Source organism: Momordica charantia (genome assembly GCF_013281855.1).
Source record: "Momordica charantia cultivar OHB3-1 chromosome 8 unlocalized genomic scaffold, Mcharantia_2.0 BLBB01000008.1, whole genome shotgun sequence".
Classification (NCBI taxonomy): Eukaryota; Viridiplantae; Streptophyta; class Magnoliopsida; order Cucurbitales; family Cucurbitaceae; genus Momordica; species Momordica charantia.
In genome coordinates, this window is record NW_028275166.1 from 24305400 (window position 1) to 24377488 (window position 72089).

At 34.1% G+C, this 72089-nt stretch overlaps 3 protein-coding genes, 1 long non-coding RNA gene and 1 pseudogene across 5 annotated transcripts; 4 read left to right on the forward strand and 1 right to left on the reverse strand.

Moving 5' to 3' along the window:
• Positions 1–896: 896 nt before the first annotated feature.
• Positions 897–3166, forward strand: LOC148209830 (uncharacterized; annotated as a pseudogene).
• Positions 3167–23760: 20594 nt separating this feature from the next.
• Positions 23761–24752, forward strand: LOC148209831 (uncharacterized). Its single transcript, XM_088127900.1, has one exon. The coding sequence runs from the start codon at positions 23805–23807 to the stop codon at positions 24651–24653; it is 849 nt and encodes a 282-aa protein (XP_087984026.1). The 5' UTR covers positions 23761–23804; the 3' UTR covers positions 24654–24752.
• A 7606-nt stretch (positions 24753–32358) lies between these two features.
• LOC111020693 (uncharacterized) lies at positions 32359–35062 on the forward strand. The gene is made up of 4 exons (XM_022297422.2): positions 32359–33757; positions 33847–33929; positions 34003–34226; positions 34306–35062. The coding sequence occupies exons 1-4, from the start codon at positions 33058–33060 to the stop codon at positions 34967–34969; spliced, it is 1671 nt and encodes a 556-aa protein (XP_022153114.2). The 5' UTR covers positions 32359–33057; the 3' UTR covers positions 34970–35062.
• Positions 35063–39601: 4539 nt separating this feature from the next.
• On the forward strand, positions 39602–46593 carry LOC111020720 (serine/threonine-protein kinase BSK1). Its single transcript, XM_022297460.2, has 10 exons — positions 39602–39736; positions 39838–40221; positions 40306–40441; positions 40837–40970; positions 41157–41262; positions 42280–42365; positions 42689–42877; positions 44004–44168; positions 44467–44580; positions 45999–46593. The coding sequence occupies exons 2-10, from the start codon at positions 39886–39888 to the stop codon at positions 46254–46256; spliced, it is 1524 nt and encodes a 507-aa protein (XP_022153152.1). The 5' UTR covers positions 39602–39736; positions 39838–39885; the 3' UTR covers positions 46257–46593.
• A 5622-nt stretch (positions 46594–52215) lies between these two features.
• LOC148209832 (uncharacterized) lies at positions 52216–57713 on the reverse strand. 2 transcript variants are annotated; one of them, XR_015792686.1, is made up of 3 exons: positions 57091–57708; positions 56897–57004; positions 52216–53787 (listed from the first exon to the last, which is right to left on the reverse strand). It is a non-coding gene; the product is annotated as an uncharacterized LOC148209832 (long non-coding RNA). The 2 variants fall into 2 exon arrangements; XR_015792685.1 differs by lacking the exon at positions 52216–53787 and having other exon boundaries at positions 56262–57004; positions 57091–57713.
• Between the last annotated feature and the right edge of the window lie 14376 nt (positions 57714–72089).

Consider the following 72089-nt stretch of genomic DNA (forward strand, 5'->3'; position numbering starts at 1 on the left):
TTTAAGATATTATCAATTGTTTCTAGTTTAGAGTACTGTTGTACTTTAACCCTAGAATACCACATTTCAATATCCTGTTGAAGCAAAATATAATATATCAAAATATATCATAAATATATCAACAAAGTATCATATATATATATATATATATATATATCTATGAGATACTCATATCAGTAGTAGTATATCACATACATATTCACGATATATCAGTATATCATATCAATAGTATATTGAACATCTAGGAAGCACCGACATGCCAAAATGGGCGGGGTGTCGGTGTCGGTGTCGGACACGTGTCGGACACCGACACGCGGCCGACACGCGATTAAGGTGTTCGAAAATTTTTTATTTTTTTTATTTTCGGACACGCATTGGACACGCCGTCAATACGCGTCTGGCACAGACGGGACATGCCAGTGAGTTTTTTTTTTCTTGTTAAAGTAAGTGTTTTTGAAGAAATTGGGTTTCAATATGGTTTTTTAATAGGTCCAAAACCCATTAGGGTTATGTAAAGTTTTACTTCTCTCTTCCCCCTCTTGGATTCACGCATGCAAGGTCAAAAGAAAAAAAAATTCTTCACCCCGTTCCCCACGCTCTTCACGCACAGGGTATGTTTTCTGCATAGATTCATCCTTCATTTTCTTCATTTTTCTTCACCTCCTTCCCGCTATTCATGCATGGGGGCTCGGGTTCCTCTTCCTTTTCTTTGTGATTTCTTCCTTTTCTTTCAGATTTCTTCACGCTACAAGGTATGTTTCAACATTTACGCGTTTACTTATGTTTTAAGTATGAAAGAATCTCAACATTCTGTTTCTTCTAACATTCTGTTTTTTTTTAATCAATAACATTCTATTTTTTTTATATTAAATATATTTATGTTAATTTAATATAGGATGGAGTCATCTTCTAGTCAAAATCAATTACCTTCAATAAATTCCTCTAATATTGAAGATGAAACGAAACCTTTGTGGCGATATGTGACAAAAAATCAAAGGTTAAATGAGGGAGGTGGAAATATGTCTTGGCAATGTAATTTTTGCCAAGAAATGAAGAAAAGTTCATATACAAGAGTTAGGGCGCACCTTATGAAATTAAATGGTTATGGAATTGGAGTGTGTCGGAAGGTTACCCGAAAAGATCTTGCTGAAATGCAAAAGTTGGAAGATGAAGCAGAAATTTATAAGGAAAAGAATGCTCCTAAAAAAGTTCCTTTACCACCTCCATCCCATAGTCAATCTCAATCATTTGGAGCTATGAGTAGCTATTCCTTTTCAATGGAACATAAGAAAAGAAAAGGTAGTATTAGTGCCTTTGAGAAGTCATTTAACATGGCAACCCGTGATCAATTACACTCCGAAATTGCTAGGATGTTTTATTCCTCAGGTTTGCCTTTCCATTTGGCTAGAAATCCACATTATGTGAGTGCATTTATGTTTGCCGCAAACAACCAATTGCCCGGTTATCTACCTCCGGGGTATAATATGTTGAGAACAACACTTCTTCAAAGAGAAAAGGCTAATATTGAGAGATTGTTGCAATCTATCAAAAGCACATGGAGTACAAAGGAAGTAAGTATTGTTAGTGATGGATGGAGCGATTCACAGAGAAGACCTTTAATAAAATTTATGACAATTACTGAATAAGGACCAATGTTTCTTAAAGCTGTAGATTGCTCTGGAGATGTTAAAGATAAATATTTCATAGCAAATTTGCTGAAAGAAGTTATAAATGAGGTGAGACATCAAAATGTACTCCAAATAACCACTGACAATGCTCCGAATTGCAAAGCTGCAGGACAGATTATTGAGTCACAGTTTCCAAACATAGTCTGGACACCATGTGTAGTTCACACTCTGAATCTTGCTTTGAAGAATATTTGTGCTGCAAGAAACATTGAAGGGAATGAAGATGTGTTTAATGAGTGTAGTTGGATTTCTGAAGTTTCCGGTGATGTAATGGTTGTGAAGAATTTTATCATGAACCATTCCATGAGGCTTGCTATGTTCAACGAATTTTTGTCTCTAAAGTTGCTTTCCATTGCAGAAACACGTTTTTCATCCACAATCATTATGCTTAAAAGTTTTAAGCTTATTAAGAGCAGTTTGCAAGCTACAGTGATTAGCGATAAATGGGCATGCTATAGAGAAGACGATGTGGGGAAAGCAAAGCATGTGAAAGATTTGGTACTTGATGATATTTGGTGGGATAAGATCGATTATATTCTTTCTTTTACTGGACCCATATATGATATGATCAGAGCGTGTGATACAGACAGACCTTGTCTTCATTTGGTATATGATATGTGAGACACTATGATTGAGAAAGTTAAGGTAGCAATCTACAGACATGAAGGAAAGCATCTGGATGAAGTTTCATCTTTTTATGAGGTACTGCATCAAATTTTGATTGATCGTTGGAATAAAAATAATACCCCATTGCATTGTTTGGCGCACTCTCTAAATCCAAAGTACTCTAGAACTACATCTTAGATGTTTATTCATTTCTATTCACACTTTAAAGTTTGATATATTTTAAAAATTTTATATAGGTATTATAGTGAACAGTGACTTCAAGAGGACAAGAATCGAGTGCCACCACATAAAGATTTGGAGGTAACTCGAGAGAGAATGAAATGCCTTAAAAGATACTTTAGTTCAAATGAGGAGCGCACAAAAGTACACTTGGAGTTCGCCAATTTCTCTTCAATGGCGGCAGAGTTTGCTGACTGTGATTCTATACGTGAAAGGTATTGTATGAATCCAAAGAGTTGGTGGGCCATCTGGTGCCTATGCACCAACTTTGCAGGCATTAGCTATGAAGCTACTTGTGCAACCTTCATCTTCCTCGTGTTGTGAGCGGAATTGGAGTACATATTCATTTGTCTATTCTTTGAAGAGGAACAAGATGACATCTCAACGTGCAGAAGACTTGGTGTTTATCTATAGCAATCTTCATCTTCTATCAAGAAGAACTCCAGAATATGAAAAAGGAGAAACAAAATTGTGGGTCATCGTTGGATTCTTTTGATTCGTTTGAAGATGTAGGCATGCTTGAGATAGCTAGTCTATCTTTGGATGAGCCAGAATTGGAAGCCGTAGTTTTTACTGATGATGGGACTCAAATTGGTGAAGATGGTGCTAAAAATGTTGGGGAAAATGTTTAGAAGGCTTTGTTCCATTTTGATTTATAGTTTTTGTTTGTAAAACTTGTTTTATTGGATATTGGATGTTGTTTATGACATTGATTATTGCATCAATGTTATGGATCTATGGTATTTATGTTGATGTTTAAAGGTAAAAATAGTATTAGATATTGATAATATGATAAAATATGCACACACACACACACACATATATATATTAAAAAAAATAATAAATAACGTCTCCCCAGCGTGTCGTGTCCTACTTTTTTGGAAATTGACGTGTCGCCGTGTCCGTGTCGTGTCGTATCCGTGTCGCATGTCCGTGTCAGTGCCTCTTAGTCGAACATATATCAAACATATATTGCATAGAAACTCCCATCAAGTCTGTCAGAATATAATATAAATAGTAATCATTATTGTCGACACGTGATCGCCACGCGGAGCGGCCAACGTCAACTCCGGGTCTCTTTCGAGATTAGGGTTTGGAGTCGCCACCAATCATCTAAGAGGTGTGATTGTCACCTATTTAAAAAAAATTTGGTCTACGAAAATATAATTTTGGTTCGAGAGTCGCTCGAGCGTAGGGAAGGTGTTAGCACCCTACGATACCTGTTCGAAAACGGTACCATATTTTGTCTAAAATTATCCTATTATATTTGGTCCAAAAAGAAAAATACTTTTGTGTTTGATTTTAAATGTCCCAAATTTATTGGTTCATATTTTACGATAAAATATGAACCAACAAGCATGAGTGGCGCAAAAACCATTAGAATCAAACTTGAGCCATAAGTATTAATGCCCAAGTGTCTTGCCAATGTGCCAACACCATAGGATGCAACTTAAAATTCTTTTTTATAATACAAACTTTTTATTTTTGAATTTTGAATTTTGTTTAAAAAAAATAAATGAAAATCTTTTATTTAAAAAGAAAAAAACTTTTATCTAAAATGATTATTTAGAAAAAACAATGATAAAAAATAAAATGAAATAAAGTAAAAAAATAATCATTTTGAGGTAGACTTGAACTTGTAATATGTGTGTCAATACCCAAAACTTTTGTAGTATGACATACCCTAAGATATGTACTTAAGTGTCTTTATAAATAACAAAACTTTTTATTTTAACAAAAATTAATTTTTTTTTTATTTTAGGGATTTCGAATTCGTTTTAAAAAAAAGAATCTCCCATTTAAAATAAAATTTATTTAAAAAAAGAAATCTTATTCATTTTTTTTAGTTTCAAAAAATAAAAATGGTTTTCTTTTAAATCTTTTATTTGCTTTCAAACTTACTTAACACTTCAATTACAAGATTTTCTTTCCCTTTTTTTTTTCTTTTGAAAAACTTAGTTTATTTTACTTATTAAAAAAAAAAACTTAAAAGCAAAATTTTCCTTTTAAAATATTTTTTATCTATCTCTAAAATAATTAAACTTTAATATTGATTCCCCTTTTCTAAAAAACCTAGGTTTCTTTTTACCTAAAAAACTTTTAAAACTCAAATAGATTTTCCAAGTGTAATTAAAAACTCTCATTAAATGATTTCCCGTTTAACCTTCATCTCATTTACCAAAACTTAAATAACCACATTTAAGATTTTCCATTTTTAAAAAGTAATGGAAAAGATTGGTTTTTTTTTCAATCAAAACGTTTTTTTTTTAACTTTCTTTCCAAAATGAAAAAGTTTACCTTGTTCACTTTTTCCCTTCTTAAAAAAAATAAAACTCACTGGAATCGTACTAACGTCGGGAGACCTGAGTGTGCCGTCGGGAGTGTGGGGGTGTGAGTGGGGCTTGGAAGTGAAAATGAAGAAGGAAAAGGAGGAAGAAGATGAATGGTAGAGAGAGAAAGGAAAGAAAAAAAAAAAGTAAAAGAAAAAGAAGTATAGGAGTTTGGGAATGAAGAGGGAGCATGAAACATGAAAAAAAAAAATCTTCCGCTTTTTTGCTTGCTTGCCCCCTCTCTTAAATACACAGAGCTCCAACGGTAACACAAGGGAGGGTTGAGAAAAGAGGGAAAGGAGAGGAACCCACTGATGCCACGAAGGGAGGGTTGAGAAAAGAGGGGAAGGAGAGGAACTCACTGATGCCACGTTATATGTGGTTGTTATGGCTTTGACGAGAAAGAACAAAATCAAACCTTTTAATTAAAAAATCAAGTCAATTTTATCTTTTATTTTTTTAATAATAAAATCAAATATTTAAAACAAAATCGTTTGAAATCAAATCCTTTTTTCTTTTTAATAAACCAAATTCTTTTAAAACAAAATTTATGATTTGATTTGATTAAAACTTTACCTTAAAACTAATGTTACTTTTTTAACCAAAACAATTACATTAAAACCTTATGTTAATTTTAACCAAATAATTAAATAACACTTAATAATAATAAAAATAATAATAATAAAAGAGAGCCGGACCATATACGGTGTCTACAATTATCATATCAATAATATATCAGATGTATATCAGACATATATACTGCATAGAAACTCACATCAACTATGTCAGAATATGATATCAACAGTAATCATATCATATATCAATAATATATCAGACATATATATTGCATAGAAACTTACATCAAGTATATTAGAATATCATATCAATAGTAATTATATCATATATATATCGGACATATATCATACATATATATTGCATAGAAAATCACATACATTCTTCAAATCAGTAGTATATCACATACCTCGCTCTTTTCTTTTTTGTTCTTCTTTTGTTTTTTCCCTTTAGAAGATTCACCCTTCAACATTACTCGTTCTCTTTTTTGAACAATTTTAGTGTCTTTCTTGTCCATATATGTTTATCTTGCATTAAAACATAGAAACAAATGAAAAAACAGAAGCAAACTAAAAATATATAAAATTTAAACAAAATTAATGGCATATATTGAATGCAAGGGGAAAATCATAATCAGTGCATTCCCAATAGTAATATGGTAGTAGTTCATTCAAAAGTATAGAACTAAACTCAAAAAATATAAAGTTTAAACAACACGAGATATAAATTGTCAAAAGAAATTAATGACAAAATGAAGAAACTAATGACAAATATCAAAGGCAAGAGGGAAATCGTAGTTAATGCATGTTAATGAAATGGAGGAATGTAATCGTAGTAGTTCATTCAAAAGATACCTCTACTGAAAGAAACTGAAAGCAAAAATGGAATGGAAGAATGTAAATCGATGTTGAGGAATGAAGCCAAAATAAAGATTTCGAAAGGTGGACGATATACTTACATATTCTTACAGTTACCAAAGTCGATGGGAGGTTACCACCGAAAACCGTCAAAGGGAGGTTACACTGAAAAGTGGGAAGAGTGGGAAATCAAAACGAAAAGCGAAAATGGTAAGAACCCTAAAGAATCTAGAAATGCAATGATGGAAACGAAAGAAATCAGATAGAAATTGAACGATGTTTTGGTTGGAAATCAGAAGTAAATAGAAACTATGGAGGAAGCTCGAAGGTTGGATGGGAATCGGCTGACAGGGACGAAGTTCTCGACGGAAATCGGACGGAAATAGTCAATGGGGATGAATTTCTCGACGGAAATCAAAGGGATTTCCATCGATGGGGTGAAATTAGGTTTTCTTTTAGGTTTGACGGAAATAGTCGATGAGGATGAAATTCTCGTCGGAAATCGAACGAAAATCTGAAGGGTTTTGAAAAATTAGGTTTCTTTTTTGTTTAGGCTTCCATGTTTGGGCTTTGTAGGTTAATATTGGGCTTGCAAGGTGTTATCCACTAATTGTGCTACCTATTCTTATATGTGCAAGTATACACAATCGTCGCAGCAAGTAATAAAAAGTTCGTATCCATAGGACTTGATTGTTACACACTTCAATAATAACTTAAGATGGGGGGGGGGGGGGGGGGTGTGTTTAAACAAGCAAAATATTTATAACAAATAGGAAAACTAAAGTAAATCAACCAAAACAATGCACCAACGATTTACTGTTAAAATGAATTAAAAACAGATGACAGCAAAATGTCTGAGGAAAAAGCGCAAATACGAACTAAAATACTGATATTGAAGTGAGTAAGGGGGAAGCGGCTAAGTGACTCTTCTGGACTTAAGCAAACGATGTTATAGCATAAACGATGCTAGAGCATTGGCCAAACAGACATGAAATCTTCCCAGATTTTCTATTGTTATCATTCATAGACAAACAATAACAGCATATATGCACAGTTTTCATGACCACGCTAGGTGATGCTTATCCCTAAGTCACTACACGCTAAACTCAAGTAGACTCTAGCTCGAGATGAAGTATTTCGCTTCCTATTGCGATTTTCCAAAAGTTAACAAGAAGGTATTCCAACATGGTGATCAAGCATATTGAAAATAAATTTATAAAACAACTTCAACTCAATGTTCTTCATCATTTAAAAACAATAACAAAGTCTACAGCCACAAGGGTTCACAACAACCTCCCCCTCACAAATTAGATTAGCTATGCAAAGCCATACAAGATAATCATGTTGGCTTTTTGGCCCTTAATCTCGGTTAATTAATTTAATTAATTAGTGTTTTGATGATAACAAACACACTTAGTATTAATTGTTTTTGGTGTGTAAGAATTATTGTTATAAAACATAAATTTATTATGAGATTCAATAATATTATATGATTTACTGATAATACATATTTTGTTTATTGATAATTTTAGTGTTTTAAAGTGTTCACAACGTAGAGCTCGATACGATGATTCCAACGAATTTGGAATTACCCAAATCGGAGCTCAAACGAAGAAATTATGACAAAAACAAATTGAAAGGAAAAATACCGAGAGGATGACGTGACGGCTAAATCAACTAAGCGGACCAATGAAATAGCGATATGTAGCGAGATATATTGTTAAAGAAAAAGAAAAGAAAAAGAAATGAAATGAAAAAGAAAAGAAAAAATGATTTAAAAAAAATATGAAAAGTTACCGTTAAGGTAACTTAAATAAAAAAAAGTGGCCGTTGAAACAGCGGTTAGAGAGAGAATTTTTTTTTATATTATATATTATATATATATATTATTTTTATTCCATTCAATCTCTACCATTCATTCAAAATCATTTTCAATCCAATGGCCTAAATTTAATTTAGATTTCAAATTTATTTTCAATTTTTCCTCTTCTATTTAAACATCCACTCTCCCAATTTTCTCTCCAAATTTTCTCTCCAATTTCATCTATTGTTTATCTCTCCAAAAATTTCAATGTTGTTCTAATTTCTTGTGAGAGAAATTTTTTATTTGAGAGATATTAGTGCTTCCAATTTTATTTCTCTTAGCCATTTCAGGGCTTTTTATTTGTAAGAATTTTTCTTACAAATTTGTGAGGAAAAAATTTGTATATCTACTCTTTGAGAGAGTTTGTAAGTTTGTTCTCAAATTTTCATATTCTTTGTAAGGGTTGCTCTTAAGCTCGAAAAAGAGCATTTATAACGGTTTGATCCTGAACCGTGGAAAGAATCGGGTTTCTTCTTGCTCCCGAAAAAAAGAAGGCTTTATACCGGTTTGACTCCTACCGTGGAAAGAGTCAAAGTTTCTTAATCGAATACCCAAGAGGCGCTTGGGGAGTGGAGTAGGCCGGTTGTTGCCGAACCACTATAAAATTTTCGATATCATTTTCTCTAACCCTATTTTATTTCATTTTTGCAATTAATTTTCTTTATTACAAATTGCATCAAATTAATTGTTCGAATTTGTTATTCATGTTTATGGTCAATTTTTATATTTGAATTATCTGGTTGGTGAAATTAATTAGGGTGTTTGTATTTCAAATTTGTTATTTAATTTTGTGTTAAAATCATTTGTTCATAAAAAGTTTACATAATTGTTTAAATTGGGCCCACCGTAGTAAAAAAGTTCAAAAAGTTTCATTTAACCCTATTCACCCTCCTCTAGGGTTGTCATACCGATCCAACAAATCAAATAAAAACTAGAATGAAAATAAAACAAAGAGATTAAAAGATTAAGAGAAGGAACTGAAGGTTTCAACTCAAAGCGAATCCTCTTGTTCTCTGTTTCAGCAGTAGATTTATGGGCTTCTTCTTCCTCTTCCACGAGCAGTTGGAGAGGTTTTCTTGGAGAACGGGATTAATGATTCCAAAATGTAGTGGGGAAGAATGTTGGAGGCTGCCTTAAATGGGTACTTTTATACCCATCCTTAATTTTAGGGCAACACAAAGGATAAAGTGGGCCCCAGCTCTAAATTGCAGATATTTTTTCGAGTTACTGTGGTAAATCCCATTGAGCAGTCCTTTCATTATTAGTTTGTCATTTTCTGCTGCTTTCTGAATCTGGATCTGATGCTGTAGTATCGTCAAAGCTGTAACAAAATGCATCAAAATTAGCTCAATTGCAATTGACAATACTAAAATGTAGAAAGCTAGTGTTTATGATCTTTTTAGCACAAACTCGGTGAATAAGGGTGCACGTGATGCTATCTTTAGCTAATTTATACCAATATTATACCAAAATAACTCTCTATTTGGAGAGTTATCACAAGGTAATTTAGACTTTTAACAATGTGGGCCTCCGTGATTTTGTAAAAATTTGCTATATTTGAAAATTTGGAATGTTAGTGCTATTTTGTTAAATTTGTGTAATTTTTTTGCCATATTTGCAAGCAGCCCTAATTCCAAACCCCAATATAACATGATGTGGGTCATAATTATTTTATGTATCGATCATTCAATGCAACTTACTGTAGTTAGACATCTTTTCTCTCTTATATCTTTGCTAGGGTAAAATAAAGTCTTGTCCATGAATAAGTTACTAAATGCACAAGAAGAAGAGAGTGTAACTAAGATTAAGGGATTAATACATTGATATGCTTTTTAGAGATTATAATTACATAAAAAGATTCAATCTATAAATATACACTTTTGTCATAAAATAACCCTGATGGTACCCATGAACAATTTACCAATATATTCTTCTTTATTTACACCTAAATATTAATAAATTATTGAAATTAAAAATAGTTGATTTTAGAGGTTAGATTTCAAATCACTTGATTTATGTACATTTGCCATTTCCAAAAATAAAAATACCCAGACAATCCTACCAAAATCCCCAAAATCATTTTCCATCTGCATGTTTCTTATTCTTCCCCAAACACCATTTTTCCCGACCATTTACTCTGTTCACTTGCCGGTATCAGACCGTTGCGTCAAGGTTCTTCATTCTCGTTGCCACCCGTTTACTCCATTTATCCCGTAGCAGATCATTTACTCTGTTCTCGTCGCCAGCCGCCCGTCAAGCTTCTCACCATTCTAAAGTCGAGGTCTGTTTCGTCTTCTTCTCACCATGATATATTTTCCATACCCATATTTCTTTAAGATGGTACCAATTCCTTTAGATGAACTTGTTTTGTACTGTTTAACCACATTCTTGTAAAGTTTTCAATTTCAGTTTTGAACAATGCTCATTTTCAAAACCTCATTCCTTTAGATGAAATAGTTTTGTACTGTTTAAACAAGTTTTTTGTATATGCAGATATGGTTTATATCTAGATTAAGTAGTTACCTTTAGATGAACAATTTTTCGTACTATCTAGTTTAATTAGTTATTATCATCGAGTAGTTAAGTTTTTTTAAAGTCCAAGAATCGATAATATAATTTGAGTGGTGCAAGATTTAGGTGTGAATTCGATACTCATTTTTTTATATGCGTATATAGTTTATATCTACAAATAGTACCAAGTGGGTAGCTATAAGAACTCAAAAGCCGGATATATTTTATATTTATCATATAGGTGTATCTTATAATCAAGCATAGGGTGTCTAAATTGATAGAGTGGGTTTTTCGAGCTTTGTTTGTTAATTGTGGTTTGATATAACACTATATAAGTTTATATGATATAAATCGTGGGTATATTTTCAATTTGAAATTATAGGTAAATCTACACGTTAATTAGTTTCGAATTTGAAATCATGATAATCTTTTTATAATTAATATATGAATGAGTAAATTAAGGGATTACAGACATAATTGGTTTGGGGCCCACAATAATTAAAGGTTTATAAAATCAAATTAGGGACTCAAATCGTTTACCTTTTTAAAAAAATATCAATAATAAATATAAATACAATAAATAAGGGTAAAATTGGTATTATTAAAAAATCCTAAATGTAGAAATGTAAAAGTGTGAAATTTGAAAACTTTAGACATTTGTGAAAATAAGTTTCTAAACAACCCGTCAAAGAAATTAACTCTAAGATTAAAGTGAACGGCCTAAGAATCAAATTATACAAGCTCCATCACCCCATATGTTGTACTTAAAAAAATTATACAGAGCTCAATCAAAAAAAGATAAAGTCAACCCATATCAACCAAGACATTTAGGCCTAGATACGATCCTAGGGTCAAGCCCCAGTGGGTTGAGCCATTCAGGTGTGACCCATAAGCCTAGTTCATGTGCTGGGGCAACTACAGGAATAGCCAAATTTAATAACACGTTTTAAAAAATGGTCCAAACTATGAGATATTGCAATAATGGCTAAATGACTTTTTTTTAATACAGAAAAAATGTTAAAACAGATATACCCTTGTAACCAATTAGGTATATATACATAATTTTAGGGATTTAACATTTTTACAAATAGCAAAACAATTGACCTTAATTGTTAGCTTTATGGCTTTAATCAAATCAAATATTTTGATGATCGCAAACCAAGTATAAACTAACAATTTAAGTGTTTCAAAGTGTCCATAGCGTAGAGCTCGAAAAGACAAAACCAATGCCTGTCAAATCACTCAAATCGGAGTTTAAACGAAGAAGTTATGGTCAAAACAAGTTAGGAGAAAAATTCTACGTGGCAGGTGACGTGGACAAGTAGACAAATCCTACATGGTGGGTGACATGGAAAAATAGAACGCTTAGAATTCTAAGTTGACATGTGGTATCAAGAGGACATACTTATGCTGACGTGGCATACAACAATCGAACAAATGAGAAGATGACATGAGGCGCTTTCAATCTCTACAAATCCATTTCCACCAATTTCTCTCAATCTCCTCGATCACTCACAATCTCCTCAATCACTCACAATCTCAATGATTTCTCAATCTCCACCAATTTCTTTTTTTCCTTACCTCACATCTTAATCTATATCATTCATCCTTTGTTGCCCTAAATCCAATGGCCAAAATTCATCATAGAAACTCTATTTAAAGCCACCAAATTCCATCATTCTACACACCAACTATCAAAGCAAAATCATTTGTTTTCAAATTCTCCTCTCAACTTTTGCAAAATCTTCATTCTCTTCTACACATAACTTGCTCATTTTTTTGTGAGAGATTCATTAGAGTGTGGCTTTTTAGCCATTACTTTGGTGCAACATTTGTGTAATCCACTTTGTTTTTTAATTCTTTCTTTTCAAATTGGGGTTTGTATTAAGGTGTGGGTATACCTTGGGTTGTGAGAAAAGTAAATTGGTTGGATCCTGAACCAGTAAAAAGGATTTTGGGTTTCTCTTTAGCCTAGGACAAAAAGAGGGTCGATCGGTTTGGTTATCACCTGTTAAGAGGGCCACTACAGTAAAATACCGAAGAATGAGTCTTGAGGAGTGGAGTAGGAATTTCCGAACCACTATAAAAATTCTCGGTGTCACCATTCTCTTCTCTTCTCTCTTTTAAATTCAGTATTTATCTACTTTGAATCTTTTATTGATTGCATAATTGTTCATTACCTTGAATTTATTTTTAATTTTTAAAAAGTGGTAAGCAACCTTATTCACCACTCTCTAGTGTTGCCACTCGATCCTACAATTGGTATCAGAGTGGGTAGCTCATTTTTTTAAAAGGTTTCATTTATGAAAATTCCATCTTTTTCAAAACTATTTATTATTATTTTTTTAATCTGGAAATTTCTTTATTATTGAAGAAGAGTTTGAAAAATTGAGTTTTTGAGCCGATTTTACTAGAAATTAATTTTCCTCAAAAATTGACTTTTAAAAACTATTTTTTTCTTCACTCTTGGAAATTTATTTTGTTTCAAATAAATCTTTGAAATATTTTTGAAATATAATATCTTTAAAAGTTAACCTTTCTTGATTCTAAATTTATTTTCTTTGAAATTTTTCTTAAAACTTAATTGTTTGAACTTATGGCAAACATTGGGGTTAATGGATTTAGTGAGGATCATTCTACCACTAGACCACCTTTTTTTTATGGAAATAAATATACTTGGTGGAAAACTAGGATGAGAATTTATTTGATTTCAATTGATTATAACTTGTGGGAAATTGTTTCTAAAGGTCCATTTATTCCTATTAAGAAAGTTGAGAATGTTGATGTAGCTAAAAATGAAAATGAGTTTAATGATGATAATAAAAGAAAAATATCGATTAATGCTAAAGCCATGAATTGTCTGTTTTGTGCTTTATATGCTGATGAATTTAATCGAGTATCTGCATGTAACTTTGTTAAAGAAATATGAGATATGCTTGAAGTAACTCATGAAGGAACAAATCAAGTAAAAGAGTCGAAAATTAGCATGCTTGTTCATAATTATGAATTGTTTAAAATGGATGCTAACGAGTCTATTACTGAGATATTTACTAGATTTACGAATATTGTTAATACTTTAAAAGGTTTAGGAAAGGAATATACTACAGCTGAGAACATGAGGAAGATTCTAAGATCTCTACCAAAAAGTTGGGAACCGAAAGTGACAGCAATTCAAGAAGCGAAGGATCTCTCAAAACTTCCATTGGAGGAGCTCATTGGATCTCTCATGACGCATGAGATAATCATGAAAGGTAATATGGAAGAAGGCGTAAAAAAGAAGAAAAGCTTGGCATTAAAGTCTACATTCTTCCAAGGGGCTTCTGAAAGTGAGGAAGAACTAAGCGAGGAAGAACTTGCCTACTTATCCAAGAGATTCAAGAAGCATTTCAAGAAGAGGCACTTTCCAAAGAAAACCAACGATCAAGATGCTAAAGGAGAAAAGAGCACTAGAGACGTCATCATCTGCAACGAGTGCAAAAAGGCTGGACATGTAATATCCGAATGCCCTCTACTACGTAAATCATCTTCAAGGAGAAACAAGAAGGCTATGAAAGCTACTTGGGATTAAAGTGATGAAGGAAGTGATTCTGAAAGTGGAGAGGAAGTAGCTAATCTTTGTTTCATGGCTTTTGGAGATAAAGATGACGACGACGAGGTATGTTTTGAAAATCCTTCTTTTGATGAGCTTATGGATGCTTACAACGAGATTAAAGAAGAATTTGAAAAATTAGGTAGTAAATATTTAGCTCTTAAAAAGAAGAATACTAAGCTAGCTCATGAGAACCATGATTTATTAGTTGAGCATGATAGGATAAATAAAGAAAATGAGATGTTTAGAAAAGATTTTGTTATGTCTAAGTCAAATTTGCATGCATTGAAAGAGGAGTATAAATTATTAGAAGTAAAAAAATAAAGATATATCATCTACTCTTTTAAAGTTTACAAACGGTAAAAAGAACTTAGACATGATGATGGGAAAACAACAAGCTATCTTTGATAAAAGTGGTTTAGGCTATAAACCTCATCAAAAACAAAAGAAATTTGTAAACTACTTTGTTAAAGAAACCTCAATGTCTACTACTATTGGCAATGCATGCGAAAAACTTGGTCATAAACTTTATGCGTGTAACTTGAAGAAAAATGGTGCATTAAATGAAAAGAGATGGATTCCTAAATTTTTGCTTACTAACCCTCAAGGACCCAAACAAGCTTGGGTACCTAAAGTCACATATTGAGTATCATCTTTCTTCTAGGTATGTTTGAGATCAATAAAAAACAAGTGGTGCTTGGATAGTGGATGTTCAAAGCACATGACCGGAGACCACACAAAATTCACGCACCTAGAAATGAAAGATGGAGGATACGTTACCTTTGGCGATAATAAAAGAGGTAAAATCATTGGCAAAGGTAATATAGGTAATGGTTCAAAATTTATGATTGAGAATGTGTTGCTTGTTGAAGGCTTAAAGCATGATCTTTTAAGTATTAGTCAATTATGTGATAAAAGTTATAAAGTAGTATTTAATGATAAAAATTGCGTAATTGAAAATGCTTGTGATAGACAAAAGTTGTTTGTAGGAAATAGAGATAAAAATGTTTATACTATTGAATTGAATGACTGCCCAGTTGTTAAAAATGTTTGTCTGCTATGCATGATGATTCTTGGTTGTGGCATAGAAGATTAGGTCATGTTAGCATGTATCTGATTTCAAATATTTCCAAGAAATCTCTTGTTCGAGATCTTCCAAAATTAAATTTTGAAAAAGACAAAGTTTGTGATGCATGTCAAATGGGTAAACAAACTAAGTCATCCTATGAAGCAAAGAAAATGATTTCTACTTCTAGGCCTTTGCAATTATTACATATGGATCTATTCGGACCTACTAGAGTTGCAAGTCTATGTGGAAAACATTATGTTTTTGTTATAGTTGATGATTTTTCAAGGTTTACTTGAGTTTTATTTTTATCTCATAAGGATGAGGCCATAAAAGAATTTATTAGTTTTCAAAGAAAATTCAAAATGAAAAAGGTTTTATGATTTCAAAAATTAGAAATGATCATGGAGGAGAATTTGACAATGCAGTTTTTGAAAAATTTTGTGATGAAAATGGTTTTTCTCATGATTTTTCTTCTCGAATAACACCACAACAAAATGGTGTTGTAGAAAGGAAAAATCGCTCTTTGCAAGAATTAGCTACTTCTTTGTTAAATGAGTATAATTTACCAAAATATTTTTGGGCTGAAGCTGTTAATACTGCCTTTTATGTCATGAACCGTGTTTTAATAAGGCCAATTTAGAATAAAACCCCTTTTGAGCTTTTTAATGATAAAATTCATAATATCAGTTATTTCAAAGTTTTTTGTTGCAAATGTTTTATTTTGAAAAATAAAGAGAAACTTGGAAAGTTTGAGTCAAAAACTGATATTGGCATATTTTTAGGATATTCAGCATGTAGTAAAGTATATAGAGTTTTTAATAAAAGAACCCTTGTAGTTGAAGAGTCAATGGATGTTGTTTTTGATGAATCTCATATTACTACTAATCAAGTTTCAGCTAGTGGTGAGTTAGAAATGCCTTTTGAGAATTTGAACTTTAAAGATAATAACTCGGAAGCTATATGTTAGGGTTGACTTTTTACTGCAAAAACATGTGTCGGTAGCCCTGTTTGACCACGTGTTTGACCCATTTCCCATTATTATTTGCCAAAAAGAACCATATATTCTTAAAGTAAAACATACATAGATTATATATGCATAAAAGTCAAACTATGGTACTTTAGGAAAAATATGAAATAAATGCGGTCAAAGTTGGAAGAAAATAACAGAATTCTGTCTTTTGCAGAATTGCGCCTGGCGCATTTTTGGAAGGCAATTTGTCAAAACGCACGTTTTGATTAATGAAGGGCAAGGAGGACATTTCCCACATGTTCAAAACCGTGAGTCCAAGTCCAAGAGAGGTGGTTAGGTGAATCTCAACCCTTTTCCATCTAAAATGGAGGGGAGTTTCAACCAACCTATGGTGCTATAAAAGGAGGCCATCCATCCCTCAGCTAATCATCCCTTCCAAGCTTCATTTCATCTTCTTTTAGATGCTCTCTAGTTGTAGAACACGTTTTTAGGGTTTATGTTCATGTTCTAGTTGTTCATTTCTTTGTTTTTCACGCTTTTACCTTTCGTAGTGCTTTTAATTCGAGTTCTTACTTCCGTTCTTTGTTCATTCTGTTCTTTTAAAGTTCTTTAGCGAGTTTCAACTCCCCTCACGCTCGAGAGATAAGAGGGTTAAGCTAGAACTCCTTGTACGGCTCGTTTATTCATTTAAATTCAATGAAAAATACTTTCTTTATGTTTTCATGCATTTACTTTCATTTAATTATGTTCTAAATTAGTTATCAACCTCATTGTGGAATGCCTTAGTCAAAAGATTTTGATTTTCAACACGCTCGGGATCTTGGCCAGATTGCGCCTGGTACTTTTTTGGGTTGGTTTCTAAAAACTTCTCTTTACATCTTTTTTCCATTTGGCCAGTGGGAACTTGATTTATACACCAAAGCCCGACCTTGAGAAAGGTGAGTTAGGTAAAATAATAGGAAACCAATATGGGATGTGACTTAGGAATAAGCGCATAAAACATGGTCCTAGGAATAGGCCCTCTGACCCATAATGCAAATGAGTTGGTAGATATTCTCTAGGATTGTAATCACACATAGGAATATGATTGTAGGTTACCCTAGTCTCTGCAGCAACCAAAAGTGGTAGTGAAAGAGTAGAACTCAAATCCCAAGAAAAGTCAGGAATTGCGCCTGGTGCATTTTCCCAACATAGTGTGTTTTCCATGTTTTGCATCAAAACTAAGGTAGGAGACAAGGAGGTTGAGTTTCATTAAATTGTCTTATAGTTAAAACCCCAAACAACAACATTTCACCATTATTTTCTTCCTAAATCACAATTACATATTCGAACTATTTCACTGCATTACTTGATTTTGAAAAGCAACAAGTCCCTGAGGATTCGACCTTGGATTACTTCCGAGTATTACTTGTGACCATGTGCGCTTGCACGAGTCTCTAATCTTTTTAAAGGTAGAGAAAAATCTCAACACTATAGTAAATGAAACCCAACAATTGCCAGAGGAAACCCTTTCTAAGGATTGCAGTTTCTCAATTCACTATCCGAAGGAGTTAATTATAGGTGATACATCCCAAGGGATAAGAACTCGATCTTCTTTAAATGCATTAAATAATGTTGCTTTTGTATCTCAAATTGAACCAAAGTCTTTTAAAGAAGCTGAAGTGGATGAATTCTGGTTAATTGCTATGCAAGATGAGTTAAATCAGTTTGAAAGAAACAATTTTTGGGAATTAGTCTCACGTCCTAATGATCATCCTGTTATTGGTACTAAATGTTTGATAAGACTGTAATGAGGTATATTTTGAAATTTACCCCTCTAGAAGATTTACAAATAAAAAATAAATGAAATTAAAATAATTATCTTAAATCTAATTTAAAATTGCTAATTAGAATTTGAGAGTAGATTTTAAAAAGAATGATAAGACTATGTTGAGGTATATTTTAAAATTTACCCCTTTAAAATAGAAGATTTATAAATAAGAGGTAAATATAAACAAGGAAAATTAACATTACCTTTATTGGTTTTTTTAAATAAAAAAAGAAAAAGAAAACAAAAAGGTTTAGAATGGTACCCTGCCTCCAACAATCCAACTCTCAAAACCTCCACCGCCGCCCAACCCTGCCTCCATCTCCATTTGCAGAACCTCTGCCGCCCAACAGTCCAACCTTCACCACTGCCCAACCGTCAGCCGCCCTCCATCCATGCCAGACATGGTCGAACGCCACCGCCCCCACAACGTCGAATGCCGGCTCTCACTGCTTCACACCGCGGCACCCCCTCCTGTCGTCAGGTCGTCCGCCCCTCATTCCTTCACGTCAAACGCAATCGTCGCCTCATCGCCCATCTCGTCGCTGCATTGTGCACCCTACCACCGCTTGGCCCAACCTATAGTCACGCTGCCGCCCTCCTACAGCCGCACCGCCGCCCCTTGTTCCTTCACGCCGAACACAGTCGCCCAGAATCCAATGTTCACTTGATCCGTCCAGACCAGATTTGACCCTCCCGCCACAGACTAAAACCGGTCATCATTGCCCATTACTATGACTGTTTGAGGGAGGTAAAATCTTTGTTCTCATTTTGCCTATATAAAGGTGTATTTTTAAAAATATATAAATGTGGGAGCTACCACATGAGTGTTGTTAATAACCAAATCTCAGGAGTATATGTGTTTATCTCTAACAAACATATTATATTTAAGTAAATTGAAAACTAAATAAAATCTATAGATAGTTAAAGTTAGAGGAGGAATAACTTGATTAAAAGGCTGCTGCAATAACAAGGCGTCAAAGAGAAACGTGCATAATCAACTTAGATAGTGAAAAAGAGGTATAGATGCAACAGTGAGAAACGTGCACAATCAATTTAGACAGTGAAAAAGAGGTATAGATGCAACAGTTTATATATGACTTGTTTGTTTTTTAAAAGATCATCCCAGAGATGTTTTATCTTTATATGTACATATTGAATCATCAAAGACCCAGGGAGAGACTCCAATGTTGAAGGAGACCAGTAAAAAGAGGGGTGGGGAAGACTTAATCGGACGTAAAAACAAAACAGACGAAACTTGACCCTAAAAAGAATTTGGGTTGTAAGGAATCTACCAAGAAGGTAAGAACTCAATGTATGTTTGTGTTGAATAGTAATATTTAAAAATTATATTTATTAAACTAATTCTACTTTTATGTTTCAGGGAAAAAGAAAGTGTCTCAAGATAGTTGAGGAAGAGCTAGGTACTTATTGGGATATACATGTACTAGCAGTAGTCAATAGATATATTGACTTTCGTATTTTATTCATGAATTGAAATATACATCTGTTGACTTTCATGTTTTGTTAATTGTTGAAGTATTAGTACATACATATATAGACGTTTTAATTATTGGGATATACATGTACTAGTTTTATATTTATGATATTTTAGTTGTACAACAATAAATAGATATATTCAGTTATTACTTTTTGATTGTTTCTTGAATTGATATATACGTCTATTAACTTTTATGTTTTTGTTAATTGTTGAATTATTAGTATATACATATATATAGACGTTTTAATTTTGATGATTGAGCTGTATGGTGATATATATGTGAATTGTATTCTAATTTTGGTTTTCATCAACTGGTATATACATTTATTGACCTTATGATTTTGATAATTCTTCTAAGGATGATACAAAATCTGATTAAAATAATCAAATGGTGAGATGGGGATCGTGGAAGACTGGTAATCGTTTAAATTAACTGAATTTTTGAATAAAAGAATTAAAATAATTAGGATAAAATCCCACGAAGGTAGGGAACATGATTTGAATTGAACGAAGTTTGTTGAGTTGTTAGAATACTTGTAAATTCTAAAAAGCATAGGGAGGGCATTGTGGGGGGAAAACTAAAAAATTCAAAATTCAAAATATATCTTTTAGCCCTTTTTACAAAATTATAAACAAATGGACATTTTCTTAAGTGGATGGTCAAATTCAGCCACTTACTTAAATTTCCCTTCATGTGCTTAATTACCTGCTCGTGCCATTATGGGAGAGTCCCATGGACTAAACCCCAATATATTTTAAGAATCTACTACGCATAGGCCTTGACCCCCAACTTGTTTTCTCTTGATTTTTTTTTTTTTTTTTGATATTCGTGAGTGTTTGGGTTAGCTTACGCAAACCTTGACTAATCTTATGAGACAACCACCTGACCTTAACAACCCTATGATAGTTTTGTTTTCTCTTCATTTCAATAATTCAAAATTTGAATAAGAAAAACATATGGAAGAACTTGCATTTGCATCTAAGAGAAGAGGAAGTCTCACATATATGAGATATATGCTACATGACTAATTTTGGTTATGCTCATAAACCCTAATCTAAGTTATTAAGTATCAAAGTGTGTTTAGCTTATGATGATGTGATTGTTATCCTCCCATTATATCTTTTAATACTATGTTGATTTCACATATCAATAGGATTGCAATGAGGGTAAACAAAGTCCGGCATTAACTTAGGGAAGTGAGTAACTCATGTATATAGGTGGAGACAATTATCTCTATTAATATTAGGTCTTTTGGATCAAATCAAAAACAAAATTGTGAGGGTTAATTATGCCTAAAGTAGACAATATATCCTACCATTTGTTCTTTAACACCATATTCCACCCATAACACAATATATATGAAAAAATAAAAATAAAAATAAGGATAAACTATAGTGAGAGGAAATTTAACGAGAAAACACATGGACATAAAAAAAAGTTAAAAGATATATTTGTTAGAAAAAAAAAACTAGAAAAGAGAAAAAAGTTATCTTGAGATATAATTTAGAAATAGAAAAGTTAGATATATAATTTTTAGAGAAAAAATAAATTAGAAAGAGAAAGAAACGTTATTGAGCACACAATTTTAGAGAAATAATAAAGTTTTGGAAAAAATTAAATTCGTAGGGAGACATATGTCAGAATATATGAGAAAGAAAAATAAAAATATATTAAGATGAAAATTTTAGATAAAGAGAGATTGAAAAATTTAGATTCTTACGATATTTTGGAAGAGAAATTTGTTAGTGCAAAATATGTTAAAAAAGCGAAAAAGGAGAACTAGTTGAGAGAGAAAAAATAAATGAGATTTTGAAAGGAAAAAAACAAGCCAAAGTAATGCAATAATAATTCAGACGTTGTCTACTTGTAAAAAGAATAACTCACACCTATTGATTCGTCAAATGACGTAACTATTTATGTGCATTGGTGCAAATATACTTATCATTCACGGAGGCCACATGTGGACCGACATGAAAATTAGCGGAGAAGAATTGCTCTCAATAAATATGGAAGCAACCCGATGAATCTATGTTTGAGTTAGTTCAATACTAACTTAAACTAATTGAGAGAACTAATTTTAACTTTTCTAAATTGATCTATTATTGGGAGCCAACCACACCAAATACCTCCTAGCTCTGCCACGTAGATGAAGTTAAATAAATATCAAAACAACATATATTTTATTTGGTTTGGAAATGAGATAATATATAGTTTGGTTAGAGATGTAAATTTACCACTATACCCATCCCCAACCACCTGCAAGTTGCAAAAAATAAAAAAATTTGGATTAATTCCATGGGAAGTGGAAGAGATCTAGATAAGAAGATGAGTAAAGCACGTGTTGAAGACGCGGTTTTATCAGTTGAAGCCACGATTCCAAATTGAGGTTAGAACTTAAAACCTAATTACGGCTGAGCTTGCTTTGGCTACCTGTGTTGTTTACTAGTCTATAACAAATATTTTTTAAATTATTTATTATATTTTAATATCTCATCGATATCTCCTATATTTTCTCTTCCTCTCCCATTCCTATTACATCAAATCTCCCTCATTTTTCTCTCTTATTGTGGTTTTCATTTTTTTTTTATCTTTTACCATATTTTTTAATAGAATTTACTATATCTTTTTTCTTTTCAAATTTATAGTATATTTTATATTGTATCACTTCCATACTATTTTTTTAAAAAATTTCATTGTTATAAAAAAATATATTTTATATTTTTCTTCCTACATCAAACAAAACTTGATTGTTTCAAAAAAAAAACCAAAAATTGATATTTTTTTCCGCAATGTAAACGAACATAGGGTAGAAAGTTGAATTTTTTTAAACAATATGATCTTTTTTCCTCATATTTTTAAAATACAAAAAGAAAAATTAAAAACAAATTAATAAGAGAGATACTTGTGTTTTTGTAAAATATAAATAAAAAATAAAAAAAACATAGATAAAAAATGATCAAGGAAGATAGAAAATGGAATAAGTAAGATGTTGCGGAGGAGAAAAAAAATAGAAAATATGAAGTATGAAATATGAAGGTTTATTGGACCACGTAGATCTTTAAGAGAACCCTAATCTTTGATGTATATCCAAAGTTATCAGAAATACATCAGATGTACATTAGATTTATATTTGATGTATATAAGATACAGATATATATCAGATACACATATACATTGGATGTATATCAGATATCATAAGGGTAAAATTGAAATAATAAAAATTTCCGGAAATAAAAATTCAAATATTTTATTATATTTGAAAATTTGAAAAGCTTGTGACATTTTTTGAATACATAAAATATTTTTGCTACTCACTGCGATGATCCTTTTTGTTATTACTATTTTATTGATATTATATATTTTTTATTATAACAATTTATTTAATATTAAAAATAATAAATAATTAAAATAAAACTACACCAACTAATTTTTTTTTGGAAAACAACTATCATTTAATCTAAAATATTATTAAACTGACAGTGAATTATATTTTTAAAAATGTATTGATAATAATTTATAACAACAAAGTAAAATTAATTAATTAAAAATTAAATAGTAATTTACATTATTTGATAATAAAATCATCCCCTAATAAAAGTGGTATAAATTTTATTAGAAGAAAAATTATCTAAAAAAAGAAATAATAAAATATAAATCAATGAATCCCATTGATAGACGAAGAAAATAATAAAAATTATAAAGTTGAGGCACCGCAAAATGGGGATGGGATTAGCAAAGTGGTAGAAGATTAATGAGATTACACTGGTAGGAGAAGTGATTACGAAATTAGAATGGATTACATAAATTGATTTCTCAATTATTCTATCCCTTGCCTTAATTATCCTTAAAAAGACAATAAATTCCACCGAATCGTATTCTATTTTGTATTTAATTTATTTTCCAGAATCACCAACGACCAACGTAAACTTCCTGTGCTGGTTACGCGCTAATAATAATACAACAATTAAAGCATGTAAGTTGCATAATCAGAGAACGTGGCCAGAAAATTTAATGCTCTCACATGTTCAAGTCTTTACAGCCAAACCTTCCTCTGACAATAACCACGTGGCCTTCTGTCACGCCTCTACCCTCCACATGATTGGGCCCCGCCCCACCACCTCCTCTCTTCTCCGTTCTCCCCCATATAAATATATATATTCCAATTTCCCGTTTCCCATTTCCAAATCCAATCCCCAACATGGTCGGCGTTTTCCGGCGCTCTCTCTCCTTCCCAAACAAACCCCCCGCCGCCGCCGCCCGTCAGCCGAAGCCCGCGCTTTCCCGCCACCTCCGATCCATCAGCTTGCCCTGCAGATCCCACCCCTTAATCTCCTCCCTCAAGGACCAGGTCGGCACTCTCAAATCGTGGTCCTCCTCCGCCGCCGACCACCGCACCTCCGCCTGGCTCTGCCGTGGCCTCGCCGCCCTCAAGCTCCTCCACGACTACCTCGACGACATCCTCCAGCTCCCCCAGAGCCGCGAGTCGATGTGTCGGCTCTCCTCCACCAGCACCGCCTGGGTCGAGAATCTTCTAGAAGACTTCCTCCGCTTCATCGACGCCTACGGAATCTTCCAGAACCTCATCCTGGCGCTCCGAGAGGACCACGTGGCCGCCCACGTGGCCATCCGGAGAAAGGACCCCACCCGATTACAGCTCTACTCCAAGGCCAGGAAGAGGATGGCGAAGGAGACCGGGAAGCTGGTGCCCAAGATGGCGGAGACGGCGGTTTCCGACTCCGACGATGAGCTGGCGGCGGCGATTGGGGACGTGATGGAAGTGACGGGGCTGGTGTCGGCGGCGGTTTTTAAGGGAATAGCGACGTCGTGGGGGAGGAGGAGGGGGTGGAACATTGGGAAGAAGAAGAAGAAGAAGAATTTGGAAGAAGAAGGGATTTTGGAGTTTGTGGAAGTGAGGAAAAAGGAAGAGGATTTGGAGAAGATGAAGGATTTGGAGGAGTGTATTGGGTGCATTGAGAGTGGCACCGACAAGGTTTTTAGAAGTTTGATCAACACCAGAGTCTCCATTCTCAATGCTCTGTCATATTAGGAAATTTCTCAAACACAACACACACACACCAACAATTAATTTATATACACTATTCTTTTTGTTACATACATCATTTATATATAACCATTGTTTTCTTCATGTTATGATCTACTTCTTAGTTCTTACCATTGCCATTCAAATAAGTTATTAGTGTATCCACAATTATTTCAAGTCATTATTATATTTATTGATGGATAATAATTAGGTGTGACGAGTATGAGAGAATTTTTTTTTCTATTCTATATTTTCCAAACAATGGAGAGCGATTATTTTTTATTTTTGGGGGTGGTCAGCACCATGTATTATTGTCCCACAAAAATGCTTAGATCCTGACTGGCGAGGACTTATCTTAAACCGCTCAATAGATTACTATTTTTTAATTTCTTTATATTATTATCAAAATTTTGATAATGGTGAGCTAAAAATAAGGCTTCATTGATTTAAAGTATTTTCCTTGGTCCAGAGCTTTTGGGTTTTTCCTTTTCCAAATTAAGAAGATTTAAAAACATAATAATAGTAATAATAAACTTCCCTGGTTTATGCATGGCTCAAATGTCTCTGTTATATAAATTTAAAAATAGTAATAAAAAAAAGTCTCTGTTAAATATGGGCTTAAACATGGGCTAGGAGTTAGCCCAATTACCCACCGCCCAATTCAGAATCAGTTTGATAACATAAAAGTGGATTTTTAATCTCTTCCTATCCAAAATTGAATGGGTTGCAAGACAGGTTGTAATATTTTTCTGTTATTGATTTTTGTCCTGGGTAAAAGATAACAGCCTAGATGAACCATGCAGGCCGACCCGTGAGCGGTGGGCCAAGCCAAGCAGGGCTTAGTCCCGACCCTGTTCGGTGAAGCCGAGCCCCGCCCTCTGTCTTCAGCTGGGCAAGGTAAGCCAAGACTACACATTCAAGTCTCTTATTTGTTTGAGTAATCTCTTCTTTTGCTAACTTAGGCATTGGAGCTAGTGTGACCACTGGGTTTGGGTTTTTGTTCGGTTTTGCAGGTAATATTTTCTTTTTGTTACCGATGATGAGTGTGTTTGAAAGCGAATGTAGAAGGGGTGATTTTGAAAAAAGATATTTACGATGTGTTTGGAAGTGATGTCAAAATCACTTTTGTCATTGTCAAAATCGTTCATTTCCACTTATCATGTTTGACAAATTAGAAAACTGGAAAAAGTTAAAATCATTTTAAATTGATTTTTAAGTTATAACTTCGATGGTGATTTTGGAAAAAGAATTATACTTAGATCTCTTTTTTTTCAAAATCAATAATTCTATCATCATCCAAAACATACCCTTAAGAATAATTGATTTTCCAAAATCAATACTCGAGTGGTACCTTAAAAATCAATTTAAGCTAAATATGCTATTATCACAAAAGCCATCTCGAAATTAAGTTGGACGAAAATTCTCAAATAATTGGCTTTGACTAGACATATTTTACGAGAATTTTTTGTTTTGAGTACATACTTCACGAGAATTAAGTTAAAAGTCAAGTTGGTTCCTATGGCTTTTGTTCAAGATTGTATTTGTAGGAGTTAAAAATTAATTACGGAAGAATTTTAAGTTTTAACTTTTAACCCTCTATAATGTTCGGTCAATTTTATTGTTGATTTCTTTTAGTATAACATGCGGGGTGAGGATTCAAACTCACCTTTAAAAATGTCGCCAAGAACATCGCTGACTCTCCATCTTTTTAACTTTCATTGACGTTTTGATCTTGTCATTAAAAATACTATCAGCGACACACAAAGTTGTCACTCAAAATAATTTCAACGACATATCCATGTGTCTCTGAAAGTTACTTTCAGCGACATTTCCCTACGGCACTAAAAGTGTTTTTATAAACTAACGTTTCCACCTCACCTTTTGTTTAATGCTTTTGTTAATTGATACCAACATATATAAAATGTCAATAAAATTATTTATCATTTAAAAAGTAGGTAAAGTCCTCCAAATATGTAAACCTGTTATAAATGTGTTATAATATTAGAAAATGTATTATCTCACGGAAAGAAATAAGAAATTGTCTTAGTATTTTATTCATTTACATAAAACAAAAGAAAACAACACCACGAAGTTCTTTCCCAATGATCTTGACATAGAAAATCTATTTTTCCTCCCAACGATTATTGCACAATTAGTCGCTATTGACATAGAAAATCTATCATGTAAAAAAAATATGAAAACATGACTTATGTTAATAAACATTAACAACAAAACTTATTTAACATGAAAATATAATCATACTCTCTTTTAAAACCTACGCAAACAACATAGAGATACCAATTCACTAAATAATGAAACCTTACAAAGTGGACACAAATAGAAACCTTATGAACAAAAGATAATCTATTACTACTATAACATAAGCTATACATGCATCATAGTCACGACACTTCAACTATAACTACATAACATAAGCTATGACTACCATAACTATAAGATAGTCACAATAGTTCAACTATATCAAAATCGATATAAATAAGCGTACATGCATAAGATACATAGTCATGCTCTATGAACAATATCAACATATCAAATGCTCATAACTTGTGAGAGTATATTAACCCTCCTATATGGACATAACATAATCTATGACTACCATAACTGCAAGATAGTCACGACACTTCAATTATATCATAACCGTGCTCTTTGAACAATATAAATAACTCAAATTCTCCTAACTTGTGAATATACTAAAAACTCGTATGAAATTAAAAAAAAAAGTTTTCATTTAAATCAATATGGTCAATATGTTCACCCACATCTTCTTGGTGAATGTTTTCTATTCGCTCGACATTTCTTATGTTACTGTGTTGGTTTCTTAGTCCATACATTGACGACAACATCCTGTAACATAATAATGGAAAAAATCAAACTCTAATTAATAATGTGTCATTAGACATAGAAATCAAACTCTAATTAATAATGTTTCATTAGAATCCATATCCAACATGAACTTCAAAATCAAAAACTTTGTAATCCAATAAAATAAACATCAAAATCCATCACCAAACTCAAAAATAATCCAATCAAATAAACTTCAAACTAAAAAAACATTCCCCATAAACAAGATAAAAAGAATACAACGTTGATGTTAGATCACCACATAACCTAAAGCTCTAACCCAAAAAAATTTTTCGAGGGACAAGAATAGCTCAGTAATCTCCTCAAAACATCACCTTAAATTTGGTCCCAACACTTAAAATATTAGTCATCCATTTTCATTTCTCTAAAATTAATTCACCAATAGATTTTCTATTTCAATACCACCCACTTCACAAAAATTTCTAACTTCAACTCCCTCCCATGTAACTTCATTCGACCCAACTCACTTCCATTGCTTTTTTACTCTCACGAATCACATAAAAATCAATTTCAGCAACATCTCATTACAATAAACATTCAATTTACGTCATAACTAGTACACAAACACCTTAATACTTAATTTCAATTCAGATACAGTCGATTTCATAGAAAATATAAAAGACATCCATAGTTTTGAAGCATCTAATGGTGAACGGGCAAACTCACGGTGGACAGCAAACTCATAGTGGTGATGCTAACGGTAGTCGGCACGGGTGGATAGCAACAGTGAAACCCAGGCAGCCGGCACGAGTGGAGTGCAGTAGCGATATGTTAGTGACCCAAGGTGACAGAACGGCAAAGGAGCAGCAAAGACTGACGACGAGACTCACGGCAACAGAACAACTTCAGAACGGCGGCAGACGATGAAGGAGGCGCAATGGAACGGCTGAAGAACGAAAGAGGACGAGGGTTTAGAAGAAAATCACGAATGAGGAAGGGGAAGGGTGTGAGTTTCTAATCTTATATTTTCAGCGACGCACTGAAAATAATGCATCGCTAAAAGTATTCTTAGAAACATCTTTGTCAGTGGGATCACTAAAAATATTTTGAACGACACTGTAATGAGATGTTGAAAATATCTTCAGCAGAGTGTATGGTACAGTGTCATTAAAAATAATTTTAGCAACCACAGTTACTAATGACGTCTCTAAAATTAGGATCAGAAATAAGTGCCTTAATTAGTTAAACCGTTCAAATGGATTGTTCAATAAATCACTTTCTAAATTTAATTTGATTTGGAAAACTCTATAGATTGTTGCTTTTAGAATAATCTCTCTTTAAAATCTGCTACCTCCTCCAACCAATTTTAAAAAGTTTCAAAGTTTCCCTATTTCTTTATTGTTAAGTATCTGATCCTAACGTTTTTTTCCTTTCAACAATCTGATCCCAACTTTAAATATTGCGAGTCATCTATCATTATTTGCATGAAGAATTGAATTCAAATATGATATCTCTGCTTGATGAAAATTTGGTAGGTCTATGATTATGATTTATGACCAGTTACCTTTTTCCAAATAAATAGTAATAGGGGCTGATTTACCACATTTGTCAAAATCTAAATGATTGCAAATGTACATACATTATCTAATCTGAGCAGAACTCGTTGGTTAAGACACCTATCTCCAATCAAAAGTTCATGAGTTCGAATATCCACCCTCACATGTTGTACTAAAAAATAAATTCTAAAAATTGCTCGTGAACCTACACTAGGTGACTCAACATAAAAAGGGTCAAGACCCTCAAGTCCAATCACATATCATACACATATTTAAAGTTCTAAAGGTTGATATGAAATATCGATGTCTCAATTTTATAGAAAAAATATTGATAGCATGTCGATGTTGATGGATACTTCTAAAAAATTATAAAAGAATTTTCATAAAAATATTTAAATTAACCAATAAATATTTCACCTTTTTAAAATAAGTTGAAAACTATTAATATTAATATTGTCTATCTTAATGATATTTTGTTGATATATTTTATATTTCGTTCATTTTTTTAATTATATAAAAATGTCATTTCACTCTTATATCATTCATAAACATATGAAAATGTTGATGAATATACCAAGGTTGAAATGTACTTTTTTAGAAAATGCAAAAACTTAATTAGGAGTATTAGTTCATTAGATTTAAATTTAAGAGTCAATTTTATGAAATTAAACTGTATAGTTTAATTTTAAATGGACTATGGTAAACTTTTTACCATAAAAAGTTATTACCATGTTGAATGTGGGTGGAAGACAGGTGAAAACAAGAGTAAAAGTTAAGGTTACAAAAAGTGGTAAAATTAGGTCCGTAGGGTGAAAATGAAAAGTGTCCTTAATTATTCTCACACCCAAATCAGCCCGTTGGGATTTATCCAATCATCAATTACATTTTGAATATGTAAATTCCCTTATTAAAAAAAATTAAAATTTGATTTCTCTTTTTAAACACTTTTAAATTTTCAATAATAATAATTAAAAAGAAATGCTTAAACTTGTGCCTCGTGAATCTCTTGTCCCTTTAATTGGATCAAGTACCAACGTGCACAAATGTATAAGAGAGCTATTTAATTTCATTTCTAAAGTTTCTACTATTTTTTTTAAATTATGTCCTTAATGAATTTTTTTTCTTTTTATAAAAAAACATGATTTCATAAATGTATTGCGGTAAGAATTTGGATATTTAATCTATTAGAGAAGTTATTAATGTCTTACTGAATTGAGCTATGCTGGTTTATTCTTCTAATGTTTTGAAAAAGGTTCTATTTGTCTTCAGTTTTGGAATTTTCATTTAATTCATTGAAATTGTATATTCTATACTTGTGCATTTTTTTAGTGTAAGTATTGTTCCCACCTTACTTGACCAGAGAATCTAAAATAGGCCTACTCGAATTATTTAATCGAATTGAGTCGGACAATTGAATTTTTAATCTCTATTGTTGTACGTGGACACGTGATATGAATATTCAAACATCTAACATTTTGTTCAATTACATGTATATGCTTAATCATTATGTTGCGAAGTTGACTAATTTTGACTCATTCTAAATAGCTATTCACCATCCAAATTTATAGTGTTTTTTTCAACATTTAAACTAGTTTAACTATGTTAATACTTAAATTTAGGGAGCAAAGTCTTGCAAGAAAATTTTGTCATCCTTAATTAGAGTGAGATGTATCTTGGACTTACACATTAATGAGGCTATCCAAATGTCAAATTATAGGTAACATATCCCGACTAAAAAGATTAGTTTGGAATTGTCAAATATTTCAAAATGTGCTTTTTTCATTTTTGTCGAAAAATTGAAATGTGGCTTAAACTAATATCAAAGTAAGCAAAGGACACACACAAAAATGTTCGAAGCAAATATAAAGGCCGAAAAGACAAGAATGGAAGATTGTACTAGTAAGAGAAAAAGGACAACGACGTCTTTAATGATGTATCTGTGTCTATTTTTTCTTTCAACTATTCCATTTTATTTCTACAGTGAAGAGAAGAAACCTAGTGAGTGCCAGAGGTAAAAAATTAAAATTATAAAATCTTAAAAAAAGAATGAAGGAAAATACCGATGGAACCCAAAGTGCGTTTGTTTTTACGTAGTAAAAAAAAAACCACATTGGTTAATTTGATTTTCAATCTAATAAACTGAAATATAAAATCAAACCAAATTGATTAATATTAAAATATATATACACACACACAACAGTCAACAATGCAAAAATCTTGAAAGTTTATCAATTTAGTTATCAATCAAATAAAATGTAGGTATTACAAGTAAAATGATAATTTCACCTGGTGATTAGAGGAATCTTCGGATTGTAAAATTTTTTAATCCCTATGAAATATCAAATTAAAAATTTTAATAAATGCATAGCTATATGCAAAGGAAAAAAATTTCTTGTTGAGAGAGCTTGGACTTTCAACTTATTTTAAAAATTAAAAAACAAAAACAAAAGGTTGTAAGGATTCTATCACATTTCTGGAGGAATTTGAGCTTATTTTTAGTCATTGAGATTTGAAAATAGTTAAAAATAGCAAATCACCTCATCCATCACTAACAAAATAATGATGTATTTTTAATATTCATTAGGATGGCTGATTTGCCAAAACGAGCATAGCTCAGTTTCAACCCAAATTTATTTTAATTATGCCTGAACCAACTCAATTTATAGAATTTTCCTTTATTTTAACTAAACTTAAACCAAACAAGTTTACAGTCCAACCCAACCCACATTGGGTTGGTCGGATTTTTGGGGTCATTGTGCTTTTTGAACACCTAGTCACCTCCATTGTCATCTCCCTCCTACCTTGTAAGTTTTTGTTGCTACTGTCATTTTTTGCTATTGGCACTTCTCTTTCATTTTAGATTTACATCACTACCTTCGTTCAATGGATCTGCAACGAAGGGTCCCTTCATTTATTTTAGATCCGAAATGAAGGGGAAGCTTCCTCTTTGTTTTCCATCTGAAATGAAATGGAGGGGAGCTCCCATCTAGAAGTTGAGTGGTGATGGATGCAATTGCAAGTGACAACAAAGATGATGCAACAAAGGTGACGATTGACGAGGGAGAAAAAGGAGAACAACAACCACAAAAGTCGCTAGAGGAGAAGGAAGAAGGAAGAAGGAAGAAGAGAGAAAGAAAAGAAGAAAGAAAGATTCAACTAGTAAGTATTAGCTAGATCAAGCTTTTGAGTGAGTCAAATAATGGTTCATTTAAGACCATCTAAACTATTTTTTTGAACCCACATGAATTAACCTTCAAAAAAGAAAAAAAACGGCAAAAACATCTTAATTAAAAACGTCTCTTATAAAATTTGATGCAGTAGACATTAAACTTTAAAGAGTAAAATTTGCCCTATTTTACATGATTGGTCTCGGTAGTGTAGAAATCAAAACAGCCGCAGCCGCTGTAAAAGTTTAAAAGCCAAAAAAACAGACGTCATCCTTCCATACTCTCCGCCCCAATATCCGCACCCAAGTCCCAACCTTCAAAAAAACAAAACAATCTCAAAAAAGGTAAAAAAGTAAAACATAGTACACAACAGACAAAACCAATCCCACTTCCACCACTTCAAAAAGAAGGAAAAAAAAAAAATCTTCTTTTTAGGCAATCACCAAGCAAAGCATTCAACTCAATCCAATTATGTTCCTTTTTTTCCTTTGCTTTAATTATTATTTTTCCTTTTTACCCCCAAACAGAAACGCTCTAAAATTTATTACCCTGCCATCCATGATCCAAATTCCAACGGCTTCCTTCTTCACTTTACTGTTACCTTACCATTTACCGTAATATTCCATATCTTTTGGGCTTTCATTAAAAACTACGAAACCCCAGGGACCACTTCTGCAAATAAAAAAGAGACGTTATGCGAATCCCGCCAACATTCCCTTCACCTTCTCAATTAATCCAATTAATCTGATTCTCCACTCGAGCGTTAAAAATTCCATTCCATTCGATTTATAACTGCGGAGGCCGGCCCTGGATTTCTCTGTTGTGAGAAATTTCGGAATTCTCCGGCGACGGCCACCTCCGACGATGGGCTGCGCCACCTCCAAGCTCCACAATCTCCCGGCGGTGGCTCTGTGCCGCGACCGCTGCAAATTTCTTGACCAAGCTCTGGTTTTCAGCCATGCCCTCGCCGATTCCCACTCCGCCTACGCAGAATCCCTCACTATTATGGCCGCAGCTCTCCACCGTCTGTTTGACCAGGACGCCGCCGGCGATCCGAAGGATTCTCCGCCGGCTGTCGCCCCTTCGCCTGACAGTTCTCCCTCTGATTCCGATTCCGATGAAGAAGAAGAAGATGGGTCTTTTACTCCTGAGAAAACACGGTCTCCCCCTTCCCCAGTTGGAAATTTCATGTTCTCGAATTACGACTCGGCCAGGGGACAGCAGCCGCCGCCGCCGCCGCCGACCGGCTCGTCTTGGGATTTCTTGAATTTCTTCGAAACCTACGAAAGATACGAGCAGCCCGTTTTCAATTGGGACCGGGAAGGAGGAGCAGCAGATCAAAAACCCAGAACAATCGCGAAGAAGAAGAAGAAGAAGAAAGTAGCCGCGGTTGTGGATTCTAAGAACACGAAGGAATCAAATCAACTGGAAAAGAAGAGCGATTCGAAAATGGGTGTCTCCGATGCGATGAGAGAACTCAAGGGCTCCTTCGAAAAGGCGTCTGAATCGGGAAATTCCATTTCCAAGTTGATTTCTTATGGGCAAAGACCAGATTTCACTAAAGGTATCATTTTTCTTCTTCTTCTTCTTCTTCTTCTACTCTGTAAATTGCTCTGTTTTCATCCTCCGATTGATTTCTTGTTTTCCTTACAGATACAAGGATTGGCTCGCGGGGTTTATCTTCTACTCTGAAGAAGCTATGCGTGTGGGAGCAGAAACTGTACCTTGAAGTGAAGGTTATTCATATATACATCTTTTTCAATTTAAAAAACTGGGTTTTTCTGATTCTGGGGTTTGGGATTGGTTTAGGCGGAGGAGAAATTGCGTATGATTTTGGAGAAGAAGTGGCGGCAGGTGAAGCATTTGGTGGAGAAGAAGGCCGATGCTCGGAAAGTTGAATCTGTTCGAACATTGATCAGAAATTTATCCATCAAATTGAAAGTTTCGATTCAGGTTGTGGATAGGATTTCGATTTCCATAAGCAAGTTGAGAGATGAAGAGTTTTTGGCAGAGATTACCCAATTGATTCATGGGTATGAATCAATTCCTTTGACCCAATTTCAAACTTACATTTTTCTTTTTGTTGGATTAATCAAACATTTTCTTGCACAGATTTCTCAGCATGTGGAAATCCATGCTAGAATCCCACAAGCAACAAACCCAAGTGCTAACAGAATCCAGAACTTGGGAATTAGCCCTGCAGAACGGGAAACTCGACGACATTCATTTGGAAGCCGCCATGGATTTGAAGCTCCACCTCGAGAATTGGCGAACGGCTTTCTCCACATTAATCACAACCCAAAACGACTGCATCAAATCCCTCAACGGCTGGCTCCTCCGCTGCCTTCTGCACGAACCCGAGCCCGAAGAGACCCCCAACGGCGCCGGCCCGCTGCCGTTCTCCCCGGCCAGAATCGGCGCCCCGCCGGCGTTCGTAATCTGCCACCTCTGGTCGGAAACCGTCGACAAATTCTCCGGCGAGGAAGTCTCGGAGGCGATTTGTGGGGTTGTTGCCGTCTTAGACGAGGCGCTGGCGGAGCAGAGTGAGGATTTGCAGAGATTGGGGCTGGCGAGTAAGATGAAGATGAAGAAGACAGCGGCGGCGGTGACGGCGGAGGCTGTGCATAAGAGGGGTGAGTTTAGTGGATGTGAGGTTCAATTGGGGATGAAGCGGATTTTTGCGGCGTTGGCGAGGTTTTGTTGGGACTCCATTGCAGCTTATGAGGAGCTCTGTTCGGCCATGGAGAAGCAGGAACAGAGCCAGGTCCATTGCTAGCATTTTTGTTCAAACAGTTTTATGATTCATTTATTCATTAATTTATTTGTTTGTGTTTTTACATTTAATTAGTGTTATTGATTGATTAGATTATTTTTGGTTTTGTGAGTGAATGAGTAAATATGGAGAAATTATTTGAATGTCGATGACGTTAAATAATTTGGAATAAATGTTATATAGCGAGTATAGCTCAACGGTAATTGACACACATGTATATATATATATATATATAATCAAAAGATTGTGAGTTTGATCTCTCACCTCAATATTGCACCAAAAAAGAAGAGATAATAATAATTTGGAATAAATGTATATTTGCCGAATAACTTTTTAGTAAATCTGGGTGCAATTTTATGGTTTAGTCAAAGAAATTAGGGTATTGGGACAGTGCATGGGCTGCTTAAAGTTTGAACCCAAACGGCTCTTTGATTAATTTAAGGACAAAAGTAAGGTGATGGGATGATAGTGGCTCATTTGGGGACTTCAAAAGACACTATAATGATAGGTTTGTCTAAGAACATTATTGTTCAATTAAAGTAAAGGAGTTACACGGCAAAAAAGGAAGAGACAGGACTGCCTCGTCTATGTATTTGGTTGGTTTCTCTTCTGAAGATGTGCGCGCAATATGAGAAATATGAGCTTGGTGCCTCCCTCTCCCCTTCATGCTCTCTCTTCTCTTCTCTCTTTTCAAATTAATGTTTGTCTTGCTCTTCTTATCCCTTCTCTCTTTTTTCTCTCTTCCTCCATTTCTATTATCTTCTCTCGTTCTTTTTATTTCTCCTCCCACTTCTTCATCTTTCTGACCGACTGACTGTTGGTATAGTTGGTCGATTCTTCTAAAATTGACGAAAATCAACTTATTGGTGATTAGCGTTAGTTTGAGCCAAAAACTGATTTTGACTTATCCATGATCACCCCTAACACAACTTACGAGATTCTTGTGCAAGAGGGAAAACAAAGATGTTATACCTCTAATCTAAAGCTTTAGTCTCATCTTAAACAAAGAATAAGGAGAATATGAAACACCGTTGGTAAATGTAGCTCCAGCTAGGTGCAAGTAGAAAAATGAATTGAAAAATGAAAATTTATGTTTTTATCTTCTTAAAGTCTGTATAATTCGAAAATATCTTAATTTTTTAAAGAAGAATAAACAAAAAGAACATTTATGTTCTTACTATCTATTACGATATTTAATTAAGTTGATAATTTTTTTTAAGTATAACAATTGAATATTCACACATTTGACCTTAAGAGAAAAATTATATGTTAATTATCACTAAACCATATCATGTTCATACAGTTGGTAATTTTCAAAAAAGTAATTAACCAAAAACTAAGAATATGTAAAAGGGGAACTTGGATATATTCAAAATAAGCGAAATTAATTATAAATATAATAACAGTATTATAAATTTGTAAATATAGGAGTAAAACCCTTAATTCAAACCCACCACGAAGGAGATTAAATTAACTTCTAAATTGGGAATAATTTATTTCTCCAGCAATATCTTATTCCGTACATTTTATGTTGGTTGGAGATAGGCATTCAGAAAAAAATGGTCATAGTTACAAAATCATATTAATGTTATTATAAATAAGACGCGATGAAATTTTCCCCTAGGTCGTAATCATAATTTTACATGTAATTTTTCTAAAAAAAAAAAAAGGTTACATGTAATTAATAATTAATTATTGCTCCTCCGGTACCATCATGTTTATATATTAGTCATTTTTATAGGAAAAAAGGACTTAAATGTCAGATTTGATTCGTTTTTCTTGCCCATAAACAAATGACAAGTGGTACATCAAATTGAACTTTTTTTGTTTTATTTTATTTCCATAGGTTACGTCCAATGCATGATTTCAAAAAATAAAAAAAATATCACAATTTTAGAAAATTTTAATTCATAATATACTATTTTGGTACCTGTACTTTCCATTTTGATTTATTTTGGTCCAGTTTGGTAATGTACTTGCTCAAATGATTATGGTACCTATCTCTGACCAAAAGATCTTGAGTTCGAATCCCGATTTTTTTTTAGTACAACATGTTTGGGAGAGGATTTGAACTCGCAACCTCTTAGTTGGAGGTATATACCAATTACCGTTGAGCTATGCTCGTTTTGACAGAATGAGAATAAGATTGATGGGGTGTGGTAGAGGAATCTGATTGTCTAATTCGAGAGGATCAGATTATCAAGTTTGAGGTGTCATCATTTGATTCTATTTTTACAATTTTGTAAACATCATCAAAAGAGATAAAAACTTAATTCCCATTCTTTAATTTCTATTCTAATGTAAATAGAGCCTAAAAATAAAAGTACGTCCACTAAAATAGTACTTTTAACCCTCCTCAAAATTAAAGATTGAACTTTACGGGGGAGGTTGAGAGTTGGAAATAAAAAACAATTGTTGGAGTTTATTATAGTGATAAATGGTTGAGAATTAAAATGGTCAATTTGTGAAGACCATAAAATTCAAAGCGGCACACGCTCGAAAGCGACGCTCTTAAAGCCCAATTTGGCCATTAACAAAACAACTTTTCCAACCAAAATTTAATAATAAGAAAGATAGGTAAATAAATAATTATAAAGACCATGATTCATAATTTCTATGACACGTGGCAGTTAAATATTAAAATTAAAATAAAGACGTAACTTTTTTTTGTTTTCCTTTTTCAAAAAAAGACCTATTTGACAAACCGCGTCATTCGAAGTCAATCCCACGTCAACTTACAAAAAATCATAAATATTAACATAAAGAAAAGAAGATATGCTTTATTTGTTTATTTTATATTTTTATCTAATTATAATTTTGGTCCCTAACATTTAATGTTGTGTTTATTTAATTACTGAACTAAAAAAATTTAATTTAGATTTTTGTTAGGGAGGTTGATGGAGCTGAAAATGTTCAACCGTACATTCACGCTATTTGGTAAATATTGCTTACCTAATTTTTTAGGTACCTCTCCTCTATTGACAAGTTTTATTGGCTAAATATGTACTTCCATTAATTTAGGACTATATAAATAACATAGATATAGTTGGTAAAATTTTAAAGTTGGTCAAACTCGTCTGAAATTAATCCACTTGGCACACACCGTTGTACAATATTTCTAGTTAATATAGTACTTAACATGCATGGTAAGAAATAGTTTGATCAATTATTTACCTTTTAACTATATATGGATGAATTTGTACGGTCATTCTTTTTTAGTTTAGTTGTTAGATTTTGAGGTAATATTGTTTTATTTTATTTTCATTTCCCATCGGATAGGTAACCTACTTATTTATATGGATGATTTCTTTACCAATTTTGATTAATACATGAATTATTTATATCAGATTGTGTTATTTCTTAGAAATTAAACAAATAAATAAAAATGTATTTAAAAAAATATTTATCCATCCCCAGCTCCATGAACATCTCCAATTACGAATTCAACTTAAAGTTAAAGACTAAACACCTCTAATTTCTGGTTTAGTTCTCTCTCCATATTTATTGAATTAAAAAATAAAAACAAAGCCTTGGATATAATATAATTGAGTTAACTTATTATAAGAACAGTTTTTGTTTTGTTCATAAAAATAACTGCTAATATCACAAAAGGAAAAAAAAAAGCAAAACATAAATAAGTAGTAAGTCAATTAATATTTAAGTTAATAAGTGATCATTATAATTTTAGTCCATCAACATCAATAAGTGAACTATTGACAGTTGCAAATCAATGATTAGCATTATTGAATTAATAAAAATGGCTAATAAAATTAATGGAAAAATTCAAAAATTTTATTTCATGTGGAAAAATTCAACTTTTATTGCAATTTTGAATTTCATCGTATTTCAAAAGAAGCATACGCTATCTACCATTCAACTATACATAAAATGATATATATTTTACTTTAGATTAGACTTATGTCTTGCTCATTATTTTCTTAAAAAAATAAAATATAAAAAATAATTAATTATGTAAAAAAATAAAAACTTCTAACGGATACGCATATTGTCAATCTTTTAAAAATTTCTATCAATTACTTACCACTACTGAATCTACGTCTTTAATTCAAACATGTATGAATATTTAATGAAAAATATGTATTAATTCCTGTTCAGATAATCCGATGTTAAGACAAATTATATTATTTATTAGAGTATAAAAGTGCAATTTGACAGATTCATTTGTAAAATTAAGAAAAAGGTTATATCTGTAATTATCTGTATGAAAATATATAAATATTTAAAAAAGAGATCCCAATTTCCAATAACTATAATAATTAAATTGGTAACACAGCACAACACAAACGCAACGCGTAGCGTTGTGAATTGGTTGAAGCATTATTATTATTATTATTATTATTTATTATTTATTCCTCTACTTTTCTTTTTTAGTAAAATTATAAAATACATTAACACAACACAATGCATTATAATTTATAGTTTAGAGGAATATAATATAATAAGAAAACAGAAAAAAAAAATGACAGAGAGGAAAAGAAGAGAAATCAAAGGACGTGACAGTACAGCGCGAGAAACAAAAAAGAGACGTTAATAGCCAATTTACCAAGTTACCCTTTCACTCCCAAAAACGACAACTCAATGCAGAGAGAAAAGACAGAGGTCTTGTCAGTACCCAGCGATGGAAAATAAACCCAAAAACCAAAAAAATAAATTAAAGAAAAAAGAAAACAAGAGAGAGAAGAAGAAGAAGAACAGGAGCGAGAGAGAGAAACCGCAACCGAGCAAGCTCCATGAGAAGACGAAGGAAGAGTAAGAAATCTGCTCCTTCTTAACCTCTGTCTCTCTCTCCTCTGCGTGAATCCCAAGCTTCTGCTTCTCTGTTTTCTTCTTCTTTATGAGTTCTTGAGTAGGAGCAGAGGAGCTGTGGTGGAGCTGTGGTCGAGGACTGATTCTCAGTTATGGGCTGCTGCGGATCCTCCTTACACAGACGATTTGGAAGCAAGAGCAGGAGCAACCATCTCTCCCACGCCCAGAACAATTTCCCTTCTAATGGGTCCGACCCTGCTGCCGCCGCCGCTGCCGCCACCGCCGGAGTCCCTTCCTTCTCCGAGTTCTCCCTCGCCGACCTCAGAGCCGCTACCAACAATTTCAGCTCCGATTACATCGTCTCCGAGAGCGGCGAAAAAGCTCCCAATGTCGTCTACAAGGGCCGCTTACAGAACCAGAACAATCGCCGCTGGATCGCCGTCAAGAAGTTCACCAAATTGGCCTGGCCTGATCCCAAGCAGTTCGCTGTATTTCTCGACTTCTCTCTTCTTGTTTTCTTTTCCCCATTCGTTTTTACATTTTCCCAATTCGTAGGGTTTAATTTGGTTCAGGAGGAAGCATCGGGCGTCGGGAAATTGAGGCACAAAAGGCTCGCCAATCTCATTGGGTATTGCTGTGAAGGCGACGAGAGGCTTCTTGTTGCGGAGTACATGCCCAATGACACCCTCGCCAAACATCTCTTCCACTGTAAGTTCTTCTAATTTCTTCTTACCAATTATTAATTCATTTGGATTACCAGGTTTTTTGTAGCTCAATTTCTTGTTCCATTAGTTGTTAATTAGCGATTTCTATTTTTGGGTTTTGTCTCTTTTGGAGTCGTGGGCTTTCAGAACACTGTGAAGTAACATAGTGATGTCTTATCCTATTCCTATAATTGGTGTTTGTTTATTACGTTGGCTATGTTAAAAGGGATTGATGATGTATGCAATAACAGTTGCTTTATACAGTCAACATCTGGTTTTTCTCAGTCTTTGAGGAATTGAAATGTTTGCCAATTTTATTTTATTTTACTTTTTTTTTTAATGCCATTTCTTGGACAGTTTGCTCTAATATGGCAAGAAACTTTTTTGTTTACTTGACAGGGGAGAACCAAACCATTGAGTGGGCTATGAGATTACGAGTTGCTTTATATATTGCTGAAGCATTAGACTATTGTAGCTCTCAGGAACGTCCATTATACCATGACTTGAACGCATATAGGGTTCTATTTGACGAGGTGCTGTTATTACTAATCTCTTTTTACGAAGATGCTATCGGATTTTATATGTTATACAGTTGGATATGTTTCGTTTTCGATTGATTTTTTAATATTACATTTGGGTGATTCTGCTTAGATTCTTCCATTCAGTAATCCTTTTTATGTATGCAAGCAATGTGGTAACTTTTGAATGGTTTTTGGCAGGGCGGTGACCCTCGACTTTCTTGTTTCGGATTGATGAAAAACAGCAGGGATGGTAAAAGTTACAGCACCAATCTTGCCTATACGCCACCTGAATATTTGAGAAATGGTATTTATCTTCTTCGTGTGGCAATAATTGATATATTTATGTTTCGACTTTACTGGTTTCTTTAGTGAATGAATAAATGTTTTCTTTTATCTGTATTAAGTTTTTGGTTTGAGTGTTTATTAACAGTCTACAATTTAATGGTTCCCCTTAGGCATTAGTCAGCAATCTCTTATTCAACATTTTGAAGTTAGTAATTTATGTTACAAATTTGCTTTATTTTAAATTTGAAAATAGAAGACTCTGGATAATCCAGGTGAGACAATTTGAGATGGGAGTGACCTGCCTCGGGGTAATGGAAACTTGGATACTTACATTACTGCAAATAGTCTTGTTTGCGGCCTATGGTTGTTAAGTTATAGCAGCCCTAAGCAACATCCAACTGCTCCAATCCAATAGGTTTCCACTTAAGTGTCTCAAGGAGCCTTCTAAGAGTCTGTTTATTCTGTTTTTTCAAAGATATATTAATTGTAGGTACCCTACCATCAGATACTGACAATCTTCTCCTAATACGATAAATTGGATTGAATTTTGCAATTTTTTTGTTTACAACACCTGGATGTGACATGAGCAAAGGGGTTCTGGAATTGTTTACTTTTTATTTGAGAAGCGCTAAAATAATTTATTTTGGCTTTTTTACTTGGGTGGATCTTGAAAGATCTCCCTCCAGGTCTTACATATGACTTTCTGCAGAATTCTAGATCGAGATATGAGATCTAAGTATGGAATTCAATTTACTCACTTTTAATTGAGCATCCGTTTGCCAGAATTGGAAATATTGTATTTTACATATCCATATAATTGAGTCATTTGAATTTCAAAATAGTGTTACATTACTATTTGACTTGCTATAACATTGGAAGAAATTGACTGCTTGATAAAATATCTTGATGTATTTGTTTGAGATAACGATAACATTATCATAGTGTTAATAGGGGAAAAATTGTTGTTATATTGTTTTTGGCTTGCCTGAGCAACAACCATAGCATTAACAAAAACTACAACATTTATGTTTTTCAGGGAGAGTGACTGCAGAAAGTGTCATTTTTAGCTTTGGAACTGTCCTCTTAGATCTACTAAGTGGGAAGCACATCCCTCCTAGTCATGTAAGAGTTTGGTTTTCTTTTTACCATGCATAGGTTTAATTTGTAAAGCGCAATGAACTTTTTTGAAGCTAATTTAATCATTAGTCATAAAAGAATTTATATTTTAGTACCGACTTCCCTCTCCAATAAACAGTAAACTACTACGTGTTTCTCCACAATGAGTCAAATTATTCATAATATATAATTTATTCGGCTTACTCTATGACATTTGTTAGTGATTATTAGGATAGGAATGTGATAATGTATTTTAAAGCCATGGCAACAATTTCGTAGTTGATGCATTTAGATTTTGAACTTGCCTTTAATTTAATCTGTATACACAGGCACTTGATATGATACGAGGCAAAAACATTCTTCTCTTAATGGATTCACATTTGGAGGGTAACTTTTCAACTGAGGAGGCAACTGTGGTTTTTGATCTTGCTTCACGATGCTTACAATATGAACCTCGGGATCGACCAAATACGCAGGACCTTGTTGCAACCCTTGCCCCTTTGCAGAATAAACCTGATGTAAGTAGCCATGTTATGAGGTTGCATTTAAATAGATTTCACATTACCTCTTGAGAGTATCAAATATTATATGCCCGCTCTTTTTGATTTGAACTGGAACATATTCCACTGTTTGTTTGTGTATTGCATATCATGATTTAAACTATCCTAAGTTGTGTAATTTATTTATATTGGTCTATGATTGCATATCAAATATTTTATGCCGACCACAATAAATCGACTCAAATGCCTTTGAAGTTTGAAGTCATGAGTACAAGCCATATGGGTCAATTTGGATCTAAAAAATATTTACTTGTTTCTAAAAATCAATTATTACAGGTCGGGGCATTTGCCACTGGATTAATTGGTCTGTGCGTGAAATAGGCTTGGACACTCATGATTAAAAAATATTAATTTATGCGTTTTTATATAGGTTCGGTTACAAGTTTAGTTAATGAACTTTGAATTTGGTATCTAATAGGTTGCTGAAACTTTAGAAAATGTCTAATATGTCTCTGAACTTTCATTTTGTATCAAATAGATCCTTGAATTTGAATAATATCTAATAGATCCCTAAACTTTAAATTTTGTATTTAAATAGGCTTTTAAATTTCAATTTGTGTCTAATAGGTCATTGACCTATTTGACATTTTTTTAAAAAATTTACGGAACTATTAAATACGAAGTTGAAAGTTTACGGTTTTGTTAGACACAAAATTCAATTGTATGTCTAATAAATCTGTTAATTTAAATTTTTTTAATATATTATGTTAAGGACAACCACTCACGTAAATCGTTTTGAACGGACGTCGTATAAGATACATTGGAAGTTCAGGGACTTATTACTTATTAGATACTTTAAAAATTCAAAAACTTAACACAAAATTGAAAGGTTAGAGGCCTATTATATACTTTGTAAAGTTCAAGTACCTATATATACAAACTTGTAATTTAACATTTTATATATTATGTTTTTGTGATTTGAGGGCTTTATATCCAAATATATTTGAGTTCTCATCTTTGTAGATGTACATTATCTTTGATTGAATGTGCCAAGTACACTCCTATATTGATTTATGCCCTAACCTGATAAGATTTGTCTTGTTTAAAGAATGAGCTGTACAATCTGACAACACAAAGATTGCAGGTTCCATCTTATGTGATGCTAGGAATTCCCAAGCATGAGGAAGCACCTCCAACTCCACAACATCCTCTCACACCAATGGGCGATGCTTGTGCACGAATGGATCTCACTGCTATCCATCAAATTTTGGTGATGACACACTACAAAGACGATGAAGGAACAAATGAGGTAAAAAGAGTTGGTACACTCCTAATAAGAAGGGTGTGTTTGGGAGTGATTTTAGCATGACTTTTATCATTGTCAAAATCCCTTTTGGTCATGTTTGACAAATTAAAAAATTGATTTTAGAGAAACATAAAATCACTTAAAATTGATTTTTAAAGTATCACTTGGGTGGTGATTTTGGAAAATCAATTATTCTTAAATTTGTTTTTTCAAAATCACTCATTCTACCATCACTCCCAAACACACCTTAAGTGTTCTTATTTTCTGCCTAATGTGTTCAATTTCTACCATTCTTTTTCAGTTGTCTTTCCAAGAATGGACCCAACAAATGAGAGACATGTTGGAAGCAAGGAAGCGAGGGGACTTGGCATTTCGTGACAGAGATTTTAAAACAGCAATTGACTGTTATTCTCAGGTTTGCGTTTCACTCGACTAATTACCAATCTACTTCGTTAGAGAAGATTTCATCTCTTCCAAGTTTCAACTAGTAGTGTTGGGAAAAAAAAAGATCAATGGATCGTCCTGTAAGTTCTTCCAACAGTAACTATTTGATTTTCCCTCACTAAATCTATGGGATATAAACTCTGTTTTTTTTTTTCACAAATTGCTCACAACCACTCAAGTCTCTTTTATCTGGATTTTATATAAATAAAACCTTAACAAAAAGACTATATTTATAGGAAGTCAAATATCCTCATCCTTATTAGAAAACAATATCTTAATCTTTGTAAGAAAGCAGTATCATATTCCTTATAAAAATTCGTAGTAGTGTTGAAAATTCTTTTCCTCGCAGGACAGGAGTCTCCTGTTTTGGCTCCATTATCCCAACAAGTAGTGCACCCAACTTGAGAGCTTTCCCCTGTTTCTGTCCATGAGTAGGATTCTTTAATGAATCCCATCATTTTTGTTTCGTATAGGGTGGGATGTTAGCCTTGGCAAATCTAAAAACTTCCGCTAATGATTTTGAAACACGTGCAAGCAGTTGATCTTGGGATGTGTGTAGTGTATGGTACTAACTAGCACGCATCCATGTCTGTCTGTTGGCTTGCTAAATGTCTATGCTGTTGCTTCATCTTATTATTACTTCCAAAATTTCCCACCAAGTACCAAAAGGAGCCACTTTTGTCCTTTTTGTTCAGGTTGTGTATGGGAATGGAACAATAGTTCTAGTAGACTAACTTAATGTAGGTAAAGAATGTAGGTTAAATCACAAATTTAGTTCCTCAATTTTGGTATGTCTAATAGGTTCTTGAATTTTAAAATGTCTAATTGGCCTTGAACTTTCAGAGTGTATCTAATAAGTTCTTGAATTTTAAAATGTGTCTAATTGGTCTTGAACTTTGGGAGTGTGTCTAATAGGTTCAATAGATTCTTGAATTTTAAAATGTAACGAATATGTTCTAAACTTTAAAATTTGTTTTTTTTTTCACAAGTTATAATTTGTTTAATAGGTCCTTAAATTTTAATTTTGTGTCTATTAGGTCATTAACTTATTCAATATTTTAAAAAATTCAGGGTTGTATCAAATGATAGAACCTTGACCTTTTAGTGAATATTATAAAATTTATAAGAAGTCTAGAGACTTGTTAGACATGAAATTTAAAGCTTATTAAACATTTTAAAAGTTAAGAGATATATTATATTAGACACAAAGTTCAAGAACTAATTGGACACACCATTGAAAGTTCAAAGACTAGTAATTTAACCAAGAATGTAACTATATGTAAATATATTCTTAACAAGAGGAGTAAAATGAAAGAATAAAGAAGGGCTATGAGTTTAATTTTCAAAGTCAAACAAAAATTAAATTCACAATGCTCTTTGAATGTGCAGTTCATAGATGTCGGTACCATGGTTTCTCCCACTGTTTATGCAAGGAGAAGTCTGTGTTATCTTCTCTGCGACCAACCAGACGCTGCTCTTCGAGACGCCATGCAAGCGCAATGCGTTTACCCCGATTGGTCCACATCATTTTACATGCAGGCTGTTGCACTTGCCAAGCTAGACATGCACAAGGACGCAGCTGACATGTTGAACGAGGCTGCTGCATTGGAAGAGAGAAGGCAAAAAGGCAGCGGTCGGGGATCCTGAGAATCGACTCCTGTAAGTGCCCTTCCTGCATTGTTCCTGGTTCGTCGTTTGCTGTTGATAGTTTTTGAGACGGGAAAATAATGTGGAGAGTTGCACTTAAAAGTTGAAATTTTATTAAATGTGATCATGAAATCAAATTGTAACATAGAGAGGAATTTGTGCCATCTCAATAATTGTGTTATTTTTTTCCGTCCAAATTGGGAAATAATTTCGGGGTCTTTCTATTTATTATGTGTACAAGCTTTAATACAACATATTTAGATTTTTGAGTGTGCATAATTGTGCCACGGCAAATATCAGCGTATTATTCATAGAATGGAGCCGACAACTTAACCAACGCTTATTTTCATATATTTTTGCAGAAATTTCCTTTGAGATCAATAGAATATATTCATTTAAAAAAATATAATCTATAATGTGTGTAATCAATGTCTTTTTATTTGCATTTTGTAATTATCACTTTTTATGTTTTTAATTGATGTTCTTTTCAGCGCTTTTGATATGTCATTGTAATAGAAATTTTATGCTGTGCACATTTTGGTAATTTGAGTTGGTCATATATAGGAACCGTCGGGTTTAAATTGGATGGTCAACCCAACCTAACCCAATATTTTTGGGTTGGGTCGGGTTGGGTTGTCGGTTTGTCTATCTTTTTATTTTTTTTATTTTTAATTATAACGGCGGCGACAAGAAGTTAGGATTAAAACTTAATGGACGGATGAGATTAAGATAAAAAAAATGGAAGAAGATAATATGAAAACCTTAAATGAAGGGTGATGATTAACACTAAATGGACGGTAACATTGAGGATAAATATTATATATAATTAAGAAAAATACACATATATGCATAAATTCGGGTTGGGTTGGGTTGATCCGATTTTTTAAAGGTTGAACCCGAGACCCAACCCAACTCGATCGGGTTGGGAAAACCACAACCCAACCCAACCCAAGGCTTCATCTAACCCAACCCAACCCTTACAGTTTGGGTTGGGTTCGTCGGATTGTCGGGATTTTTTAATACTCCTAATTCCTCTTGAAGTCAAACACTTCATTTGGAAAGTTTTTCACAACATTATCCTTATCAGACAATTTAATCTCAAGAGGTATGGATACTTCTACTCACTACCCTATGTGTGAACTCATATGGAGACGTTGGAACATAACTTGTCTGAGTGCAGCAGTGCTTATTGTCGGTGGGATTTATGCGTTCCGACAGTGCTTTCTGTTGAACGTTTTTGAATCAGAGAGTGTTTAGGTGAAGTGTTGAGCTCGATCGAATTGGAATTTGCTGTTGCGGCATGCTGGGCAATTTGGAAACGACAGAAACAGGAGGATTAGGAACCATCAAGTTTGTGAGCCCACGGTGAACAGTGTGTCGCAACGTCATCGCGACGCGGAGCGGTCGATATCATCCCCTGACGGGTCTCTTTCGAGATTAAGGTTTGGAGTCGCCACCAATCGACGTCATCCCCTGTCTCTTTTGAGATTAAGGTTTGAAGTCGCCACCAATCTCTAAGAGGTGTGATTGGTCACCTATTTAAAAAAACTTGGTCTACGGAAATAGAATTTTGGTTCGGGAGTCGGTTGAGCGTAGGGAAGTTGTTAGCATCCTACGACACCCGTTCGAAAACGGTACCATATTTTGTCGAAAATTATCCTATTATACTTGGTCCAAAAAGAAAAATACTTTTGTGTTTGATTTTAAATGTCTCAAATTTGTTGGTTGATATTTTACGATAGAATATGAACCAACAAGCATAAGTGGCGCAAAGACCATTAGAAAAACAAATTATCACCTCGATAATATTGGAAAGATCCAATTTCTGTCATGGGGGTTTTCAAAATAATTATTTAGTAAAAAAGAAAAATTAATAAATAAAAAATAAATTTTGTGTAGGGCCCATCAAGACTTGAACTTGTGACATAAGAATCTATACATAAACTTCTTACCAATGTGTCAACATCCTAAGATATTATTTAACATTTTATATAAATGTTTTAAGATTTGAAATCCCATAAAAACGAAAGTTTTTTTTATTTAAAAAAATATTTTATCTAAAATAGCTGTTTTGTAAAAATAATGAAAAAAAATTAATTTAGGCAAGCAAAAACTTGAACTTGAGACATGAGGATTACTCCTAAGTAACCTACCACTAAGCCAACACCACATGATAGAACTTAACTTAATTCTTATCATACAAATCTTTAGTTTTAAAACAAATTGTTAAAAAAAAAATAAAAAATAAAACTAAAACCGAAATAATGATAATAATAATAATAATAATAAAATAAATTTTTTTTTTATTTTGTTTTAGATTTGAAATTCTTCTAATAAACTTCCTTAAAACTAAAAAAAACATTTAAAACAAACTTGTTTTAAAGAGGAAAAAAAATCATATTTAAAACAAACTTATTTAAAAATAATCAAACCATATTTAAACAAATTTATTTTAATATATATATATATATATATATATATATATATATATATATATATATCAAATTTAAAACAAACTTATTTAAAACAAATTTATTAAAAAAAAATCAAAAAATTTCTAAAACAATTTTTTTCTAGATCACGTACTGCAGTGAGGAAATCCTTGGTGTGCCCGCGGGTCTGAAACCGTGAAGGAGCACTCGAGGTCGGAGTCAGGTTGTCGGTGATCCGTGCGTCGGTTGTACAAGTTGTTCGTTATATTATTGTTGTCCGTCGGGATTATAGAGCTTTGCGCCGGACTACTGTGGTACAGGTTGTCTGTGTATCGTCGGGGTCGCTGGTCTGGGTGAAGAAGAAGAGAGAGTGATGGTAGAGAGAAAGAATGAAGTGAATTTTTCTTCGTCTTCTCTGTATGGGTGTTCAATACACCTAAAAATAACCATAAAAAAGAAAAAGAGGCAAGAGAAGAGAGAAAAACAGGGAGGAGAAGAAGGGAAGGGGATACACATATGAACGATTTTATCAAAGGGGAGAAAAAAACTGTTTTTTTTAAATCTTAAAATCAATTAAAAAAACCAATTATTTTCAAATAAAATCTAATTTTAAAACTTAATTTGATTTAGTTAAAACTTTACATTAAATTTTAATTTTATAATAAAGTAAACTATGTTATTTTAAACTAAATCAATAAATATAATAAAATAATAAATAAATCAGTAATAAATATTTTTTTTTAAAAACGAAAGCGAGCCGAACCAAATACGGTATCTACACAATGCTTCAATTTTTTCTTACCTCGAATCGTATCAGAAGACTTCCTCTCGACGAGCTGGGTCTGTTTGGGGAAGATCATTCGAGAATTGAATTAGCTTCTTGGGTTGACGATATTATGATCATGAAGAGAAAATTCAAAGGGCTGCTTTTTATTCACATCAATGGAAATATGAATTGTCAGGTGACATTTTGGCTAAGAAAGTTAGTTACAGTAATGTTTATCGTTTATGGGAAAACTGCTTTTCTAATGCATCTCATAAAGGTCATTCTTTCCATATATGTAACCTACTGTGGTATTTCTCTTTAATAAGTTGTGAAAGTTTCTTGGGAAATTGACAGATTTGACCTTTAAAAGTTTTCACTTTGTCCAACTAACCTTAATTAGAAAAAAGTTTTCAAATGAACAATTTGATTATTTGGAATAGAATATTGAAGAGTTAAATTACTATTTTAGCCTCAATATGGAAAGCAGATGAGAATTCGCAAACGAACCAATAACAACGGGTGTGATCGAATAAACACGGCCGTGGTGTTAATGAAATATCTCTCATGGGCGAGGTTTAACGTGGTTACTGTTAGCTGTACCACGGCTGTGAAACAGAGAACCACGACCTTGAATTTAATGACCATTATACCCCTAAGTTTAAATTTTAACCGTGGTATCCTCCCATTCCATTTTCCTTTCTTTTCTTGTGTTTTCTGTTTCGTTTTCGCCAATCTGATTTACTTTTCTGTTCCATCTTCCTCTCTATTGATTTCTTTCAATTTTTTGCTCTGAATCGCATCTCATATCTGAAACTTCGAGGTTTGCACATTTTATTTGGTATTTGCGTCGCTTTTAGGGCTAGAAAAAGATATTTTTTCTACTGATTGTTGCGTGATTTTCGTTATTCGTCCTTGCATTGCTTCAATGGCCGCGTATTTTGTATTTTCCTTGGTTCATGCACTCCTAGGGCTCGAAATCGGCATATTTTCCTTATGATTTTGTTGTCTCTATATTTTCCCTATATTTGATTTTGCTGTCTTCGTCTTTGTTTGCGGTTGGTTGGATAGGGCTTTAGGGTTTGTGTTTTCTGTTGTATAAATGGTTGAAATTGTGGGGTTGCATGGTAGTATGTGATTTATGTGTATTGGTGGTTAAGTTTTTGTGTGGGTTTTGTGTGTTTTCATCTGAGGAAGAACGAGGTTATGCGTTTTCGAAAATTCTGATTGAACCACGGTTGTGAGCGTGACCATGAATTTGGACAGAACCCTAATGGTTCGTTGAAAAATCATGGTTGCACCCACGACCGTGGTTTTCCAATGAACCATTAGAGTTCTGTCCAAATTCACAGTCACGTTCACGGCCATGGTTCAATCAGAATTTTTGAAAATGAAGAATTGCGTTATGTCTAAATTCTCGGTCTTACCACGACCAAGGTCGTGACCGAGAATTTTGACAGAATCAAGTCGTGGATATTATGATGTGTTGCTCCGGGCTAGCATTGACATGCATGGAAATAATAAAACTTGCTGCCAGATTTTTGTTTTTGTGAATCTTCAAGTGAATGCACAATTGTCTAATTAACTTTAAGCATGAAAAGTCTTAGATTTGCCATCTTTGAGTAGGTTCTTGTTCTTTTCTCATGTCGATGATGATAATTAGGAATATGCATGAGCTTTGTTTTCTACTATTTAGATCAAGCTATGACTCATTTGCCACGTTGTTTTAAGATAAACTCATTTCTGCTTCTTTAGTTTTAACCTTTAAACTTTTTACATCTTTTAAGAGGATCCTTGTCCTTTAGTGGTAAAAAATTTTTACGCACCATCGAAATTTTCACACTTAAAACTAGTGAAGACACTGTGTCCCTCAAGTTTGGGGGAGTAGCGTAAGCAAGCCTAATAGAATGCAGTGAAAAAAATAAAATAAAATAAGAAAGGTAAGAAAAAGTGTGGAAAAACGAAGAAAAAAAGTGGCAAAAGAAAAAAAAGGAAAAAGTGATAGAAATTTTTGCAAAGAAAAGCAAAATGAAAATAAGAGTGGAAAGACAAAAGCGTGAAAGGAACGTAATGAGAGAATAAAAGTAAGGAAGCTTGCCTTAACTCAGTTCCCACTCTATTTGCGAAAAGAGTCTCGCTTAGGGATACTCGTAATTTTATGGTAGCAACTTTGATCTAGCCTGACTTTGTGCAACTCACTAATCGACAAGCTCGGATTGGTTGCCAGCCTAGAGAATCCCTTGAGTGACTGTCCTGTTTTCGAGTCATTTTTGTGCTAGAAAATTTTCATTAAAGGGAGTGTGCATAGTCTCTACTGAATTTGAAAAAGTTTTTTTGAGTTAGATAATAGAAGAATTTGAAAAGCTTTTATCTTTTAAACAAAGACGACCTTATGATGATTTTGCTTGAGAAAAATAGTAGGGATTAAAGCTTTGACGTTCCTCCTGAGACACCATATGAGCAAATTAGTCCCTGTGGAGACGAACTTGGAATATTTCCAGATTATTACTTGTGACAGTGTGCACTTGCACTCGTCCCTCTTGCTATTAAGCAGAGGCGCAACACCTACTTATTAATAAGTCACGGTCGTGGTGTTCAGAAATAGAGGCCGTGTTGGTTAAAATTCACCACGACCGTGATTGACACAAACTCGCCCGTTAAATCTTCCAGAACATGTGCATTCATCCCTAATTGTGACCTCGGGCGTGTTTAGATATATTTCAACCATGTTAGTTTGCTGGGTAATGAAAAATATATCAACTGGTTCAATCAAACAATAGAACACTTAATAGTAGTACAACGTTCTACAAAATAAGGTTACTCAAGGATAAGAGTACAACGTTTAGCAAAGTAAAATGAAAAATATATCAGCTAATGTTTTACATGTCCCCATCCGTAGTTCTAAGTGGTTGGCGGCATGTTTTTCTATTATGTCCCATGTTGCCACATCGATTGCATTTGTGGACTTGGCGTGTCTCCCCAACAGATGGGATCCGTACAGTTTGATTTCGGCCAACACGTTTAACATATTTGGGTGGCTCCACTTTAAATTCGACAAAATTATCAGGTAAAATCCAATCAACTTCATCACCGGGAGGGTAAACAGGTTCGACATATGCATTAATAAGAGTTTCTAGACTACATGCAGGTGAGCACAGTGTGTACCTGTTCACGTTCCGATAGGTTGCCGTTGCAATGGCGTGCGAGCAAGGAAGTTGGAAGTAGTCAAACTCTTTACATCCACATGTCCTTGCACTTAAATTCACCCGTACCCTTCTTAGTCCATCGCTCACCTCCTACTCATGGTGATCAATTGGTGTTATGGAGTGAGTACTAGAGAGGTTCTCCACAGTACGCATTTTAGTTCACTGTAGTCAGTATGAATAGTTTCGTGACTGGATGCATACGTTCACCTCTAGTATAACCAGCAATGTAAGAGCGCTCTCGCATATTCAAGCAGTGCAATGAATGGCAATGAACGTGCATGGACGAGGACTGCATTCATAGACTCCACAATATTAGATGTCATTTGGTCATACCTCAAATCCGGTTGAAATGCACGAGTCCAGTTTTCAAAACCGATTCATTCCAAGCACAGTTGGACCTCTGGAAATCCGACTAGTTGGGAAAAGTAGTACCTGAACTCTGACTTCCGGCATGCCTTTGTTGCTAATATGAAAATTTCTTCAACGACATCCTTGTACCCATTTTCATACCCATTCCCACCATCCTCAGTATGACATTCATCATCATCATTCTCATTCGCTTTGAACCACAGACTCAACATCGTTCTCGTACAATTGACCATAATATGGAGATTCATCGTCTCCTAGGTTACATGAGACAACATTATCGGTCAATGGTGTAACTGGTGGGACGAATGAGGGGAGACATACATCCTTTAAAGGAGAGTGAATAGACACAGAAGGGCCGAACATGGATCATTCTGGCATGGGTAGTATGGAAATGAAGACAATATATGGGTTTCCAAGATAATATTTCCTTTGTTGCTTCCACTACCATATGATGCTTTAGGTTGGACGGTTATGTACAAGGGTACTTGTGATGGATCGGGAGGGTCATTCAAATAGAATCTCAAATTGGCATCATCAAATATCAGATAGCTTGGGACTTCGAACTGAAATAAGATCTATATATATACTATATAATAAGATTAGATCAGTCAGGATCAATTCTAGTAAGAATGTGCAAAGCACTTACTAGGTCGACATATGTTATCGCTTCATCGACATTTAGCCCACCCATAACGCCACCTTCATACACCATACCAACCTCGTTCCATTTGCCACCGTAGATCACGAATAGTCGACGTATTCTGCATGGATAATAATAACAACACAAATGTAATTAGTAATCAATGTTGCACACCACGACCGTGAGAACCAACAACCACGACCGAAAATTACCCAACAACTGACCACGACCGTTAGACTAAGAAATTGTATCCGTATACAACCACGACCGAAGGAACTAATTACCACGGGTGTGAATCAAACAATCAAGAAACACAGGCAATTAAAGTGTATCTGTATACAACCACGACCCCAACATCATCTTCAACCACGACCGTGAATCAAACAAACATTGACCACGACCTTGAGACGAAGATTCACGACTGAGTTTCATTGACTTTTTTTTTTAGTTAACTATTAACCAACAAATATACCCAGAAAAGTTCAGACATTAAATTCACTTCGGACTCCAACTATATACATCAAATTCAGAACGAATCGAAAACAATATTATGAACAACTCAAAGACTAACTTCGTTCAGGATGTCAAAGATGAACAAATGACTTCCTTTAAGGTGTTCACGATGTGAAAATGTTGGAAAAAGTATGGACGTTCTTCAAACATGAAAGATGTCCGCGAGGACAATAAAGACTGAACAAACCTTTATTCTCTACAACCCGTGCGAATGTGTGGGTATATATTAAGTGATAGTACAAAAATTTGGTGGAGAATTAATAAGTTGGTGGTACTTCATTTAATTCACAGCTGTAAAGCATGTCCACCTCGCCCGAGATTTTATTGTCCTCCACCTTCGCAATCTGTGCAATATTTGTTGTAGATTCATTAATTCAGGGGTATATTTGTCATTACATCCTCTCTGATACGTCACAAAATAATAAAATGGGTCATTTGAAAACTTTTTTCTAATTAAGGTCAGTTGGGCAAACTGAAAACTTTAAGGGTCAAATCTGTCAATTTCCCAAGTTTCTTGCATAAATTTATAAAAATAGAGCAAGTGTATTTAACAATTTTTTAATATTTGTTTAAAACGTGGGAACGATGTCATTTGATTGAATTTTGTATAGATAGTTTTGCCCCATCAATTATTCCAATCAAATTTAACTATTTTTATTGATGATCTACTTGAATGTATGTTGACAGCTATTAATTGTCAATTAAAATGTAATATAATTGATGATTAATACCCTAGACAACCACATAACAAACAAAAAAAAAATCAGAAAAATCCAAAAAAATTCAAACTAAATAAACAAAGAGATAATTGAAAAAAATGAAGAAAAAAACATCTTGTGATTGTGGAAGCTACTCGTGTTGACAAATGAAAGATAAGATAGGACTACTACTACGTGGAGTTTTTGTAGGACAAAGGACAACGATTAGAACATAATGTGAGAATTTCAAAAAGTGAAGATTTAAAAGTTATGACATTTTGTGACAATTAAAAATCTTATGACCTTTCATGAAAGTTACAAAGATGTCATAAGTAATATGCAAATGTCTCAAAAAAAAGTTATGATCTTTCGTGACAGGTAAAAAATGTTATAAATTATGGATATTGTATAAATATATTTTTTTTCTGCCAAAATTGCGTCTCCATCGTGACAATTTTTAACTGTCATGGAATAAAAAAAAAAAAAATTCAGTTTTTGTGACCGTTTTTAACTATCATAAAATCCAAAAAATCCGAAAAATAGCTTTTTCCTGCAAAAAAAAATGTGCCCTCAAAATTTGTGACAATTTTTTTTGCTTCAATACTTTTTACCACTCATAACTGTCATGAAAGCTCAATTTCGTAGTAGTGTCTAATGAAAAATATTTTTATAATCCAATCATAAACGCTAAGTCCATCTCGAAACTAGTGAAAAGGTGGTGCTCCATTGTTCAATTCCTGAAATTAACACTTAAGCGAATTACTCATCTTACTTACATTATATAGGAAGGAGAAAATTTTATGAGATTATGTTTTCCAGTTTCTTATTTGGTCATATCTCAAAAATAGTAAGCTTATTGAATAGGTTAAAAAAATCATTCTCACGATTTACATGACATACTTTCACATGTAGAGGTTTATTATTACTCACTCATGATTAAGATTGAGTCGCACACGATCATTGTGTGAAATATATATTTATATCTTTTTTTTAATGAATTTATAAAGAAAGATTAAATATATCTTGGTTTAGTCATATACAAACTTTGTGGTATATGATACCCCGCTCGTATATCCTCTCCACATGATTGCTAATAAATGATTTGTAACTTTTAGAAAGTGAGTTGTATCAACAATGTTAATAAGATACTTATCTATGTTATTATACTTCTTGAACATGATCCACTTATATTAACTACATACTATTCAAGTGAACCTGAGTATAGCCCAATTGGTTAAAATACTCATTTCTGATCAAAATGTCATGAGTTCGAATTCACACCCTCACATATACTAAAAAAAATTACATAAAGTTCAAAGATTACTTTTATAAACTTGAACTTTTATAAACTTGAACTTCACAAAATAGATAATGAAACATTGCATACCATCCAAATGATCAAAAATAATTATTTTTTAATAAATAATAAAATATTTACTAATTATGAGACTTTAGTGTATAAATTCCAATCTTAAAAACTTTCAAATTTCTTACAAAATCCTCCTACTCATGGAAGAGTTTTCTATGGGGAAAGGATCTACAAGTTAAAGACTTTCATATGAGAATTGGAAATGGATTAACTATTGATGCCTATAACGACCATGGATTTCCAAGTCCTTGAATTTTTGGCCTCATCCCGCTCATCCTTCATCTTTGGGCAGCAGAGTGGCAGATTATATTCTCCCTAATGGAGTTTGGGATTCACAAAGAGTATCTACTTCTTTCAGCCCAGAAGACTGTGATCTTATTTTGACCATTCCTATTTGCAATTATAATTCTAATGATTCTTGGCTTTGCCACTACGATAAGCGGGGACATATAGTGTTAAAAGTGGCTACAAGCTTTTTATGAACTTAAAGTGTGATATGCTCTCTACAAGCAATAGCAGATGGGGTTCTTCATGGCAGGAAATTTGGAAGTTAAATATTCCATCAAAAATAAAGAATTTCATGTGGAAAGCTTTTCATGAACATTTGTCTTCAATGGCTATTTTGCACTCCAGAGGTTTAGAAGTAGTACCTTTTTGCTGTTGCTCATCCAAGCCGGAAACAATAGCCCACTCCATTTTCTTCTACAAGCGAGCTCGGAAAATTTGGAGCACGATCTTCCTTTCGATTTGTTTCCCAGCTGTCCAACATAGACGTTTTCAGAAATTTGGGAAGACATAACTTTGCATTTTTTACTGGAGATGAAATGAACCTCGCGACGTTTACCTGTTGGGCAATTTGGTCTGATAGAAATTCTGATTTTCACGGTCATCTCCTTCTGGATCTTGACTTTCGATGCAATTGGATCACTTCTTACCTTGAGAATTTCAGACGAGCGACCACTTATCCTTCAATCTCCCCATCTCCGGCTACTACTTCGGGTGTTTCTCCTTCGTGGAGCGCCCCACTTGCCAATTTCACGAAGTTAAATGTGGATGGAGCCTGTCGGTCTTCACAAACTGGATTGGGGATGCTTCTGCGTGACCACAGTGGTAGTCTTTTGGCAGCGAAATCCCAAGTTCTTTCTTTTCCCCTTCCCCTCTGTTAGCGGAAATCAGGGCCATTTTAGAAGGCATGTGATTGGCATCTTCCTTGGGTTTTCTGCATCTCCAAGTGGAATTCGACTCTCGGCTTGCCATTCAGCTCATCAATGGTGAAAGATCAACTTTAGGAGATGAACTCAACTGGCTTTTGGAAGTAAAAACCCTAGCTCATGCCTTCTCTTTAATCTCCTTCTATTACATTCCTCGTGGTTGTAATCACTCTTGCGCACACACTTGCTAAACATGTTGGGATTATAGAGCCAAAACATGAAACTCATATCCTATGAAGAAAAAGATTTTTCAACACTATTACCAATTCCTATCGGGAGTAGGATATTGTTGTCTTATAAGGATTACAATATTGTTTTCCTATAAGAATTAGGATATTTGACATCTTATAAATTGAGTCTTTATGTTAAGATTTCATTTGTACAGAATCCAAATAAAAGAGACTTGAGTGGTTGTGGGTAGTGTTGAAAAGGATTCTGTATCCAGTGGGTTTAGTGAGTGTTTTTCATTCCTGTACCTAAGTATAGTGTGTTATAATACTTAGAAGCTAGAGGGCTTTTGTTGGGACCTCTAGGGGATATTTTTGGGGAGAGTTTTGTATTCTAATCCTTAAACAATTATTAGTGAATTACCCACATCTGAGTGGAAGACTGTACGTAGTCCTTAGTGGTGAACCAGTATAATTTACTTTGTCGTTATTCTTGTGCTTTTACAGTTTTCTTCTTATTTTCATATATTTTGGTTGTGTTTGGATATTTATGTGGAAGGGGAAATTATTCAGGGTCTTCAATTTCCCAACAAGTGGTATAGGGTTGCAGCATCATGGGTGATAGATATCAAACACACCATTATTATGAAGGGGTCCTGAAGTTCAATGAGGAGAATTTCAGTTTTTGGAAGATGCATGTAAATGATTTTCTTATATGCAAGAAGATACACAAGACTTTGGGAGAGAGATCAGCAGGGATGGTAGACAATGATTGGAATGAGATAGATGAACAGACCGTTGCCAACATTAGAATGACGTTAATAATGAATGTTTGTAGTTTGGTGGCGAAAGAAACTACAACGAAAAATTTGTTGAAGGCCTTGCAAGACAGGTATGAAAAACCTTCTGCTAATACAAAAATACTTCTATGGATGAAGTATTTTAATATCCACATGGAGGAGGGAACCTCGGTGAATTCCCACATTAATGAACTCACCGATATCTTGAACAAGTTAGAAGGGATGAGTGTTAAGATTGACGAGGAGGTGAAAGCTATGAGGCTGTTGACGTCATTGCCTGACAGTTGGGAGATGTTGAAGACCGCAGTGTCGAATTCGCTAGAGAAAAATAGCTTGAAATTTACAGCTATTTGTGATGCCGCCTTATCTGAGGAAGCCCAGAGAAAATTAGGGAAAATGTCTGTATTTACTTCAGGAGTAGAAAACGAGGTTGAATCAGCTTTGGTAGTTCAGAACAAAGGGAAGACAAAGATGAGTTACAATGGAAAGCAGCAGCAGAAATATAGCAGGGATATTGGGAGTTCCAGTGGAGAAGTAGAGTGTTATTACTGCCACAAGAAGGGACACATTAAACGCTTTTGTAGGAAGTTTAAAGAAGATCTTGAGAAGGGGAACACTATTAGAAATGTTGTAACAGAAAAAGAACGGATTGAATAGTTTCTAGCTTGTGTTCAGAGGAACATATCTGTAGACCAGTGGGTGGTTGACACAGCAGCATCAGTGCACGTTGCTTCAGACAGACGTTGGTTCTCATCTCTTATTGTAGGTGAATATGGTTCAGTGAAGATGGGGAATGAGAGTATCTCTAAGGTGAGAGGAATTGGAAATTTGTTTGAAGATAGGCGAACGGGTCGAGTTGGTACTACGAGGTGTCAGGTATATTCCTAGCTTCAAATTTAATTTGTTGTCCGCAAGGAAGCTAGATGACGATGACTACAGTAGTGAGTTTAGTGGAGGTGCTGTAAGCTCAAGAGGGAATCCAGGGTGGTGGCAACAGGCCACAAGAGATCTTCTGTTTATGTGTAAGAATTTGGGTTGCCAAGGGTTTACTGAGACAGACAATGCACAGAGTAGCTGCAGATGGTTCAGGGCGAGACCTTAGAGGACCAGCAACAATGATGGCCAGAACAGATCAGAAGAATCTGCCATCAGCTCAAGTTAAACAGTTGAGAAGTACAGAAAAGGGAAAAGAGAATTTGATAGGCCATTGAGTTCATACCTCAGCTGTCAGACATTCAAGTGAGCTGGTGAAGTCACATAGGCGAATTAGTGCATTGAAGGGTACGGGTTCTGTTTTTAGTGTGGCGACAGACTTGGGTGGGAGCACCAAGTCATCAGGGGAATCTTCCTTCAGTGGTCGTTGGGTTCGATCGAGAAAGGAAGCGATGGGGACCACTTAGATCAAGTGGGAGTACGTGGCTATGTCTCTAAGTCTGGGGGACAAGACCACGTAGAGCTGTCCAGTCTCGGAGCAGAGTCCGACGATGCTTGAGTAGGGCTAAGCAGTATTGATCAGTTCGTTAATGGAGGAGTCAGAATTGTACCTTGACAGAGGGTGTCAAGAAGTAGATGGGGTACTATTGATACAGTGGGAGGCAGAGAATTGTCGTTTTGTCTCCAAGTGAGAGATTGTTGGGATTATGGAGCCAAAACAGGAAACCCATATCCTATGAAGAAAAAGATTTTTCAACACTATTACCAATTCCTACCGGGAGTAGGATATTGTTGTCTTATAAGGATTACAATATTGTTTTCCTATAAGAATTAGGATATTTGGCCTCTTATAAATAGAGCCTTTATGTTAAGGTTTCATTTGTACAGAATCCAAATAAAAGAGACTTGAGTGGTTGTGGGTAGTGTTGAAAAGGATTCTGTATCCAGTGGGTTTAGTGAGTGTTTTTCATTCCTGTACCTAAGTATAATGTGTTATAATACTTAGAAGCTAGAGGGCTTTTGTTGGGACCTCTAGTGAATATTTTTGGGGAGAGTTTTGTATTCTAATCCTTAAACAATTATTAGTGAATTACCCACATTTGAGTGGAAGACTGGACGTAGCACTTAGTGGTGAACCAGTATAATTTACTGTGCCGTTATTCTTGTGCTTTTACAGTTTCTTCATATTTTCATATATTTTAGTTGTGTTTGGATATTTATGTGGAAGGGGAAATTATTTAGTGTCTTCAATTTTCCAACAAAACATGGACAGTTGAACCCTTTTTTTTGGCACCATTCTTTCCTTTATGGTTGTCAAACTTAGCTAATGGAGACTTCCTTCTTCTATAGCCCAAGTGGTATTTATTTAATCAATTAAATATTTTTCTCTAAAAAAAAAAAATTTCAAATTTCCAGCACCTATCCCCTTGTGCTATACATGTAGTGCAAAATTTATATCTTTCATTACTCCAATTCGCATCACACATAGAGGATTAAACTCATAATTAAATACAACCATAAAAAATTAAGATTAAACTTATAATTGAAAAAGATAAAATTTGTATCATTGAAAATACACCATGGAAGTAAAGGTCTAATATTTTGATTAGAAAGATGAGGAAAATATCTTTAGAAACATTTAGGGTTCATGAATGTCAATTTTGGTATAAGTAGAATTTGAATGAAGTTTTGGAAAATAATTAATGCATCTGAACCATTTTCCAAGCATATATTTTTGTTAGTTACTCCTAAATTTTAGTGTCTGAATTACATCGTCTCAGAAATTTTAGGGAATGACAGATCAGATCTATAACAATGGATCTAATCTGTCCAAATACCGTCTCACACCTAAGAATTGAATCTTCAACCTGAAGAAAACTAATATCCGAGGAGTTATGTTATCAGTCGGGAATCCTTATCTTTGGAGGACCAATAGGACCCAGGGGCCAGTGGGTGGGTAGTTGGTACTTTCATTTAATTGAAATTTGGCCCTCCTTACTCCCTCTCTCTCCTTCAAACACATCCCATGTTGTACTTTACAACTATTTGGCCACCCTCAAGTGAAATATATAGTAATGATTAAGCCTAAGTTTTTTTCTTCTTCTATTTTAAGACAAAAGATAACCCTAAGGATTTTGTTGGGTTTGCAAGTGAGTGCAAACAAAGTTTCACATTAACTAGGAAAGGGAGTGATCGGTGACATATAAGAGATGACAATTATGTTCATTGGTTGAGACATTTTGAGTGAAAGCAAAAGCAAAGTTGTAAGGATTATCCCTAAAGCGAACAATATCATACAATTGTGGAGGTACTTAAGCTACGAGAGGTACCATTGTCCTTAACAGATTCAATAGTACACGAACAATGGTTTAAAAAAATAGTTATAAATAAGTAGTTAGTGAATATTATAATGTATCTTACTTAGCGTATGGTGGTCAATCATCAATCATATAAATCATCATACAGGAAATTACTATGAATAACCTTAAGTAATACCAGAAGATAAAGGAAACTAATAATAGATTTTTAGAAAGTGTTTTATTTACATTTTCTTTTTGAAAATATTATATTTGTAATTCTTTTGTTATAAAATTAATGTTAAATCTAATTTTGTTTGGCTTTTTAATATAAACCAAAGTGTTTTTCGAAATTTAGGGGTTATTTATTTATTTACTTTTTAGAGCGTCCATTTTTAAGTTTCATTGACTTTTTTTTTAATTAACAAATTTAACTTTTCCATTTTTAAGTCATGTGTGATTTAATAAAATTCTGTTGATTATGAAATTGGACCATTGGTCCAGTTTTAGTTTCAATTATCCTAATTTCACTTAAGGACTTAAAGGTTAAAGCTTAATTTCAATTTGGTTGATATAATTTTCAAAGTTTCAAATAAATTCTTGTAATTTAGTCATCATGTCTCTCACAAACCTCAAAAATCATTCATATCCTTACCATATTGGTGTATATATATGTATAATATTTTTTAATTAACGTGACAATGGACTAATGTTTTCTATTTAGTTGACTTTATTAGTTCATCGTATTAAGGGTAGAAAAAGATTAGGACTACGTGAAAACAGGAAAAAATGGAGTGGTTTTTTAGGTGGGGTAAAAAATAATTTAAAAAACATTTGTAAAATTAAAGATAAAATTGAAACTATTATTTGAAACGTTTAAAATAATAAGAACCACATTGAAACTAGCCTAAGCCATGAGACTAAATTAAAACATTTCAAATCATATCTTTACTTGCTATATTGGGCGAGATCAAAGGTGAACAACTGCCCAAAAGAAAAACCTAGTCTTCTTGTTTTTATATCCCTAAGATTAACTTACGCATTTACCTAAACCTATACTATATTTGGTTATAAAAAATCTTATAATATATTTTATTATCATACATAGATAATTATCATTGAATTTGAATCAATTTCTCTCCAGAATTATTTAGGGTGCGTTTGATTGGTGATATAAAATAAAAAATCTGAAAACAAATGATTCAATGAAAACAGAGTTGTTTTTAAGTGTTTTAAGATATGTGTTTGGTAGTAGAATTCAAAATTGAATGTGAATTTCAAAAATTTTTCAAAGAATTTGGTAGTACATTTGTAAATATTTACCAACTAAATATTTAATTAAATCTAAAATAATATTAGTTAATTCATTAACATATAGGTTATAAATTTTGTAAAATTATTATTTTACCATATTTAAAAATTTTTAATTTGAACAAAAATGAAATGAGTTTATAATATGATATAATATATTTATCAAAGTTTTTATATTTCTTAATGTAACATGCTAGTTTCAAATTCAGCATCTAAAAACACAAAAAACATGAAATTGTTATTTTCAGAATTTCTACTTTATAAATCACATAATTCGAATATAAATCTGCCAAAAATATATTCATTCAATCCATTTGATTCAGTGAATCTGAAAACAAGACATAGAATCTAGATTGCATATCCAACGGACCTTATTGTTTTAGTCCAATCCATGGCCCAAAAACTCTGTTGATGCAAAAATCTGCCAAGCTGTCGAGGTCGGCCATGTAGTAATGGCCGAGCTGACGAGGTGTGAGCTCATGCAAGGTAGGACTTGCAAAAAGAAAGTAAACACTCTACGCTCAAGTCAGTATAGGCGCAAGCTCAAATAGGTTATTCTCGGAGTAGAATTGCCTACCTGAGTAAGAGGAATGAAGATTCTTTTATATGCGGAGTGAAAGGACACGTCCGTTATGGCCGTTACGACAAGACAATTAAATGTCGGGCCATAGGTCGACAATGATTGAGGTCGGCTATGGATGAACTTAGTAGCTCAAGCTCAGGCATAGGTGAGCTTATGAGCTCGGCAATAGGTGAGCCAAGGAGCTCGACCATAGGTGAGCTTATGAGCTCGGCTATAGGTGAGCTAAGGAGCTCGGCCATAGGTGAGCTTATGAGCTCGGCCATAGGTGAGCTTAGTAGCTCGGCAGTAGCTTGGTCATATCTTGCCACGTGGTATGTCATATTTTTGCCTCCAACATTTGCCCCCACTTTGGTAAGTTATGAAGCTAACTTGTCAAATGACTGTTTCTTAGGTCATACTAATACGTGGCGAGATCTATGAGAAGTTTCGTCATGCTCTCTTCTCTGTAAGGTCTTGTTGTCAAGACTTGAGCTAATTTTTAGAAGTTTCGACTCTAGGTGGCCCCGATCTTCAAAGTCGATGTAATCTTGGTTAGTCACTCTTTGAAGATTTCGATATCTGATGGCGGTTCATTCTTTTTAGCTTAAGTGAGTTTTGATGAGGGCTCATCTTTCATGCTGAGATGAGGTATCTAGTGAGAGCTCATCCATTGGCTTGATGAGCTATTTGATGGGGAGTTCATTATTAAGGTCAAAGTGAGCTATCTGAGAGCTCATCGTTGAGGTTGAGGTGAGCTATTGGATGGTTATTCCTTGATGTCGAGATGAACTATTTTGATGAGGGCTCATTATTGATGCTGAGATAAGTTATTCCGATGAGAGTTCATCGTTCATGTCGAGATGAGTTGCTCCGATGGAAGCTCATTGTTGGTGTCGATATGAGCTATTATAATGACAGCTCATCATTGATATTGAGATGAGCTACTCCGATGGGAGCTCATCGTTGATGTCGAGATGGGTACTCTAATGGGAGCTCATCGTTGGTGTCGAGATGAGCTATTCTAATTAAAGCTCATTGTTGATGTCGAGATGAGCTGCTCCGATGGGAGTTTATCGTTGGTGTCATTATAAGCAATTTTAATGTCAACTATTCTAATGAAAGCTCAGCGTTGATGTCGAGATGAGCTGCTCCGATAGGAGCTCATCGTTCGTGTCGATATAAGCTATTTTAGAACAGCTCATCGTTGATATCGAGATGAGCTACTCTGATGGGAGCACATCATTGGTGTCGAGATGAGCTATTTTAATGAAAGCTCACGTTGATGTCGAGATGAACTACTCCGATGGGAGCTCATCGTTGGTGTCGAGATGGGCTATTCTAATAAAAGTTCATCGTTGATGTCGAGATGAGCTACTTCGAGAGAAGAAGATATGGTGATGAGGTGATGAGTTTCTAACTCTCTGCACCGTGTCCTGGTTCTTGTGTGCTTCCTCCCCTTAAATACTAAAAAAAACAACGGTCATATATGCTAAAATAAGAAAGCCAGAGAAAAGGGAGGAAGGAAGGGGAGGAGGAGATGCCACGTTAGGTGAGGAAAAAATCAAAGAGGGAAAAAAACCGTTAAAAATCAAAGGTTTTGTTAAAATAAAATCTTTATTTCATTAAAACAAATCATTTTTATTTATCTATTTTTTATTTTAATAATAAAACAAAATCTAAACAAACCATTTTTATTTTCTTATTAATAAAATTAAACATTTAAATAAATCTAACATTTTAATTTTAGTTAATTTAAACTTTATATTAAAACTAATAATAAAGTAAACCTATGTTATTCTTTAATTAAAATAAAACACAATAAAGTAAAATACAATAATATAAATTAAAATTAAACCGGACCAAATACGGTATCTATAGCTTGCCCCCTTTGTGTATCCTTGCCGAACTAAAAGGGTAGACAAAGGCAAAAGATAGTATTTGGGAAGGCGAAAATTTTATTCAGACAAGACAAGATAGAGATGGACCCAGCTGGACACTAGGCGGGATCCCGACATGCAAAGAACCTCATACTTGATACAGGCCTTAACCTCGATCTTGGATCGGGTTTGATTTAATTGACATGATAAATGCGATGGACCTGGCTTGACACAGGCTTCGACCTCGACTTGGATCAGGTTCGATTTAACCGAATGATAAAATGCAATGAACCTGGCTTTAACAACAGGCTTCGACCTCGACTTGGATCGGGTTCGATTTAACCGAAAGATAAAATGCAATGGACCTGGCTTTAACAACAGGCTTCGACCTCGACTTGGATCAGGTTCGATTTAACCGGATGATAATGCAATGGACCTGGCTATAACACAAGCTTCGACCTCGACTTGGATCGGGTTCGATTTAACCGAATGATAAAATGCAACGGACCTGGCTTTAACAACAGGCTTCGACCTCGACTTGGATCGGGTACGATTTAACCAAATAATAAAATGCAACGGACCTGGCTTTAATAATAGGCTTTGACCTCGACTTGAATCGGGTTCAATTTAACCGAATGATAATGCAATGGACCTGGCTTTAACAACAGGCTTCGACCGAAAGATAAAATGCAACGGACCTGGCTTTAACAACAGACTTCGACCTCGACTTGGATCGGGTTCGATTTAACCAGATGATAATGCAATGGACCTGGCTATAACATAGGCTTCGACCTCGACTTGGATCGGGTTCGATTTAACCGAATGATAAAATGCAACGGACCTAGTTTTAACAACAGGCTTCGACCTCGACTTGGATCAGGTTCGATTTAACCGGATGATAATGCAATGGACCTGGCTATAACACAGGCTTCGACTTCGACTTGGATCGGGTTCGATTTAACCGAAGATAAATGTTTGATCACAAAAATTACCAAGCTTACGAGCTCGGCTCGGACGAATTATGACCTTAAGGATGAGCTAAATTTTGCTGAGCAGGAGACCTGCAAGAGAAAACACTCCGACGCCCAAGTTAGGAAGAATCCGAGTTGTATTCGAGGGAAAATACAATGTTCGCGTACCTTGGATAAAAGCAAATGAGTTCTATATATAGGCACGGACAGGACTCTCGACCAGGCCTCAACGACTTTAAGGTAAGCGTGAATTACAGCGTGCTGTTGTCGAGTTTGTTGAAATATGTGGCTAAGCAAGCCACATCTAGGTCGGTTCAAACAAAGAATGGGAACGAGACCAAAGGAAATCTTGGTCGGATCGGTCATAACGGCACCGGCTCGAAAGACAGTCGAAATACCTAGGTGATAAAACTTGGCTTCAGAAACTTAATGACACGTGTGAGGTAGAAAACAAGCTCCAACAGATTAAAATGCAATTTCTCAAAAAAAAAAAAAAACTGCAGTTATTTGATTTACTAGAGGTTTATTATCTAAGTGCAGGACTTGGAATATCCTCCTAAAAGCTAAGTGCATGAGATATGCACTTTGACACATGACAATAAGACTAACAAAAACCACGTGTTCATGCTAATGGGAACTTCCAATGGCATCGTAGCGGGAGTCTGACATCCGAGCGAGAGGTTAGACCAATTCTATTTATCTTGGCAACCGACATTACACTGCGTAGGTACCTGTGCAGGTGAGACATCGATCAGCCATTTAATTGCGTCCTCTTGTAAACGAAAGAGCTCCATGCCAGAAATAGTTAATGAAAATCGGGTACCTTGTTGTTGACAATTGAGTGTGGCCTATCAACTAGCTCTAACTCTAAAGGCCGAGAAAAAGCTAAAGAGATTTGTAGGAGGCTCTACGAGAAGCCGTTGCGCGACCTCTGACGCAACTATTTTATGATGGATTGGTGCATCTACAAATGTGTATTGCCCCAATATCATCAATGACAAATGATGCTCCATTTATTACTTTCATTTATTCTTATCACTTAACAATGTGTGATAGTATATGATCTGTTTTTTATTTAGTTTAACCAATGAATTTGAGCCTCAATACATGATGCAATAATGTGTATGCATTATAAAAGCTAAATGGTTGCAACATGTATGCATGATGCTCATTTTATTTTTGCTCAAATGTGGCTATGAATTCACAATGCATCATATTTAAATTTTCACAATTTAACCATGATGTGAAAACGGTTTTGAAGAATATATATGCAAGTGATGTGAATGCATGATTTGTGAAAATATGGTTGAGAGAACAAGAAGTTTTTCCATATTTTGCAAAGATATTACTTTTTTGTATACTCTCATCCTTCTTATTAGCAACGATTTAGCAAAGAATCAAATGAGAAAAGGTAATGTCAACATTGGAAGAAACACATCAACTGTTCTTTTTTTTTTTTTTGAATGCATTCACTCGATCAAGGTAATTTCTCAAACTATATCAGGCTTGGTGGGCTTCTTTTGTAGAGGTAACTCATGTGCCAGTTTCGAGTAATTCATAGCATTGTACATCTTGCTTGATTAAACTGCTTCATAACCTCGGCCTTGCAACTGACAAGAGTGTTGGATGGATTTGACTTTATGAACAAACGAGGATGGAAACCATGATTTTCCATCAAGCTTAACGATGAGAGAAGTCAGCGAGCTTCCTTTTTAAAGAAAAGGAACAAAGAGTTCAAAGATATTTTGTCAAATCTCTTGAACAATAAAAGATTGAATTTTTTTTTTTTGGAACCTTTTATAAGAGATTATGACCAAGTGAATAGAAGAGTCCAGTTCTTTGGATAAGTGACATTGAGAATGGGTTGCGTAACTCCCCAAGAGTTCATTTCGTGTATCTTGCCCCTTTTTGAGTTTAGCTCAAGATCTTTGATAAAAATATTCTTTCTCGCTTTTAGCTTCACTTTATGGTTATGTTGCTGCAACCCACTTTTTGAATGTAAGGCTCTCTTTTAACCTTAGCTCTGAAGTGCAGTTGATGTAGTCCACTTTTGAATGCAAATGACCTCTTTTTTTCTCAAAGTGAAAAAAGATTTTGCGCGAGGAGAAATGTAACAATATCAGTCTGAAGATGACATTTGACTCAAAGCTTTGTATAATGTAGTTACAAATTTGCCTCGACATAGCATTGCTCGACTTTGCCCCAGTCTGAAGATTTGCAAAGAAGATTGCTCCAACATAGCACTGTCATGGCCTTAGACGAAGTTTTTTTTTCTTTTTCTTTTTTTTTTTTGGCCAGACACAACCCTTTTATAAAAAAGGGTGCAATCACATATAAAAAGTTGATCATGCGTAGTCACCTTTTGCAACTCTAATTACTGTTCCAAATTATGTCTTTGCTACTGCTCCAGTAAAAACTGTTCTCAAACGAAACTTATCAAACTGAGATCTTGAGACTAGTTGTCAGGTTGCTAACTTCCCAATTCTCAAAACTATTATCCTCAGTCTTGGAATCACTTTTACTCAAAAAAAGATAAGAGACCAAGAATTGAGATAAGAACACGATAAAATAGAAAGTGAAAGAAGGAAGTCTTAGTAGGGAAATTTTTGAGCAACTACAAGTACCAATTCATGAAGCAGTCAATCATAAGAGCTCAATGTTATTTTATTACTTTCAAAGTTCTCAAGGCAGCACTAGGTGGATAATTTTGGACATTTGCTACGCAATTAGATGTGGCAGGCTTGGTAAAAGGCCTTTATGGTAAGTAGACAAATATGAATATTCATCACAAAAATTGTATGTGACGGGCTGAGCAAAAGATTTTTGCAGTAAATGATTAACTCTCAATGTTGACCATATTTACCATGTATCGATAGACTAGGCTCAAGGTAGATTAGGCTTAAAGCAGGATAGGCTCAAAGTTTTATAGAGAGTGAGTAATTTTGGATTCTCACCTGAAAAAGGCATCATTGCCCCAGTATGATGGTTTACTGGTTTGCACATGAGAAGAAATACGGAGGCTAGCATAAAGCTGCTTTGGGTTAAGATTTAGCCCGAGAACAAAGCTTGAGTTTTGAAAAAAATTATATCTCGTTGAAAACTTTGATTTTTCATTTTTTTATTTTTTATTTCTGCTTTTCACCTTTATTTATTTTTTTTTTGTTTCCTCCAAGTGACTTACTATGGTTGGTTTATGAATCTTGCTAAGGTCTCCACTAACAAGAATTATAAGAGTAGACCATATAAAAAATTATCATTGAAAATCTCAAATCATGTAGTTTTTATTGAGAGCATTTTCAAAAAAAACTATTTTTTTCCACCAATGATATGATATGAGTGATGCATGAGTGAATGTATGACTTTGATTTTTTTTTTTAAGAAAAATAGCTCAATTTCCACATACTCACATTCTTTTTTACAAGTACTTAGCTAAATCATGGGTGAATAAAGCTTCATTGTCGTTTTAACACTAGCAAGCAATCTCAAAGATGACTTCAAATAAGAAATAGACTTTATTGATAGTGGGAAAATATTAAATCCACATTGATTTCCATAGTCTCGTGAACTCATGATTCTAGTGCTTCATGTGTGAACCATCTTCCTTTGAAAACTTTAGCCATCCCGCCTTCATTAGAACCTGCACGTTATGCTTTAGTGAAATACAGTTCTCAGTTGAATGACCTACAGCTCCTGCATGGTAATCACAGCGGACTTGCGGGTCATACCACTTTGGATAAGGTGGTCGTAATGGCTCTATGAGTACTGGAGCTAATAGATTACCTTGAAATAATTGAGATAACAACTCGGTATAAGATATTGGGATCGGATGAAAGCTCTCTTGCTTTAGTTGCCTCCGACTATTATGATTGTCAGGTAATGTTGAAAATCTTGCATGTGGACCATGAGTTTATGGGTACTGTAGATGGATTGTATACCGCAGATCCTTGTTGGTGCCTCCATTTGCGCTTCGAGATTACTGCCTGGACTTTATTTTTCCCTTTAGTAGAGCTTCTATTCATTTCAGGACGTGGGTCTTTATAAATTAAAGGCACTGGCAGCTGTTCTATTACTTCTCCTTATCTTTGAGCATATTCTTTCCCTGCAGTTTCTTCAGCATTTCCATTGGTAACATTTTCTTTTTCTTTACCTTTTAAAATATTTGAGTGAATGGCCTTTGATGTTTGTCCATCATGGAGTGCAAATTCAACCTGACATATTGTAGGAGCTTGTTGGCCTTTCTTGGAAAGCTGAGCTTCATGTGATGAATTATGCTGAGGGAAGCCCTTTATTGACTGACAAGGAGGTGAATTCACCTTAGGTGATGAATTATTATGAGGTTCGACTAAATTGTTAGGTTGAGAAATGCCCCCAACAATATTTTTTAAGATATTGAAAATTTCTGTGATTTGTCCCTGAATCTTATCAATGTCTTGTCTCATCTTCTTTAGCTCTACATTCTGCACCTCCATGACCTGTTGTTGAATCTCGCCTCTTATTTTCCTTAGCTCAGTATTCAATTCTTCCATGACCCATTCGTGGATTCCGATTCTAAGTTTCTTTAGCTCAGCGTTAAATTCTTCCATGTTATGCTGCTTTATGTACCTTGTATATAAAGAATAGTAAATATGTGGTTCTTGAGCTATTTTTTCTAAGAGTTCGTATTAATTATAATGTAATGGAGAATGCATAGATTTTGATTTTTTAAGATAGAAATTGATATGCATAAGATAATGTTATGCAAATTTTGGATCACAAATTAAGGGAAATTTTAAATGATTATGAACATGTGAAATGATGCATACATAAGATGATATTTTTTTAATTTATGATATGAACATGCAGAATGATGCATGAGCAGGATAAGTTTTATTTTATTTTATTTTCTTTGGAGGAGAAAAAAAAATTATCTAAATATGCTACAAACTGCCCCAAGAATATAATAAATACTTCATGCAATCATTAATACAATCCAAATGCATGCAAACGTAATGGTAGACTCTAATTCACCCTAAGAGAGATAACATGAATATATGTTTAGAATCCCTTTAAAAGACAATACTTCTAAATTCACTTAGAAGTAGACTAAATATGTGACTCAAAAAGTAAAATAAATGTGATGTAGATGCATGTTGATAACAAATAAATCATGAACAAATAGAAGTAAATAAAAGCTAAATGATTTTTTATTAAAAAAAAATTGTTAATTTTAAAACCTTATGGTTAAAGCTCGAAATCAACCCTAAAAACCATATGCCATGAACAACATAACAACCCACATAAAATGCAATATGAATATGGTGTGAAGTTATGTACTAAAGCATCCTAGAGGACAATGGCCCCCAAATCTTCCATATGCTTTGGCAGTATGGTGGACTTGAGTGGAGAATTTCATGCGCCTGCACGGGAACCGAAATTCCACAAAGGTCACACTACTCAGTCTTCGATCTAATCTTAAAGGTAAAGCCCGGGTAGGAGGCCTGTGGATTTGTATAAAATGCATAATGATGCAAAAATAAAAGCCAATAATTAAAAGACAATATATGCAATAAAAAAATGGACCAAAATATTTTATAACGGGTAATAAATGACAAAATAATGGCTTGACTCTCAATATCCCCAGTGGAGTCGCCAAGCTGTCGCAACGTCATCGCAACGCGGAGCAGCCGACGTCATCCCCTGAAGGGTCTCTTTCGAGATAAGGGTTTGGAGTCGCC

What these genes read in the sequence shown, in the direction of transcription:
- LOC111020720 (XM_022297460.2), top strand. Translation starts at nt 39,886, where the DNA reads ATGGGCTGCTGCGGATCCTCCTTACACAGACGATTTGGAAGCAAGAGC. An exon ending in ATAGGGTTCTATTTGACGAG is followed by an intron (nt 40,971 to 41,156) that starts GTGCTGTTATTA and finishes GGTTTTTGGCAG; the next exon opens with GGCGGTGACCCTCGACTTTC. An exon ending in AGCACATCCCTCCTAGTCAT is followed by an intron (nt 42,366 to 42,688) that starts GTAAGAGTTTGG and finishes CTGTATACACAG; the next exon opens with GCACTTGATATGATACGAGG.
- LOC111020693 (XM_022297422.2), top strand. Translation starts at nt 33,058, where the DNA reads ATGGGCTGCGCCACCTCCAAGCTCCACAATCTCCCGGCGGTGGCTCTG. An exon ending in AAGACCAGATTTCACTAAAG is followed by an intron (nt 33,758 to 33,846) that starts GTATCATTTTTC and finishes TTTTCCTTACAG; the next exon opens with ATACAAGGATTGGCTCGCGG. An exon ending in AACTGTACCTTGAAGTGAAG is followed by an intron (nt 33,930 to 34,002) that starts GTTATTCATATA and finishes GGATTGGTTTAG; the next exon opens with GCGGAGGAGAAATTGCGTAT.
- LOC148209831 (XM_088127900.1), top strand. Translation starts at nt 23,805, where the DNA reads ATGGTCGGCGTTTTCCGGCGCTCTCTCTCCTTCCCAAACAAACCCCCC.